Here is a 72,089-nt window from a genome sequence, read left to right on the forward strand (position 1 = left end):
TGAACCCAGGGCCTTGCACATGCTAGGTGACCCCTTTACTGCTGAGCCACAAACCCAGCCCTGGTGTTAAGTTTTTTTTTGAGTTCTTTATATATCCTAGAGATTAGTGCTCTATCTGACATGTATGTGGCAAAAATTTGTTCCCATAGTCTTTTTACTTTCCACATCACTTCTGACTAAGCATCACCTATTTATTTAGCAAAGAGAAGTGAATGGCCTCTTATTTAATTGTTCTGATTGTTTTAAATATCAGGGATGCATCACTTCATAGGACCTACTTCATTGAAGTTTACATTACATAAGGCCCTACTTCATTGAAGGTTACATTACATAAGGAATACATTTTAGACTTGGGCTAGAAGCCAGAAAGACAGAGTGTTGTAATGAAAAAGCAATATTAGAGTGAGAAAGTCTGGTTTCTCTGCTATTCTGCCATTAATTTAATGTTTAGTGTTGAACAAATCATGTATCTGGCCCTCAGTAGTAAAAAGAGCAGGTTGACCAATATATTTCTAAGGTCTTTAAACTTTAACATTCATTCAATCTAAAACTTCTAAAGTTTTATAAATTAGGTGGTGAAAACTGAAATGTCTTTGTGGATGAGCCAGGTAATGAAAACATGTAAAAGGCTGGCTGGTTACAGAGAGCCGTGGAGACACAGCAATTCGGAGAGTCTATGCCTGCCCAAAGACATTTATATTAAAATTGTTTTAAAAACACTCAGTTCCACAAAAGTTGTTTTAAAAACATTTAGCTTGTCAAATAAAACTCTTGGTTAAGTATTAGTTCTGATTTAGCCATTCGGGTAATTTTATTTCTTCGTACATCAGTTTTCCTACTTTCAAAAATAGGCCCATCAAATGTTAATCCTAAAAAAAAAAATAAAAAAGGTTAGAGATCTGTGAGATAATCTTCTTCTAAGTACTTTTAGGTAGAATAGGGAGAAAAAAAATAACATTCTGATTTTAAGCATGAAAATGAGTAAACTTTATAAAACAAAATACACTTGCTCTCTCACAAACTATTCAGCTCTTTGCACTTCTCATTTCAATGCAAAGTGAACTAATAAAAAATGTTGAGAAAATATATATCATTTCCAGCCTAGGAATTTAAAAAATTCTGACTACAAAGAGTCAATTTGTTCCTAGAGTCTTGAGAAGTAAGGTAGAGTGCTACACGTTTGCATGGCAAGTCCTGGTATTTGAGAAGCACATTGGTCATGGTATCTGTGGGTAATAAAGAATGGAAGTGTCTTCTGTGTATGTAGAGAGTACGGTCTTGAGTTCCTTAGGAAAGGATATCCTTTGAAAGAAGAAGTACTGCAAATGGCAATGGGTCGTGAAAAAGGAAAAACAAAATAAGAGGTTTTATTTACTTCTTATTAAAAAGGAGAATTTTGTCCTGAAAAATTTCCAAAACCTTCTTGGACTTATGGTTTTGGAAAATGAAAACAGATAAAATAAATTATGTGCATATTTGCTTTAATTTAACTAATAATATTTGGTTAGGTTTTCACAAATCAGAGTGAATTGGACAGTGAGAATGTCAAATGAATTGTGTATGTACAAAGTATGAGGTGCTTGGAAGAAAAAAAATCACCTTGAAAACATTTATAAGGAAGAATCCTTTTAAATCCTTTTAAAGAAAATGGTATTTGGCATGATGTTTTTCTTTATTAAGAATAGTGCTTACTATTAAAATGCTAATGCTTTAGAAAATGAATAAAAGATTTTAAGTCTAAAAAGTTAAATTTGACTCAGAGGTCAGGAAGTGAATCTATTCTTGATAAAAATATCTTAATATTATTTTTTGTATTAAATATAATGATTATTTTTTAAAGGTATCAAAAATATTTAATTTTGAAAACTACATATTTTGTTGCAGTTCAAAGCACACTTGTTATCACATTAGCATGCTGTGTGAGTAATTTTCTTATTTATTACAGTTTCATGGAGGTCTATTGACATGCAATAATCCACATATATTTAATTTATTCAAATTGATAAGTTACAACTTACATATGTACATGTATTAAATGTGATAACAGTAGTCACTATCAGTAAAATATAGTACACTAGAAGTTTCCTCTTGCCCCTTTATAATTCCTCTTTCTTTGTTTCCCTAACTCTTCCCCTGCCCTGATGCCCTTCTGAACTTCTGATAGGTTCTTTAACATTAAAGGTTAGTTTGTATTTTCTACAGTTTTACATAAATGGGGTCATGCAGCATGTACTCTTTCTTGTGGTCTGGCTTTTTTCACTCAACATAATTACTTCAACATTCACTCATGTTTTTGCCCACCTCAACAGTCCATTTCTTTTTATTGGTCAGTAATATTTCATTATGTTGGTATTATAAATTTATCTATTTGCCATTCAGTTTGTTTACAATTTTTGGCTATTATAAATAAACCTGCTATTAACTTTCCTCTATGAGACGTGATGTAGATAATGGCTTTCTTGAGGATAAATGATCAGGAGTGGGCTGAAAAGCTGAGTGATATTATAGATGTATGTGTAAATATTTGATTAACTGAAAAACAGTTTAACAAAGTGATTTTGCTATTTTTAGTCATACATTCAGTTTATGAGAGTTCCAGTTGCTCCACAATATTTGGCATGGTCTTCTTAATTGTAGTTATTCTAATAGACAGGTAGTTGTACATCTTTGAAGTTTCAATTTGCATTTTCCCAGTGACTAATAATGTTGAACATCATTTCATGTACTTATGTCTTCTTTGGTGAAGCATCCTTTCCAATATTTTTAAAATTTAAATGTGTATTTTTCTGTTATTGAACTTGAGACTTCATGTACGTTTTATATATAAATCTTTTATCAGATATGTGACTTCCAAATATTTTCTTCATCTTAGGATAATTTTTCATTTGCTTAACAATGTGAAAGACCTGAAGTTCTTATTTCAATGAATCTAATTTATCTATTTTGTCTTTTATAGGTTATGGTTTTAAGTTTAAGAAAACTTTAGCGTTCAGGTCTATGAATCATTTTAACTAATTTGACATGAAGTATGGACTGACACTTATATTCCTGAATATGAACACACACAACTTTTCTAGTGCCATTTGTTGAAAACACTATTTTTTACCCCACTGAATTGCCTTTGCATCTTTGTTAAAAATTTATTGTTCATATGTGTGTGGCTGTGTGTATGTATGTTTATGTGTAGATTTTAATTTTTTCCTGTTAATTTCTTTTCCTATTTTTGTGCCCAAGCCATATGACCTTGATTAAAATAGCTGTATAATCAGGTATCGTATCTCCTCTAACTTTGTTCTCTTTCAAAGGTTTTTTTTTTTTTTTTTTTGTGGTGTTGGGGATTGAACCCAGAGATTTGTGCATGTGAGACAGGCACTCTATCAACTAAGCTATATCTCTAGCCCTCTTTCAAAGTTATTTTCGCTATTAAAATCATTCTTCGTAATTATATACACTTTAGAATTAGTTTTTGAATTTCTCCAAATACCTGCGGGGATTTTGATTGTGATCACATCCATTTATAGGAAAATTCTTTGGGAAATGCCTCAAAAATTTTGAGGTTTTACTCTGTGAAGTTGGTACATCTATTTATTCAGGTCTCCTTTAATTCATGTTGGTAATTCTTTTCAGTTTTCATTGGATAAACCTTGAATGTCTTTTGCAAATTTAATTAATCTTAAATAATTTTTTATGCTTTTACAAAAGGTAATCTTAAACAATTAAATTTCTAATTGTTCATTGCCACTATGTAACAATATAGTTGAGTTTTGTATATTGATTTGATATTCTGCAACCTTACTAAACTCAATAATTGGTTCTAATAGCTTTTTTTTAACTTTTTATTTTTTTAATTTATTACCCTTTAAAGTAGAATGTGACCTGAATTCTTCATTTCCATTTACAAGCCTTGCTGAGTTACTTTTCAAACATCTTAATAACACACATAGGGAGGATTATAGTTTTGTTTATCTAAATACTTTTCTTTGGAAAACAAGCCCTGGAGAGTTGTTTCAGTTTAACACACTTGGTTCTAGAGGACTATTTCATGTACAATGGGTAACTACAGGGGATGGAAAATTTCAAAAGTGGATCCTAATAAGATGAAACTCAAGTCCTTTTAACAAATATCTTTTCTTTTAAACATCAAGGTTTATCTTGAAACACTTCAGCAACAAAAGATTTGGTGTGGTCTAGTAAGGGATACAATTTGGTAGTGAACAATTTAGACCACAAAGTAACAGCAGGTTACATGTCTTAGAACAAACATCTGACCCTGTTAAAATAAGCCAATGTGAAACTAGAAAAAGCATTACTAGCTCTGCTTGAGTGCCTGAAATACCACAGTATGATGGAAGAAATACTACCCCCTGAAGGAGATGATGACCCTCCATGGAAGGAGTCTAATCTAATCTCTGCCTGAAGAATGACTTGTTCCTGTTTTGTACTTGACTTTCATTTCCTCTGATATATTTTCAAGTTTTTTTTTTTCTGTTGCTCTTTATTTGTTAACTTTTAAAAAGTCTGTATGGCATGATAATAACTACTTAAGGGGAAGATAAGACTTGTTTGTACTTCCAATAGCTTTTAAAAATCAATTTCTTAGAATTTTTCTACATCAGTGATCATGTCTTGATGAAGGCAGTTTTACTTCCTTCCCTTCTGGATTCATTCATCGTTGATTTATGACACTTTCTAGAACATGAAGTACAGTACTGACTAGAAGTCAGGAGAGTGGGAGTCCTGTCTTGTCCTTGATCTGAAGGAACAAACATTTAGTCTTCTACCCTTAAGTATGATGTTAACTGTATGTTTTCATAGATACCCTGGTATCTTCCTCTTCTAAGATTTTAGGGGGTTTTAAATGCAAATAGGAAGTTAATTTTGTCAAATGTGCCTTTCTATATCTGTTGAGATATTAGATTTTTTGATCTTTGGGATCTGTTAATGCAGTGTATTTCTTTTAACATTTTAAATAATTCACTCCAATTTCTTCTTGCTGGTGTGGTTATTCAGAAGTAAGATGTAATTTTCACCTTTGTGACTCTTTTCTTTATCTTTGCTTTTTCTGAAATTCAAATGTGCTATGCCTAGGTGTAGTTTTTTAGGCTTTTGCCCTATTTTGGTGTTCTCTGAGCTTCTTAGTTCTTTGATTTGACATCTGACATAAATGTGGAAGAAATTCTCAAAAAATTCTGTTTTGGTGCCTTTCTCTCTCTTTTTCTTCTAATAGCATTCCCATTACAGGAGTGTGGTTCACCTTTTGTGATTGTTCCGTAATTACTGCATATTGGTTCTGTGCTTTCCTTCCTAATAGGAATCAATCTTGGGGGTGATGTTTTTCATTAGCTTTAAATGAAGTAAACTATACTTTTTGGTTGGTGATATGTTGCTTCTTTCTCTTCTGGCACTAATTTATTGGGTGACTTTGAAAGTTAAATTTTCGTATTTTTCTCCATGTTTAATGTAGGGTTAGAAGGTCCAGTGAAAGTTTTTCTGTGGCACAGAAAAAAAAGTGCTTCTAATTTCCCTTAGCAAAATTTAGAGTTAAAATTCTGTTCTGATGCTAATTTCTCTTTATTATAAGCTTACTTATATAGAAAAATGTTTTAAATTATAATTTTAAATTAAGTATATTTTAAATTAAAAACTTTAAATGATATTAGTAATAAATATTTACTGAGCACTTTTTAATTGTGTGTCATTTTACAAGTACTTCACATGCATTAGTTCTTTTAATCTTCACAGTAAACTGATTGTGCAAGTGTTGAATTGTCTCCTTTTCACAGGGGATTAGTGAGGAACAGGAATGTGAAATAACTTGCCTAAATTCACACAGTTGATGGATGCTGGAATTTAGATTCAAATGTAGGTATTTTGTTCCAAATCTCACATTCATATTGACTACATTGTACTAATGTGTAAGATTATTTAAAGTTCTCTTTATTAAGAAATACATTATTTCATGATTTATTAATATCTCTTCCTTGAAATAAACATCTGGCTAGTTTATGTCTTGATAAGCTTTATTTCAAAGAACTGTTATAAGGTCTCTTGAAATCATTTACCAGCATATTTTGAACCACTCATAAATTGTGGGAACTAAAATTTATAAAAATTAATTAAAGTAATCACCGGTTTTAGTCAGCTTTTTCACTGCAATGACTAAAAGACCAGATCTAAACAATTGTAGAGGAGGAACAGTTTATTTGTGGACTCATAGTTTCAGATGTCTCAGTCCATGAACAGCAGGCTCCGTTCCTCAGGGATAGAGTTGAGGCTGAACATCATGGTGGAAGAGTATGGAGGAAGGAAGCAACTTAAATGATGATCTGAAAGCAGAGAAAGAGGGACTCCACTCTCCAAACACACCATAGCCACACCCCCAATGAACCACTTCCACCAGCCACACTTCACCTCCTCCAGTTACTACTCAGTTAATCCCATTAGGGATTAATTCAATGATTGGGTTAAGGCCATAACCCAATGATTTCTCCTCCTAATCTTCTTGCATTGTCTCACACGTGAGCTTTTGGGGAACACCTCATATGCAAACCATAACATCACTACTAATCTTTTCAACTATTGATCATCACAATTTTTATAAAATTTCAGAGTTTCAGGCTTGGGAGATAGCTCAATGATAGACTGCTTGCCTATCATATGCAAGGACCTGGGTTTAATCCCCAGTACAAGAAAAAAATTATTAAAAAAAGAATTAAAACTTCAAATTTTCCTAGGTGTTTTCTTTTTTCTTTCTAAATCAGTGAATTTTATACTGGGCAATTCTCCTATATGTTTGGACAAATAGTACAAATGGATCAGATTTTCTTTTTTCTTTTTTTGCTAGCATGATTATCTAACTACAGTTTTTAGTTATTAAAAAGGGAGAGAACAAATGAAAAGAGAACCAAGCACTTATACACATTTATTTATCATACCTGTACCAATTCTAAAATTGACAACAATCTACATATTCTCCTTTAATATGAGAAAAGATTGAGGTATGAACAGGTGAAATGATTATACAGTCTCAATAAGTTCAGAGTTGAAAACCAAGAATTATTGCTCTTATTGGTTTGATGCCAAATCTCTTGCTTTTAGTACCAGACCAATGTGTTTCCTTAGGAAATGAAAGAGTGACAGTGACCAACTAAAGAAGCCTGTTGTGGCAGTTAGGAGGGTAGGTCAGGAACATTTTAAGAACATGCAGACTACTCCAAAAAAAAAAAAAAAAGTCACCTTTGAAATACAACTTGCCCAGTCTGTCAAATATGAAGCTATTATTAAAAAAAAAAAAAAAAAAAAAAAAAAAAAAGAACCTACTGATCCTTCTGTCCCTTGCCTTCCCTGGCTTCATTGTTGGCAGGGCCAGATTCAGTTAGTGAAGTGTGACGAGGAAGAGATGAGCAAGGGGGGCAAATAAATATGCAGGTTTCAGCCAAGCTCCTTTTCTGAAACGGCCCAAGTTGGAGTCAGGGAGAAGGTTGAATCAGATGACAGATAACAAGTTATGTTATCATCGTAGAGGAATTTTTTGTTGCCTAAAGTTACGAGAAAAGCTATAGTTTTAAAATCAAAGCTATCCTCTAGGAGAAAGAAAATCAAGTTTCCTTTATCAATAGTGGGGAAAAATTGTTTTCTTTTTTTCCCCCCAAATTTAGCTAATTTAATACATAAGGAGCTTTGTTCAACCACATTATTTTCTGTTATGGAAATCTGAAAATTTAGCATAGACCTTCAAAAGATTCTGAGATTCAATTTATTTTAGATGAACATAAAAAAAAGATTATTTAAGAGTAAAAGAACTAGGATTCCAGCCCCCGTGGGTTGTAGAAGTCCCCACTGACTCCCAGCCTGGACTCTGCTTTCTTTTTTTCCCTGTTACTACTCGAAATGTTTCACTTTTGGTGGCAGCTTTCTTGGCCCTTTATTTTGTCTGTTTATCATTTCATGATGTTTGAAGGATCAAGTAAGCCTAATAAATATTGAGAATAAATTTAAAGAGTTGAGGTCAGATAATTTTTCCTTTCCTTAATAGCAGACTTTATAAAAATGTATTGCGGGCTGGGGCTGTAGCTGGACTGGGGCTGTAGCTCAGTGGTAGAGTGCTGGCCTCACATGTGGGAGGCACTGGGTTCAATCCTCAGCACCACATAAAAATAAAGAAGAGGTATTGTGTCCATCTACAATTAGAGAAAAAAATTAAAAACAAGATGTATTGGATAATGTCCCCAGCTTTGTGCGTGTACTGTGTTCATAGCTGATGTCTGGGTAAACCATTAATTCTGCCCTGTCCAGCAGAATTCCTTATATCAAGAGAATGTTTTATGTTTGCTTTGCTGATATGCTCATCACTTGCCATGTATGGCTATGGAAGGATACTGAAAATATATCTGCGTGACTGAAGAATTAAGTATTTAATTTTGATTTAATTTAAAATTAAAATTTAAATGTAAATAGTCACATGTGGCTAGTGGCTATTCTGTTGCATCACACAGCTCTAGAAGGTACATTTTTAAAATTGAATGAACCTGTGGACCTCTCATGGGCCATTCATTTATTATACATTTTCATTTCATTTTAAAGAATATTACAGAGTAGACTTTTAACTTTTTCTTTTCTTTCTTTCTTTCTTTTTTTTTTTTTTTAGAGGTAAACAAATAAAAAAGCCTCAGCATAGGGAAGAAATGCTTTTGTAAAGGCTCAAATTTCAGGCCAAAGTGTTCATTTGTCTTCAGTAATAGCTGGCTTTGAAATTTTGTTGCTTTTGGCACTAAATGAAGTCTTATTTTCCAGGCTTCAGAGATGGAATTGGTGCACATTAGCAGTGTGTGCAGCGCACATAGCATCAGGACAACAGCCACATGTGTTGAGGTCTATGCTTAACAGTCCTGCCTGAGGAGCCCTGCGGATTCCTTGAGTATCCTCTTAAAGACTCTAGTATCTGCTCTATGGGAGGAACAGATGCATCTTCCCATCAGCGCAATCAGCAAAGTTTAGGAGATGGAGAGCCAGGCTGTATTCATATTTCTTTCCCAGTGCTAAGTATATCAGTGGTACTTACACCAACCTTCTCAATAGCTGGCATCTCTTTTTCAAAAATTGGTTTCCATGTTGTCTGTGTGAGATTAGGAACTGTTGAGCTCTTCTTTGAGTGAATTTCTTTCATTGTTTATAATTCTTTCTAATGCAGTGCTTTAAGGTATTAGTTCTATTTTAAAATGTGCTTTTCAGATGTTTCTAACTTTCTGAAGAAAATGGTTGTTTTCTTTTTGTTCTTTAAGAAACAAGACAATGATTTTAAATTAAAATAAATATTATGGCTTGGCTTTCTTTTAGAAATAATGTTGTCTAGTATCAGATAAGAGTAAGAAAAAGTGTTCTAATCATGAGTACATTATGTATTATATACTCATGTACTAAACATGAGTACATTATATGTTATTGTATATATTATAATATATAAGTAATAATATATGTATATATGTGTATATATATACATATATATATATATATATATATATACACACACATATATTGTGCACAGAATACGCACACATGCACAAATATACAAACTGATTCTATCCAGTGAGTGGAAACAATAGTCCATTGGAATGTACTTGCACACTGATATATGTATATAAATATATAATACAGAAGTAATTTTATTTCATAGATGACTTAAAATTAGGCAAAATAGATAATAGAGAATTGGATATGACTAATATTTATTCAGTCTTAGTGTTTCTTTTCTTTTTTAAATTTTTTTTGTAGTTGTAGATGAACAGAATGCATTTATTTTATTTGTTTATTTTTATGTGGTGCTGAGGATCTAACCCAGTGCCTTACATATGCAAGGCAAGTGCTCTGCCACTGAGCTACAGCCCTAGCCCTCAGTGTTTATTTTCTTAGAGGTCATCTGTTCAGAAATTTTTCATACAATGGCCCACTCTCCTCTATAGCAGGTGTGACTGGCAGTTTTAAATCTTTAGTTGGGCACTTCGGGTCATAGGGAGCTCACAGTTTTGCCTGGTGACACATTCTATGGTGAGCTGGCTATTGCTTTTAGGCATGTATCAATATAAAAGTTGGCTTCCTCCCTCTGACGTCTATTCATTTTATCTATTTTGGTCCATTTTAAAAATTAGATTTTGTTTTAAATATGTGCATAAAAGGATAAACAAATCTATATCCGTAGGGTAGAATAAATAAATCATTTTTTTTCCTTTTGTATTCATTCTTTTCAGTTTTACATAACATTAGGATGCATTTTGACAAAATTAAAAGCCTGGAATATAATTTGTTCTAATCCAGTCCCCAGTACTTCCCCTTTCCCTCTCCTCTTCCCTCCTTAGTTCCCCTTCCTCTACTCTACTGATCATTCTGCTATTTACTTACAATTATTTTTTTAAAATTATTGTTTTGTGGATACACATGATAGTGAGATTCACTGTGGTATATTCATATATGTACATAGGAAAACTAAATCAGATTTGGTCCACTATTCTTTTGCTTTTTCCTTATCCCATCCCTCCTCCCTCCCCTTCACTCCCCTTCATCTACACCATTGATCTTTCTTTTATTTTTATTTTTATTTTTTTTATTGGTTGTTCAAAACATTATAAACCTCATTCTTTTATTTTTTAATTGTCCCCAACTCTCTGCTGATTATTTTGGATTAGCTTCTGCATATGAGAGAAAACATTTGACCTTTGACTTTTGGGGACTGGTTTATTTCACTTAGCATGATAGCCTCCAGTTCCCTTCATTTATTAGTACATACCGTAATGTCATTCTTCTTTATGGCTTCGGAATACTCCATTGTGTCTATACACCACATTTTCTTTATCCATCCACTTGTTAAGTTGGGTTCATCACTTAGCTATTGTGACTTGTGCTGTTTTAAACATTGATGTGGCTGCATCACTGTAGTATGCTGTTTTAAACCTTTGGATATATACTGGACAGCCCTGGGTTAAATGGTGGTTCCATTTCTAGTTTTTTGAGGAATCTCCATGCTGCTTTCTAGAGTGGTTACACTAATTTGCAGTCCCACCAACAACATATGAGTGTACCTTTACCTCCACATTTTTGCCAATATTTAATGTATTCTTTTTTTTTTTTTTTTTTAGTATCGGGGATTTAACTCAGGGACACTCAGCCACTGAGCCACATCCCTGACCCAATTTTGTATTGTATTTAGAGACAGGGTCTCACTGAATTGCTTATTGCCTTGTCATTGCTGAGGCTGGCTTTGAACTTGAGATCCTCCTGCCTCAGCCTCCTGAGCTATATTGTTACTTGTATTTTTGATAATTGCCATTTTGACTGGAGTGAAATGAAATCTCAATGTAGTTTTAATTTGCATTTCCCTAATTGCTAGATATACTGAACATTTTTTCATATATTTGTTGATCATTTGTATTTCTTCTTTTTCTTTTTCTTTTAAAATTTGTTCTGATTAGTTGACAGTAGAATGCATTTTGACACATTGTACACAAATGGAGCACAACACTCATTCCTCTGGCAGTACATGGTGCAGAGTCACACTGGTAGTGTCATCATATATGTATATAGGGTAATAATGTCTGTCTCATTCCACTGTCCTTTGTATTCCTATACCCCTCGATTTCCATCATTTCCCTCTGCCTAATCCAAAGTTCCTTCATTCTTCCCTACCCATGCTCCCATTATGGATCAGCATCTACTTATCATAGAAAACATTTGGCCTTTGTTTTTTGGGGGGTTTGGCTTATTTTGTTTAGCATGATATTTTCCAGCTCCATTCATTTACCTGCAAATGCCATAATTTAATTCTTCTTTAAGGCTGAATAATATTCCATTGTGTGTATATACCACATTTTGTTTATTCACTCATCTATTAGCATCTAGGTTAGTCCAAAATTTTTGAGAAATCTTCATACTGTTTCATAGTGATTGCACCAATTTGCAGTCCCACCAGAAATTCTTGAGTGTACGTTTTCCCCCACATCCTTGCCAATACTTACTGCTGCTTATATGCTTGATAATTGCTATTCTGACTGGAATGAGGTGAAATCTTAGGGTAGTTTTGATTTGCATTTCTCTGTTAGAGATGATGGGCATTTTTCATGTTTGTTGATTGATTGCATTTCTTCTTATATCAGACCTTAAACTATACTACAGAGCAATAGTAACGAAAATGACAGGGCATTGGCACCAAAATAGACATGTAGACACATGGTACAGAATAGAAGACACAGAGACAAACCAATTTAATATGGTTATCTCATATTAGACAAAGGCACTGAAAACATACATTGAAGAAAAGATAGCTTATTCAACAAATGATGCTGGGAAAACGGGAAATTCATATGTAGCAAAATGAAATTAAACCTCTCTCATCCTGTACAAAAATCAACTCAATATGGATCAAAGACATAGATACTAGAACAGAGACCTTGCACCTAATGGAAGAAAAAGTAGGCCCAAATCTTTATCATGTCAGCTTAGGAAGTGACTCCTAAAGCACAAGAAATAGAATCAAGAATCAATGAATGGGATGGATTTCAACTTAAAAGCTTCTTCTTAGCAAAGGAAACAATGAATAATGTGAAAAGAGAGGCTACAGAATGGGAGAAAATATTTACCACATGCATGTCAGATAGAGCACTGATCTCCAGGATGTATAAAGACCTCAAAAAGCGTAACACCAAAAATCCCCCAAATAACCCAATCAATAAATGGGCTAAGGAGCTGTATTTCTTCTTTTGAGAAATTTCTGCTTCTTTCTTTTGCCCATTTATTGATTGGATTTTTTGGGGGGAAGGTGCTAAATTTTTTTGAGTTCTTTGTAGATTCTGGATATTAATGCCCTAGTTGAGGAGTAGGTGACAAATATTTACACTCTTCACACTCTTGATGTTTTCTTTACTGTGAAGAAGCTTTTTAATTCGATGCCATCCCACTTATTGATTTTTATTTTACTTCTTGCACTTTAGGAGTCTTGTTATGGAAGTTGGTTCAAGTGCTGACCTGTTGGAGTGTTGGGCCTAGGTTTTCTTTTAGCAGTTGTAGTTTTCTGTTCTAATTCCTAGGTCTTTGATCCGCTTTATGTTGAGTTTTTTGCAGGGTAGGAGTTAGGGGTTGAATTTCATTCTTTTACGAATGGATTTCCAGTTTTCCCAGCACTATTTGTTAAAAAGGCTATTCTTTCTCCAATGTATGTTTTTGCACTGTTGTCAAGTGTGATATAACTACATAACTGTATTATGTAGGTTTGTTGCCATGTCTTCAATGTTATTCCATTGATCTTCATGCCAATTTTGATGCAAGTATCATGCTGCTTTTGTTATGATAACTATGCAGTATAATGTGAGGTTTGATATTGTGATGTCTCTTGCTTTGCTTTTCTCTCTAAGGATTGCTTTGGCTACTCTGGGTCTCTTATTTTTTCAAATGACTTTGTAACTCTTTTTCTATTTCTGTGAAGAATGTTATTGTAATTTTGATGGGAATTGTGTTGAAGCTGCATGGCACTATTTAAAATATGGCCATTTTGACAATTTTAATTCTACCATAACCAAGATCATGGGAAGTTTTTTTCATCTTCTAAGATCTTCTTCAGTTTCTTTCTTTACTGTTCTACAGTTTTTATTGTAGAGGTCCTTCACCTCTTTTGTTGGATTGATTTCCAAGTATTTTATTTTGAGTCTATTATGAATGAGATATTTTTACTAATTTCTTTTTAACAGATTCATCATTGCAGTATAGGAATGTGATTCATTTGTGAGTGTTGATCTTTTATTCTTCTATTTTGCCACTTTCATTTATGAGCTCTGGATGTCTTCTGTTGGAGTTCCCCGCCCCCCCACCCCCACCCCCCTCACCCCCGGGTGGGGGTGTTCTAAACATAGGATCATGACATCAGCCAAAAGATAATTTGAGCTCTTCTTTTCCTGTTTGTATTCCTTTAATTTCCTTCTCTTGCGTGACTGCTTTGGCTAGAGTTTTAAGGACTATGTTGAATATGAGTGGTGAAAGCGAGCATCCTTGTTCCTGTTTTAGAGGAATGTTTTCAGTTTTTTCCACTTATTACAGTGTTGGTTTGGGGTTTGTTGTAGTCTTTATAGTGTTAAGTTCCTTTAGAACCCTGGTTTCTTTAGTGTTTTAAGTATGAATGGGTGCTATACTTTGTCAAATGCCTTTTTTTCCTCTATTGAGATAAAAATGTGATCTTGTCCTTAAATCTGTTTATGTGGTGAATTACATTTATTGTTTTCCATAAATTGAACCAACCTTGCATCTCTGAGATGAAACCCATGGTGCATTCTCTTTTTAAGTGTTTTTGTGTGCAGTTTGCCAATGTTTTATTAAGAATTTTTGCATCTATGTTCAATAAAGATATTGGTCTGAAGTTTTCTTTCTTTTGTGTGTTTTTGTCTGGTTTTGATATGCCGGTAATACTGGCTTCACAGAATGAGTTTGGCAGTGTTCTCTCCCTTTCTCTTTTATGAAATAATTTGAGAAGGGTTGGTGTTAGTTCTTATTTAGCCATCTGATAAAACTGAGAATCCATCTGGTCCTGGGCTTTTCTTTTTTGGAAGCCTTTTGATAGTTGCTTCAATTTCATTACTTGATATCGATCTGTTTAACTTGTCCATATCCTAAGGTTCAATTTGGGTCAGTTAAAGTCTAGGAATTTGTCAATATTCTCAAGATTTTCTAACTTTTTGGAGTAAAATTTTCAAAATAGTTGTTAATGATCCTCTGGATTTCATTAGTGTCTGTGGTTATTGTTCCTTTTTCATCTTGAATTTTGTTAATTTGAGTTTTTGCCCTCTTTCTTTGATTAGTTTGGTTAAAGTTTTATGGATATTGTTTATATGTATGTATATATATATATATATATATACACACACACACACACACACACATATTTATTTATTTATTTCTCAATTCCATTAATTTCAGCTCTGATTTTAAGTATTTTCTGTCTTCTGTTAATTTCAATGTTATTTTAATCTTCTTTTTCTAGGCTCTTGAGATATGTTATATTATTTTTTTAATTTTTATTTTGGTTGTTGATGGACTTTTGTTTTATTTATTTATATGTGGTGCTGATAATCATACCCAGTGCTTCACAAATTCTAGGCAAACACTCTGCCACTGAGCCACAACCCCAGCCCAAGGTGTAATGTTAGATTATTTATTTGATAACTCTATATACTTTTAATATATGAGTTCAATGCTCTGAACTTTCCTTTTACAATACCTTTATACTGTTTCAAAGATTTTTATGTTATATCACTATTCTTATTTCTAAGAAATTTTTAATTTTCCCCTGATTTTTTGTGCTATCTATTCAAAATTCACAAATGTATTATTTAATCCCCAGGTGTTAGAATGGCTGGTTTTTATTTTGTTGATTTCCAATTTAATTTCATTATAATCTGATCAAATACATAATATTATCTCCAGTTTTTTTTGTATTTGCTAAAATGTGTTTTGTGACCTAAAATATGGTCTATTTTAGAAAATGTTCCATGTGCTAATGAGAAGAAAGTGAATTCAGTTGTTGACACGTGAAATATTCTATAGAAGTCTGTTAGGTCCATATTATTAATTGTAATTTTTAGTTCACCTAATCTCTATTTTCCACTGTCAGAGGTTGTGGATGACAGGTGTTGATTTCCTCTGTTGACTGTCTGATGCAAGGTCCTGCTAGTATCCAGACAAAGCCCTTTCACTCACCAATTTTGATCACAGGTCAGGCTGAGTGTAAGTTAAGCCTAGGAGCAGACACTTCCTGTTGCCTGGCTTTGGTAATTTTCTGCCTTAACTGTTCTTCCTCTGGTTATCTTTGCAGTTGTCTTCCACTTAAGTTTTCTGGGATATTTAAGGAACTTATCCTACCTAGCAGTCTTCTGTCACCATTCATGAACTGGGTCTCCATGTCACTGGATATTCTGGCAGCTTTCCTCTTGTATAGCCCTGCATCCTGAGGACAGTCCCTAGGCTTCCCATGTTGCCTCTCAATGTCAGTGGTTGGAGCTGCCATGGAGCTGGTGAATCTGCTTTCCTTTGCTGAGGCCTAAGCTGCTTTGTTGTTCTGTCTCTGAATGGAGTAGAAGCTGCATAGAACTTTCTGTCCTTGCCTGGGTTGTAGATGCTTGTTTTGTGACCTAAAATATGGTCTGTTTTAGGTCACAAAATAGACCATAGATGCTGAGCAGAGCACTGAGTTAGGTGCATGTCCACCACAGGTCTGCACCACTTCACTCTCCTTGCTCATTGTGAGTGGGGAGAGGGGGAAGATTTTAGTGATTTTTGCCTCCTTTCTGTGTTTTGAGAGATCAGGACTTGACTTTTCCTTCTGTGTTGTAACTTGAAGAAAAATGGGAGTTTTTCTAACAGACACTGTTAATTAAAGGCATGTAATAGCTGATGCCTAATGTCAAAAAAAAATCAATATTTTAAAGACTATGCCCAAACCATCCATCCATATATATGGGTTTGGTTATGATCTTTTAAATTTTTTTGGTAAATCTATGGAGATGCTCTTTATCATAAAAATCTAGAAAGTATGGATATAAATAAGTATGTATAATACCATTCCCTTAAATTAATATTTCTTTTTAATAGTACTTTCTGGAAGGAAAATTATTGCCCAACTTTGCTTAAAAACTGTATTACATACTCAAAAACTATTCCTAATAAATAATTCACCAAGGTTGCAGGATACAAGATCAATATACAAAAATTGCCTTTCTATAAAACAGCAATGAATAAACCCAAAAGACTTCATTCAAAATGAAATTCATTCAAATTTGAGTGGATCTGAAATTCATTCAAATAAATTCATTCAAAATTAAAATAAATTCACTTACAACAACATCTAAAATGAATAAAATACTTAGAAATTCATTTAACCAAACAAGTGTGAGGCTTAGACTATGAAAAGTACAATGCATTTTGGAAAATAAAATTAAAGAAAATCTAAATAATGAAAGGCAATTTCTGTTAAAGGATCAAAAGTCAATATTACAAAGATGGCGTTCTTCCCCAAATTGATCTAAACGTTTGATACAGTGCCTATCACAGTCCCACCTGACTTCTCTGCAGAAATTAACAGCCTGATTATAAATTTCATGCAGAAATAAAAGGGAACAACCATAGCCAAAATATCTTGAAAAGGGAGAATAGAGTTGAGTCTCACATTTCCTGATTTCAAACTTTACCATGAAGTTACAATAATCAAAAATCTGTGGCCAGGCGCAGTGGCACACACCTGTAATCCCAGCAGCATAGGAGGCTGAGACAGGAGGATCATGAGTTCAAACTCAGCCTCAGCAAGGGTGAGGCACTAAGCAATTCATTGAGTCTCTGTCTCTAAATAAAATACAAAATAGGGCTGGGAATATGGCTCAGTAGTTGAGTGCTCCTGAGTTTAACCACTGGTAACCACCCCCCCACTCCCCCCAAAAAAATCTGTGGTAGTGGCATGAGATTTTTCAGCAATAGTACCAAGACAGTTCAATGGCAAATGAATATTCTTTCCAATAATCAGTGCTGGGAGAACCTGACATTCATATGCTAAAGAATGAATTGAATTCCTGAGTTGCATCATATCTAAAAAATTAAATAAAAATCTAAGATGTAAAACTATAAAATTCTTGGAATAAAACTTAAGTATAAATCTTTGTGACTTTGGCTTCGGCTATGGTTTGTTAGCTGTGTCATTGAATGCAAGCAGCAGAAGTAAAAATGATAAACTTGACATCATCAAAATCTTTTGCACTTTGAAGAATATCAACAAGAAAGTTGAAGGACAACTCACAAATTGAGAAGACAAAAATATTTGGACATATTTATAGATATATCTGGGAAGATTCTTGTATGCATAATAAAAAACATAGCAATAAAAAGACAAAAATGGCCAAAAGATTTTGGGGAAAAACATACCTTTAAAGGTATATAAATGATCAATAATCATTTGGAAAGGCTGGGATTGTAGCTTAGTGGTAGAGCACTCGCCTAGCATGGGTGAATCACTGTGTTCAATCCTCAGCACCACATAAAGATAAATAAATAAAGATATTGTGTTCATCTACAACCAAAAATATTTTTAAAATGTGGAAATAAGGTTAATGTAATCAGTTATTGGAGGAAATGCAAATTAAACCTAAATTATATACTATTTGAAACTGAAGAGCATGGCTAAAATAAAAGATTAACATCCAGAATATATAAAGAACTCAAAAAACACCAAATAACTTAATTAATAAATAGGTAAATGATCTAACAGACATTTCTCAAAAGAAGAAATATAATTGAGCAAAAATGTATGAAAAAATTTCAACATCTTTGGCAATAAGGGAAATGCAAATAAAATATACACTGATACTTCATTTTACTCCTGTTAGAATGGTAATGTCCAAGAATACAAATGTCCAAGAGATGACATGGGAAAATGGGTACACTCATACATTGTTAGTAGAACTACAAATTAACACAACCTCTTTGGAAAGAAGTATGGATTCAAAATTCTAGGATTGGAACCACTACGTGATTCAGCTATACCACTCATTGGTATTCATCCAAAAGAATAAAATCAGCAAACTACAGTGATACATTCATACCAATGTTTATAGCAGCATAATACAAAATAGCTGAGTTATGGAACCAGCCTAGGTCCTCATCAAGAGATGAAGGGAGAAAGAAATTTGCTATATATACATATTTTCTCTCAGCCATAAGGAAGATTAAAATTATGTTGTTTGCTGGTAAATGGATGAAACTGGAGGCTACCATGCAAAGTAAAGTAAGGCAGACTCAGAAAGTCAAAGGTTTAATGTTTTCTCTCATATGTTAAAACCTGAGAGAAATAAAGAATTAAAATAAAGGGATCTCATCAAAATAGAAGGTAAAACAGCAGAGAAGAAGAGGATTAAGGCAGAGGGAGGAGGGATGGGAAAGGGGAAGAACTGTAGAATGGAATTGACCAAATTATGATATCTGCATGTGTGAATATATCATAAAGCATTCTACTTTTATGTATAACTATAATGCATCAACTTAAAAATAAATAAATAAATTTAAGAAGTCCAATGGAGCATAGGAAGTTCCAGAATCAGAAGTAGGGAGGAGAGGGAGAGAAAGAGAAATTGCTGGGGATTGAAATGGAGACAATTATGTTATATAAATCTATGAATCTTTCAAAATAAACATTGTTGTTATGTTGGACTATAATTTAGAAATAAAAACACAAAAACGGGTGATAATGTTGTCTAGGATGTGGAGAAATTGGAACACCTATTTACTGCTGGTGGTATTTATAAGATGGTAAGACCACACTTTCAGTTTGGCAGTTCCTCAAATGATAAGCACAGGAGTTACTATATTGCCCAGCTATTTCATTCCTATATATACTCAAAATAAATGAAAGCACATGTGTATACCTAATCTATATCCCATTCTTATATAATATCATCATATATAATATCAAATCATTTATAATCATATATAGAATGAACATCATATATAATACAAACATTGGGTAAAAATGCAAATATCTATTGACTAATGAATGTATAAATCAAATGTGGTATATCCATATAATGAAATATTATTCAATGATGAAAGTAAATATGCTATAACATATGCTTTAACATGGATTAAACTTGAAAGCACTATGCTAAGTGTAAGAAGTCAGTCTTCAAAGACCATATATTATATGATTTCACTTCTGTAAAGTACCTCAAATTGGTAAATTTACAGAGATAGAAAGTTGATTGGTGGCAGCCAAGGGCTGAGGGAAGGAAGAATAGGGAGTGACTAATAATAGCTACAGGGTTTCTTTTGGGATAATAAAAACATTCTAAGTTTAGATAGCAGTGATGGTTACACATCTCTGAAAACATAATAAAAACACTTCAAAATATGCTTTAAACTACATTTTAAAAGGCTTAATCATGTGGTATATAAATTATATCTCAATATAGATGTTATAAAAAGCAAAGGAGAACTGTACTTTGTTTAAAATGAGTAGGAAAAAGATTCTGCTTTTGAGAAAGATCTTTGTAAAGAAACAGGATTTAAAGATTACTGAAAGCACATGGAGTTTCCTTGAAAAATTAAAACTGGATTTACTGTATAATCCAGCAATCTCACTACAAAGGAAATTCAAAAAGCATGTCAAAAAGAATATGTATGTCCGTGTTTATTCCCAATAACTAAGAAATGGTGTCCATCAACCAGTAAATGAATAAAGAAATGTGGTACATTTACAAAATGGAATATGCTTCAGCTATAAAAAAATGAAATCCTATAAATTGTGACAATGTGGATGGACCTAGAGATCATTATGTTAAATGAATTAAGCTGCTAATAGAAAGACAAGTACTTATATATGGATCTAAAATCACTGATCTCATGGAGGTTTACAGTAGAGTGGTGGTTACCTGAGACTGGGGAGAGAACAGGGAAGGGAGGACTGGGGAGAGAACAGGGAAGGGAGGACTGGGGAGAGAACAGGGAAGGGAGGACTGGGGAGAGAACAGGGAAGGGAGGACTGGGGAAAGACAGGAGCAGGAACTTCTGGTGTGCTATTCACAGTAGGGAGACGGTAGACTTCAAAAGCAAGAAGAAAGTATTTTGCCATAAAGAAATAATAAATATTTGAGATAGATATGTTTAACCTGATTTAAATATGTATACATGTATCAAAACATTATGTTATCTCATTAATAGAGGTTAAGTGCCAGTTAAAATACATTTAATTAATAACAGAAATGAAGATTATTGAGTGCAGGCAATGAAATATTAATAAATATCATAATGGGATTCCATAATATGGTAATATCTATTTCTATTTATTTATTTTTGGTCAGCATGTAGAATAATCATTTATATAGGACATTTAAGTTTATTTTATCTTTTCATGGAAGATGAATTCTCATGTTTCTGTTTTTAAATTATAATTATTGACACCTATTAAATGTACAAATTAATGGCATTCACTGTGATATTTCCATACATGCAAACATCATGCATTGATCATATCACCCTTTCTGTATCCTATTGTTCTCTGTCCCAACAAGCTGCCCCGCCTCTAGTAATTCCTCTTCTACTCAGATCAGCTTCAGTTTTTTGAGAGAGAAAATATGAGATACTTGGGTGGTTTTTTTTTTTTTTTGTGTGTGTGTGTATCTCACTTTTTTCACTTAATCTGTTTCAATTTAGAGAGGAAGGAAGGAGCATAAATAAAGTGGAGAGTAAATTATTTTTCCTGTTGAAGGGGAAACGATGATGGATACCAAATACATCCCATTTCAGTTGATATTCCTGGAATCTTTTTGTTTTGACTTTAGAAGGGAAAGAGAAGAAAAGCAGCAAGAAGAGAAGTGCATTTTCATAGCGTATAGAAGTTTGAAACTTCACAAGCACTAGCCTAAAAAGTAAGCAGTTGACAGTAAAGTGAGTGTAAGTTGAAGATTGGTCTTGGGTTCAATGAAGGAAATCACATATTAAGTAATGATTATATAAAAATATAACTCAAGGAGACAAGTACAGGCCATGGTGGTAGCATTTTTTTTCCATATCTTGTCACATATTTCTTTTATTTTCTTAAACTATAATGCTAATGCTGAATGAACCATAATGTTGAATGAACCATAATGGATTAAACAGTGTTCTCTGGATCATAATTTTTATCTCCAACATTCTGTGTTACACTCAAACACCAAAACATCACCATGTACCTTCTACTTTGGCACAATTCATTTGGTATGTTGCTGGTTGTGTTTTACAGGAGGTAAGGATAGTGGTTGGGATGTGTTATGGTTTAGATGTGGTGTCCCCCGAAAGCTCACAGGTGAGACAATGCAAGAAGTTTTGGAGGAGAAATGATTGGGTGATAGCCTTAACCTAATCAGCAAGTGAGTTAATCCCTGATGGGATTTACTGGGTGGTGACTGGAGGCAGGAGGGGTGTGGCTGGAGGAAGTTGTTCATTGGGGGCAGAGAGTAGAGAGTCTTCTCTTTCTCTCTCTTTCACTCTCAGCTTTCTGTTCATCATGTGAACTGCTTCTCTCTGCCATATTCTTCCACCCTGATGTTTAACCTCACCTGGAGCCCCTGGGAATGGAGCTAGCCTTCTATTGACTAAGACCTCTGAATCCATGAGCCCTTAAATAAACTTTTTCCTCTCTATAGTTGTTCTGGTTGGGTCATTTAGTTACAGAAGCAAAAAAAGCTGAATAAAACAGGGTGTTAAGAGGAGGGAGAAAGTAGAGTTTAAACATTGTGCAGGTGCATTTTCTACTAATCCAGGCCACTGTTAGTTTTCCTTCCTTCCTTCCTTCCTTCCTTCCTTCCTTCCTTCCTTCCTTCCTTCCTTCCTTCCTTCCTTCCTTCCTTTCCTTCCTTCCTCCTCCTCCTCCTCCTCCTCCTCCTCCTCCTCTTCCTCTTCCTCCTCCTCCTCTTCCTCCTCCTTCTTCTTCTGCAAACATTTCCAAAGTGCTTGGGATCTCTTGGCAAAGAGCTCTTGGCAAACAGCTAATAAGTTTATTGAATGCAAATTAGTTTTTGAAATATATTTTTACTACTTAAATCAGTAATTTGATAGGTAATTGAGAATCAGGTGAGGTTTTGTTAGTTTTTCTCTTATTTTTTTTTCTTCCAGATTGTTATGGTTCAAATATTAGCTCCTTCCTAATGCAGGAATGTTGGGAGGTGAAATGACTGGATTAGGACAGCTATAACCTAATCAGTCCACCCAGGTTTGAATGGGCTACCTGGGTTGTAATTGCAGACAGGTGGGGTGTGGCTAGGGGAGGGAAATCACCTAGAAAAGATCATCTTCCCTGTTTCCTGGTCTCTGTATATGGACCAGTGTTTCTCCACCCTGCCCTTTTGCCAAGATGTTCTGTCTCATCTTGGGCCTAGAGCAATGGAGTTGGCCCACCATTCGTTAAACCTCTGAAATCGTTAGCCCAAATAAACTTCTCCTTTAAGTTGTTCTGTCACATATTTTTGTTACAGTGATGAAAAGCTGATTAGCACACAGATGAAATGTAAAGAGGACAGAATTTCAGATGTTGCTTTTTGTGTTAAACTATTTTTTTCATGAGATTTCTTACATGAACAAATAAAAAAAGCATGAGTTTGATTGATCTGGCTTATAGAGGCTTTCCAGTAAAGGAGACAAATGACTCAATTCATTTTCTTAAATTTTCACACTGCTCTCTCCAGTGTTCTGAGTGAAGAGGAAAAAAATGGAACTAAAAATAAAAAAATATTTTCAAAAATAATTTAAAAAACAAGAATTATTTTTTAAAATATAAAAATCTCATATTCATGTATATGAAAGCAATATAAAATCTTTATGCTGATTATCTGAACATTTCATAAGAGTATAAGAAGAATAATTATTCCTGGAATTAAGTTCACATACTTTAATGTTTCCGAGCCACTTCTTAAACTAATTTTAAGTATTGCTTAATGCTTTTATTATTTTCTCATTTTTGGTTAATAAATTTGAAATTGTTGGTACTTTTAGTTGACTCCTTTTTGAACACTGCTTGACTTTCATTTTTTAACTTGTTCACTTCCTTCCTTGCTGATGAAGGGATAAATGCTAATGTCTTTCTATTTACAAACCTAGTTTCAAGAATTATAATTTGTTAAAAGCTTCAAAATGTGGGTTTTTGGTTATTCATCTCTTGAATATTTTGATGAGATTTCCTACAAATTTTAAACAAATTGTAACCAAAAGTTAAAAGATAAGAAAAGAAAATATCATTGTTAATAAATTTAGGACAATTTACAAAGTTGTTTCCCCAAAGACTTAGGCATTTAAAAAATATGCTTATTTATGATCATTAAAAAGAGAAAGCATATATTCCATGCTAACATATTTTTATTTTTGTATGCAATATCAACCTCAACATAAAGTATCATACTCAAAATATCATATACTAAAACAATTATAAACTTTTAAAAAATTTGACAATTGTTTATACCTTTATTGGTAAATATCTCATTATAATTGACATCATTATGTGTTTTATGTGACATATAACCAAATTCCAAGTATATCTCTGCTACAGATATCTCCTAAATTACTTAAAGCATAAGAGAAAGGAATATTATTTTCAATATTATATAAATTTAAAGAATATATGAGTATATTATTGTAAACATGTCTATGTCAATAAATTTCACAATTTAGATTAAATAGTCAAATTTCTTGAATGACCTGAATTGCCTGAAATCACTCAGGAGGAAATAATAATCTAAATAGCCCTTTTTAAATTACAGAATTTAAATCAAATGTATGAAATATGGTATGTCAAGAGCTTTGATATGTTTTGAACAACTAATAATAATAAAAAAATTTTAAAAAAGACCGAGGGCTTTGTACATAGACAAATGTAAATTTGAAAACCCTAAAAAAATAAATAAATAAATTACAGAATTTAAATTAATAATCAAAACCTCTTTAACAAAATCTCTGAGTCTAGATAGATAGTTTCTCTAGTGGATTATATACACTATTTGACGGAGTAAATCCTTCCAAACTTACACTAACTCTTCTGGAAAATAAAGGAGGAGGAAAGAGTTGTTTCCTTACTTGGTCAGATAGAGGTAAAGGGAATCTTAGTGTCAAAACCAGACCATATAGTATAAAATCCCCAAATTTTGAACAATTATACTCATTAAATAGATATAAGAATCCCTAACCAAATATTAGCATGTCAGATCCAAACATACATATAATGTATAATATATCAGAAAGAAATAAAACTTTTTTTTAAACTCATTTGGTCATGATAGTTATAACCTAGATATAAGTCCTTTGTCATATGAATGTATTGCAACAGTTTTTCCTGATCTGTGCCTTACACATACATTTTCTTAAAAGTGTCTTTCAAAAATCAAAAAGATTTTAATATGATGAAATACAATTTATCAATTTTTTTGTTTTATTTATGATCAGCAAGGATTTTTTTGTGTGTGTCTTGCTCAGAATAGCTGTATTTTCCAAAGTTATGAAGTACTCTAGTTTTAATTTTTACAAGTAGATACAATAAAGTTGCTACTTGATAAGTATATGCACACCTCAAAAATGATCAAAATATTTGAATATATTTTTCACAAATAGATATAAGAAAGGCCGAGAGGCATATAAAAAGATACTGAACATCATTACTCACTAGGGTAATGGGATCCAAAACCCACAAAGAGCTATGAACTATATACTTCCTGAAATGATAACAGAAGTTCTTTTCTTGTGTTGGCAAAGATGTAGTGCACTTGGAAATCTCCTTTACTGCTTCTGGAAGTATAAAAATATACAATTATTTTGGAAAATGTATTTGCAGATTCTTGTCAAACAGAACATACAGTTGACATGTGACCCAGAAATCTCAGTTCTAGGTATTTAACCAACAGAAAAGGGAACATATGTCCATGCAAAAGTCTGCATAAAAATTATAGCAATGGCTTGAATCAAAATAGCCCCAAACTGAAAATGCCTGATTATCAACATGTAATAGATAAACAAATCATGGTATATTTGTAATACTTGGCATTCAAAAGAACAAACTAATGGTACATGAAACAACATAAATTAGCTTCATACTCTGTAAACAAATCCAGACATAAAGGGATGATATTGAATAATTCTACTTCTATTAAATTCTAGAACCAATAAAATTAATTTGTGCTTGATCCAAAGGATTAGCGGCAAATGATGAAAATGTTTCACTAAATTTGATTTATAACAAAGTCATATGTTTTACTTTTCATAGAACTTTCAAAACTTCATTTTGGTTCCGCAATTTATATAAATTCTTCAGCCATTACTTGAATTTTCTATGTGTAGCATATGATAACAATAATATATAATCAGCATCATTTAAATATTTACAGATTTTACAGTTCATGGAGCCAGCACGTTAACAGCTATCATTTCATATTTCATGAGTTTTCAAACATGAATGAAATTAATTGAGAATAATCTTTTGATCATAGTGAAAAGTTATGCTTCACAGAGTTGTACAGAGGTAAATGTTTGAGTACATTTTTCTTAAAAGAGCTTTTAACTTTGGACTGGATGGTCATCTTCTTCAGCACATACTAACGTGATTTTCCAAGGAGTCAATGAAATTTTCCTAGCTCCAAATGTAGGTGGTGAACACTGGAAAACAAATTATGAATTATATGTGTATCATCAATATTCTTGAGAAACAGAAACTTAGTACTTATTTTAAAAAACTACATGCACTTGTACCTTTTTAGCTCATCATCAGTGAAATATTTTATTGAAAAACAAACTAGACTATATTAGCAAATAGATAGGTATGCTATAAACATTGATGTGGCTTGCCCTAATAAAGGGTCAGATGTTTTCTCTGATATGCAGAAGCCAGTCTAAAATTGGGGGTGGGAGAGAAAAGCAGTGTTGGTTGGGGTACTCCATCAAAATAAAAGATCAGGAGAGTAGAAGAAGGGGATTGAGAGGGAGGAGGAGGGATGGGATAAGGGAAAAACAGTGGAATGAATCCCACCTAGCTTTCCAATGTACATAGATGAATACACTATCCACATGATACTTATTTTTTTTAAAAAAATGTAAATAAATAGAAAGATCAGTAGAGTAGGGGAAAGGAAACAGGGGGAAGGAGGGGGGTAAGGGTAAGTACTAGGCAATTAACTGGAGCAATTATACTCCATGCATTTATAATTACGTCAAAATAAATCCTAATAGGTATATTTTAATTATGGTGCTGCTGATTTTCCTATATTTTTAGTCATCTTCATTGTTTTCATGAAACAGTTGTTTTAAGACATGTAAAGCAGTATTTCCTTTTCCATAAGCCCTATACAAGGACTGCTGTGTTGGAAACAAACTGATTGCTTTTTCAAAGAACATTTGTCTGTTGGATATTGTTTTAAAATCACAATTTATGGCTTTGAACTATGCAAACAACACACATTTCCTGTAAAAAAAACTACAAGGAATATATAAATATATGAAACATAAAAATTATGAAGGCATGCTCTTATTATCCTCTACTCCATAATTTTGCCACTGTTACTGGTCCAATATCTCTTTTTGGACTAGATCTCATCCTGTGTATCTTATCCTGTCTATGGTATGTCTCATCCTGTCCTCTAACTTGCTTGCTTTTTTTTTTTTTTTTTTTTTGATATGGGGATTGAACCCGGGAAACTCAATTCCTGAGCCACATCCCCAGCCCTATTTTGCATTTTGTTTAGAGACATGGTCTCACTGAGTTGTTTGATGTCCTCATGGATGCTGAGGCTGCCTTTGAACTCCTGATTCTCCTGCCTCAGTCTCCAGAGCTGCTGGGATTACAGCTGTGCACCACCACGCCCAGCTAACTTGCTTTTTAAATTCTTGTATACACATGTGTGTGTGTGTGTGTGTATACACATAAAATTTATAGTCATACAATATTTTAAAGTCAGTTCCAAATTGCTTATTTCCAAATTTTCAATATATATATGTATATATATGTATACATATATGCACACACACATATATATATTCTGCAATAAACAGATTTTTACATTTATGATTTATGATAAACTTTAAGGACATAAAGTGATGTGATGGACTTAAAGACCATGAAATGGATGCATTTTGTTGTGAATTGTTAGCTTCAGTATGGAAATCAAGTGCCCTACTTCTGCATAATGTCAAGAATACAACCTTCCCTACATACTGATCCAGAATTACTGCTTTAGGCTAATTCACCAGATCTGAAAGCAAAGGTCCTGCTTCAGTGTTCTTAATACTAAGAATGATAACCATAATTGCAATATTGAGCATACTTTGTTCCAAATGCATGTCATTAAAAGATGGGCCTGGCTCTCCCCTTTTTCTTGAATTCCTGCCTCAGGGCAAAAGATCAGAAACTCCCCTACAGATATGCCCTAACAATATTCAATGAGCAATAGGCAATGCTGAGTTTTCTGTGCCTCGGGGGCTTCACCATTTTTACAGAGAAGTAAGATTGAAGGATTATAGCCTAAAAGGAATTCCTTAGATTTCTGCGCAGCTTCAGATTCCACGCATGGAGGGTCTCATTAAGGATGCCATTGTGATACATGCCTGGAAGGAGAGGATTGACAGTTATTTTGATTCTCAGGAGTGACAGTTTGGATTTGGGCTTTTGCAAGGTGTTGCTTTAACATTCAGCCTGATACCTTCCGGAAGTCACCTGTCATCACTCATTTGTAGACTAGAGGCTATCTAGGAGGCTCTGGGCTTGCATTCCCTCTGACTACTGCCTCATCCTCCTTCCCATTCTTGGTCCAGCCCTTATCTCTAGCCCTTCCTTCTATCAAGGAATCCAGGATTTTGTTCTGTTTGGCTTTTTTTCCCCCCTGGAACACAGAAAATAGATAAATGTCTTTAACTGTCACTATTTTCAAGATCACAAAGTTCAGGCAAAATTCAGCACTGTCGTTCATATCCTCATTTTTTTTTAAAATTTTTGTTTCTAATCTGACTGTTCTTTTTGGAAATGTGGTTTCCAACTCTCTCATGCCTAAACTTCAAATTCATTAGTTGGTTTGTCTTTATCTCTCTGAGCTCTTGTGTTAAATGAAGTTTTTTTCCCTTGAAAGTTTCTATCATTTTTATTTAAAAAAAAATTTTAACATATAAAATTGAGCAAAATTGTACAAAAGAGAGTGATGCCAGCTCCAATGCAGCCATCTGAACTGAGAGTTTAATGAAGTTCTCCAACGGACAAGAGCAAAGAGACAGAAAAGGGAAAGGCAAGGAAAAAAATTATTATTTTTTTAACACAATCAAGTCAAAGTTATAAATATATGCTTCTATGGAAAATAATTTTTTATAGAAACACAACACATGTAGATGACTCAAGCTGTATGTAAGGAGTGACTGACCCTGCTTACTCACTTCTTTATATTAGATCCACTGTCCACAGATAATGTTTTACTCTTTCACTGTTGAGAGCCATCTGTGGGCTGTGTGTGGACTATATTGTGCATTGCAGCCTGGTGAATAGGATAAGCTAGTGTCTGGGAACTTCCAGTGGACATTTCCTCTGTGTAAGACAGCCCAGACACATTGCGAGCCCTATTCCCCTCTGCCTGGTTCCACATAGCACCGGAGATGGGGTGACCTGCTACAACCACCCAGATGCACAGCCCTCTGAGATGGATGTGACCTACCAAGATGCCAATCAACCTGCTGGCTGCACCTCTGAAACCTTATCCCTGCCTTTGATGTATCCCTTTAAATAAGCCCTGGGAGCCATCTTCTAATTGTCTAGCTCCAGCTCCTGTGTGGACTGGGCTTATCAGGGGCTCCAACTTTTTGAAACTACCTTTCTTACCTTGTCTTTTGTTCTTCACTAGTTAATCTAGACTTCAATTTCTTAGGTGTCTTACACCCTCCTTGGCAGGATGAAGAACCCCTTAATGAGGCGCTGGCTGCCTCCCCAAAGGTAGCAGTTAGACTTGAGCAGTGGTGAGGGGTTTAAGAAAATACTTAGTGGAGAGCAAATCAGTTGAACAGCAACCCCTGTCTCAATGGCTCTGCAAAGTCTGCTAAGGTAGTTATTTCAGGACCCTTGCCTGATCTCAGCCCTATAAACTATTCTTCTTATAATAGGAGGAAGGTAGATACATTTAGGAGAAGACAAAGTCATGTTTTCTCAAAAAAGGCTGGCTTCTAAGACATTTTCAGCAAGACCCTATGCAAACAAGATAGAAGAGGAAGATGCCTAGACTCAGGAAAATGGGATGATTAAGGCTGGAGCCCACCGACCATAAATTCTGTAAAACCAGTTCCTATGAGGATCTGCAGTCAAGCCAAGATGACCAAAAGTTGTCCTCAGTTTATTAGCTAATGTTGTCTGTCAATCCAGAGCAGAGAGGTGATACTTGAGTGGGATCTTCTAATAATCTCCCTCCTACCCCAGTAAAAGCTGGGATGCAAATAAGTGACTTGTTGCTCTCCTCTTCTTCCCCCTCTTCTTCTTTCTCTTCTAATAAACTTTGCTGTACTTTTACTAAGTCTTGTGTCTTGGTTGAAATTCTTTCATGCAAAGACACAAGAGCTGGGGACACAATGGAATCTTTGGTAAGATCTTATCTCAGGTATCATCTCCATTATCAATGACTTATTTTGTTGAGTTAATGAAAGTATTTCTTTTCTTATTAGTATAAATAGTATTTATTAATTCCTTGTAGGATAATACTACGTAGTTCTATGTCCTTCTCATATGATATATTGCTATTTTAGTCAAATCTATAATATGTTAAATATTTTGTTGAAACTCTACGTAAAATTGTAACATATCTTTTCCTGTGTGTGTTTTTTTTTTTCCCTTGGAGTTAACAATTAACTTTTCCCCTTACAGTCATTGCCCTTTTTAATAATTTCACTGTTGGTTCACATCTTCATTATATCTGGCATTTCATCTCAACCATATTTTCCCATGGTCCTGGATTCTCTTCTTAGTCTTTTCCAATCTTTACCATTAAACTCTATATGTACTGCACAACTTCCATCTAAATTTTTCTTTTTATTTTTTTCTGGGTGAGATCTACTATTTCCTTAGCTTCATCTTTCTTGGTTTACTTTTCCTTTTTGAAAAACTCACATTATAAATAGGACCCTACGATAAAATATGGTTGTAAGGGACAACTTTTGAGTCTGAAAATGTCTTCATTCTACTCCTTTATGTAATCAGTAGTCTAGATAGGTGTAAAAGTGTACGCTAAAAATCATTTTTTCTTTGTAACTTTGAAGGCATTTCTTCAAAGCAATGGCTTTCTAGCATACAGCACTGCCATTAAAATTTCTGTTGTTATTTTCTTACTGCTTCTTTGGGAACAGTCTACTTTTCCACTGGATGGCTTTAAATATTTTTACTTTATACTTAATGTTCCAATATTTCCCTTTAATTTACATAGGCCCTATGGTCCATGTTTTTTTGTTCTTGGTTCCTTGAATTAGCTTTCTTTTTCATCAGGAGTAATTTTTTCCCTGCTAGCTTCTCTCTTCTTTTCTCATTCTCTTCTTAATGTTCCGGGTTTCCTCAAAAATTTGGCAACTTTTGATTGTCTCTTAATAGTTACATATGAAAAACTGAAAAAAGGAATACCAGTCCATTGCTGGTAGGTTAGGTTTTCCATCAATAGTGCTATTTCTTTAGGGAAGATATTTTTGATTCATTGCCTGGGACAAATTTAGCTTGTGAGTTTTGACCTTCAGTTTTCAAGCGAATTTTCTTATATACAAATTTTCTCCCTGTTTCCAGCACCTTCCTAAGTGCTTTAGGTTTCCTAAGAGTATGCCTTTTGGGATCTTGCCCATCAGTGACTTTCCCTCACCTTTGTGTCCTTCTGTGATTGGTCCAGTCTGGTCTCCTCTTCCCTTCTTTTGTTACAGATCTTCATGCATTGCTTATGTTCTAGATGCTCCTAGGAATGTAGTTTTCATTCTCTCCTCCTTGAATGTTTTTGATTGGTATCCATAACTTTTTATTACCATACCTTTATTTATTGGGCTTTGGTAGTAAAAGAAGATAAATAAAGGTAGTCAATAGGGAGGTTCCTTCATATGCCTTTAAGTGTGAAAATGGGGGTTTTAAAACTTTGTTCTTTAGCATCACTAATCTACCTGGTCTAGATTAAAACAAAAACAAAAACAAACAAACAAAAAAACCCTTATCATTACAGCACTCTTTAAACATATCCACCCAGGAATTCACAGCAAAATCTTGAAAGTTGTGAGGGGTTAAAATATATAATATATTGCCCCCAAATATACTGTTCTGGCATATTAACTATTTTGAATTAAAGACACTTGAAAATTAACACTGCAAGATCACACTGACCTTTATTCTCTTTCATAAAAGTATGAGATGAAATATCTGTGTTAAGACATCTTTCTTGAACCAAAGGAAAATAACATTCTTATCAATAAGGAGGAAAGATGAAGCTGAAACCAGAATTAAAGACAGGCAATTAGTGCAGATGGTAATCAGGTTGGATTGAGAAAATGGAGGCTGGTTTGAGAAAATGGAGGCCAGTTGAGTCCAGGAAGTTGGAGACCTCCTCTGGGAAATTGAAATATTAATGTCTCCAGAGACTTTGATTACCAAAATTATCTGTCCCTCCTAAAAGATTGTTAATGAAGAACCCCCTGGACAGGGGGCTGCTAATTAATGTCCCCTGGGCTGCTGCTCCCTTCCTGACCCCCTCCCTTCTGCCTGATCACTCCATTTGGCCCTTCCCCTGCCCATCTGCTTCTCCTCTTTTGGCCATCCCACTTATGTCTCCTGGGCCTAGTCATGTATATAGGAAGGAGAGAGATAAAGGGGGAAAGAGCAGGAGAACAAAGAAAGTCTAAAATGTATAAAAGAGGCAGGACGCTCTCACTTCTTTGGATACCAGGATACCAGCTATGGCGCCCTTCTCCCTCCTGGGAGAAGTCTGTGTTACTATTTTTTAAATAAAAGATGCTTTATATGTTTGCCTCGGTGTGCTTCTCTAATGTTTTCGATAACTGGGGTATCAAAGCTATGGGAAATCTGTATAATAAGCCTGTTAAACTAATTCTTCTCAATTTGTCTCTGATAACTGGGAGTATCAAAGCTATGGGAAATCTGTATAACAAGCCTGTTAAACTAATTCTTCTTCTTTCACTTCAATAACCAATTAATTACCCTAACACAAATCCCTTTGGCTTGTCACATTTTACAACTTGTTATTCTTTGGCCAATTCAGTATATAAGTGATTACATCTAACTACTTCTATGGGACCTCATTTCCTTACGAGGGCTCCCATGTCATGTAAAACTTTTATTTTAATAGATTTATATACTTTTCTCCTGTTAATCTATTTTATGTCAACTTATTTCTTGGAGTCAGATGAGACCCTAAGAAAATGGAGGTAGAGTTTGCATGCCCTAAATTACCATCTATAGATTTTACTTAAAATAAGTAAAAATCTGTACTTTATACTTAACATCATTTGACATCCTGTGTGGACCTTATATAAATTCACAATAACATTCTTGAGCCTGAGACATTCTGATCCTCACAGTCTCATTAAAATGTTCCTGTCATGTATGAGGCAATGTACTGAGAATGGAACATCTTCAGCTGAGATAAGTATTTTCACTACACTTTTCTTATGTGATTTGGACATACTGTTCAACATCTTTTAACTTTGTTTACTGGAGAAGTTGGATAAAAAATCATTTTAAAGTCCTTTTAATATGAGGATTTCATATTTCTGTAATTCCCAATGAGCTGGTATGCGTAGCCTGAATTCCACAGACCATTTCAATGTCAAGAGTTGTGTCAATGTCTGTGCACACTGGAAATCCAAAAATTTTCCTAAATGAAAACAACTGGAATTGAAATTCATATTCAGTTATTCAATCAAACCATGAACCAGTCTTCAATAGTATGCTTTTTTATAGGCCAGACACAATTCTAAGTTGGGGGAAGAAATGTCTGCCTTCATAGAACATATGTTCTATTGGGAAAAGACAGAATACAAAAGTCATAAAATGTGTATTCAAAATAATTGTGATAGGTGCTACACTGGAAGTAAATAAGGCAAGAAAGTTTAGTTATGCCATTTGAGATGGGGTGTCTAAGAAAAATGTTCCCTGTGAGGTACCATCTAAGCTGATGAACCTGAAGGAAGAGAAGATATTTGCTAAAAGCAGAGCTAAGAGAATTACAGGTAGAGGTAATAGCTAGTGTCAAGGCTTCCAGGCAGAAAATTTAAGGTTGTGAGAAACTGAAAGGAGCCATCTTGAGTCCAGTGATGAGGAAGAGAGTCCAAAGGCAGGCTAGGGAGAGGTTGAGACTCTTCTAAACCAAAGTAAGGATTTTTTGTTGTTGTTGTTGTTAAATTTGGGATTTTACTCTAAAGGTGTTGATGAACATAACCATGCGTTGACATTACAACCTGCTCATTTCACATCTTGTGCTTGCTGTTTGATTTTTCTCTTTAAGATTTCATCTTACTGCAGAGTGGTAGCCATCAAGATACAAACAATAAAACATCATGGAGAGGATATAGAGAAAAGATACACTGTTGGTGGGATTGTAAATTAGTATAACTATTATGGAAATCATTAAGGAGGTTCCTTCAAAGACTGGGAATGAAACCACCATCTGACTCACCTCTACAACTCTTGGGTATTTAACCTAAAGAAGTAACATCAGCATACTCTAGAAATACATGCAGACCTATGATGATAGTAGCACAATTCATAATAGTCAAATTATGGAACCAGCCTAGGTGTCCATCAACAGATGAATGAATAAAGAAATTGTGGCATTTATACATAATGGAGTTTTATTCAGCTGTAAAGAAGAATGAAATTGTGTCACTTCCAGGAAAATTGATGGAACTAAGGACTATTATATTAAGCAAAATAAGCCAAAATAAGAAGGTCAAAGGTTATATTTTTTCCTCTTATATGTGGAAGCTAGATAGAAAAAAGGAAAAGAAGGGTGCATGTGTGTGTGTGTTGGTGGGGAGTCTTGTGAAAATCTAAAGATCATTAGAGTAGAGGAAAGGAACCAGGGGTAAGGAGGAGGGAAGGGAAAGGGAAAATACTGGACAAATTATATTGTTATATTGTATACATGTATGATGATGTGACAACACATCCAACTATATGTACAACTATAATGTACCAATAAAAAATATGAAAAAATTTCCGTATTTAGTACTTACCACCATCTCCTGTATATATATTTTCTTATTGTTTATTTTCTGCAGTTCTCATTAGAATGCAAGATGTATATCATTTTGTATTTTTATTGATTTGTTTCTCTAGGAGATGAAAAACTCCCTAACATGTTGTATACTCTTAATAAGTAATATTGAGTTAATTTATAAATTTTGTTAGTAAAGAACTTAATAGAGCAGGAAGATCAAAAAGATGCTATAATAAGAATCCACATGGATAGGTTGTATTTAGACAAGAGTGACTGGAATAGAAAGAAGTGAAAAATTCAAACTTTGTTTTGGATGTTTAATTGAGGACATTGCATGATGGGCTGACTGTGGAAAACACTGCAAATATGAGGAATCAAGAATGGTTGATTAATTTTTTTTCTAGCAATTGCATAGTATTATGGTATTGTTTTCTGTAATGGGAAAGTTATATATATTACACACACACACACAAACACACACATATAAAACACTCATGAGAGAATGACTTTGAAAAATAGAACTTCGAGATTCATCATCATAAAAATGAAAAATTATACCCCTTCTGATTCAAATGTATGATATGTCAAGATCATTGTACTGTCATGTGTAACTAATTAAAACAATTTTTTTAAAAAAGTTGGTACATATAGCTACTGATGTTTATAAGGTTACCTAGAATAAGGATATACATTGAGAAAAATAGGGGTGTCAGGACCAAGAAATGTGGCCTCACAGTGGTGAGGTCATAAGAAGAGATGGAGAAAGTCACTTCTCCATAGTGAGCCTAGGAAGGAACTTATTGGGGAGAGCAAGGAAGACGAGCCAAGACAGACATGAACAAATTGGTTGAATGCAGCTGAGAGATAATAAAGTGAGGACATAGAAGCATCTATCATTTCTGAACAATAATAGATGCATGTGAGGGCTTGGAATAAAAGTCAGGTAAAAAATGATGGAAAGTGAAAGAGAACTGGGGAAGAAAGCACATTTTATTGTGAATGGGGGAGACGAAATACAGCAATAGGTAAAGGGAGGTAAGAGGATAGCCATGGGAGTAAACTCTTCAGCTGACAGTGAATAATCGGGGAGGTGTTATGTGGACATGAATTAACTATTTTAAAGACATGATGTTTCTATAAAGCTCAGCAGTCAAAGCTATTTAATTACATTATTTCTCAAGATATCTTCATTTTACAAGTTTCTAAGGTCCTAAGGGTAGCTTCTGAGGTGAAGCAATGTTCTGAATCTCAGGCACTGTGAAGTTTTGCCTAGAATCTTGGCTCTTTTTGGTACTTACCACATGGCTCTGAGACTTCATCTACTGAACAATAGTAATACCTGTCACACAGGGTTATTGTGGATAATAATGAAATACTATCTACAGGAATCGATCAGAATAATTTATAATTGTTCAAAAAGATGAAACAGATATTTACTGAAGTATACATGACAGAATTATTGGTCATAGTGTGGGTTCTATTTCCTGCCCCCAAACAGTGATAAATAATAAATGCCTTAAAGGAAAAATTTACATTTGACCCATTTTTGTGTCCTCAGCATGATCAATGTGCTTGGCTCAGAATATGATGCTCATATATGTCTGTTGGATTAAATGTTAAATGATGAGACATAAAGCAACTTCCTATAAATTATAGAGCAAGACAGAACTAAATATGACTACATTCATTCTGTTTTGTAGTTGTGCCTTTGATAAACTACAATGGGGAATGGTTTTCTTACAAAGGACCCATTTGGATGTGCAGCTCTTTTTTCCAATTTGCCTAAAGTCATGTAACCATGTTTTAGCTCCAATCTCCTTAAGAGTTTCACTATTGTTCATGCATGACTGGACAAGAATAATTTGTTGTCATTTTACCTTTAATCATGTTTGGATGTAAACATCTCATTTCAGTCCTGAGAGTCCATCAGTAAAGTCTTTGAGGTTTGATTTTGAACATTTTAGTCTTTATCACGTGTTCTAAATGGTTCTACTGCAGTTCATGAAGACTCTTTAAAATTCAGACATTAAACTTGTCATGGAGTTGTAGGAAATGGACCCCAAAAGTGTTTTCCATCGTGTCAACTTGTTGGAACCTGGTCTAGACAATGCCTTACGGTTTTGGTCTAGGCATGTGTCTAGGCCTGTGATTATCACTTACTCTGTGATTAACTTTCCTTCCTCAAGCCAGCCAAGCTCTTTTCATGGCTACTGCTCTTTGAAGACTTAGGTAGTTGAATATAAAATAGGATTTTCAGCAGATACATTTTCCTCAGTCTGTCAGGACAGGTCATTAGTTTTGTCCTCCACTGGGAAATATATGGACATCTATTAACAAATTAGATTTGGGTTAGATTAGGTTAGATTTAAGAGGAAGGATCTTTTCATTTGAGTGGAACAATTGAAATTAACAAGAGGTAAGATTTAAGTATAGCATTTGTCTTTTGCCCATTGAAAGATTTTGTATCTAATAAAATAAAGTTTCCAAAAATAAATTAGAGTCTCCAATAATCAGAAAAAGGGCACTTGCTGCCTTTTAAAGAATATTGACATATCAATAAAAATTATTAAAGACATTAGAGGGGCCAGACTATGTATAAAGGATAAAACTATAAATCCTGGATCTGTAGTAAATCTTGGCTTCAGAACACTGTGGTTCATTAGGTAGAATAGGTTTTTAGAGAATATTACATACATAGGTAGGGAGCGGGTAGTACTCTTTATATCTCAGATTTATGAGGCTGTATATTATTTGGTAATAGATACTAACACCTTAAAATATTCATACAATTTAATTTTATCCCTAAGAGTAAACCTAAATAAAAATTTTGAATTGTCTGTTCTACCTCAAAAAACTAACTAATCAATTCTCCATATTCCAGATATTTAATATAGCAATGTTTTTCATTTAAAATACTGAAGAGTTGAAAGAATGTCAATAGTCAAAGTAGGGAGTTTTATGAAAATATTATGTAATTACTTAGAGGATGTTTAATGAAAAATTTATAATAAGCTAAGGGAAAAATCTCATGTTTCAGTATTAATTGTGAAAAGCAATGCATAATTTTTATATATAATGAAAAGAAAATAGATCGGAAGGAAACATTTATCAGTGATTATGAATTTTTATTTATAACTTTATATGCTTAATTTTTTGTAATTGATAAAGTGCTACCTTTATCACTAGAAACAGGTGAAATATAGTTGTGTATAGAGAGCTCAGTTTAGTAATCATAATTTATCCTATAACAGTGGTCACTTGTGATAGCCTCTTGATGTGGTGTCCTCCTGTCTAAAAGTAGTTTTTGTGTTCTTTAAACCCTTTGATCAAATTCCCTTTGAAAGTAGCATGGCCTTGTAAGTCCTGGCTTTATAGCTTTCTCAGATGAATGATTTTCAGATGTTATTTTTTTTTAATCAAGTAAATTTTATAAAATGCTACTTTCCCCCTTCATATCTAGAAATAAATTTGTCTTAAAAGTTTAACCAAAATCCACATATGAAATAATTTGGTTTTGGTTACTAAGCTATTGATAATGTCTGACCTTATTAAGTGAATTTTTTTCTTAGTCCCATTATGAAAATGGCCTAACATTTCTTGGAAAAGTAAACTCCATCTTTATTTGGGATTGAGACTGTGCATAATTTGGCAAAATTGGGAATCTCTGCAAGCTCTAGTCGGCGCCGCATCCTTACCTCGCCGCCACGGCTGCCTACAAGCTGGTGCTGATTCGGCACGGTGAGAGCGCCTGAGCCCGGCGGGCCACGAGGAGGCGAAGCGCGGCGGGCAGGCTCTGCGAGATGCTGGCTATGAATTTGACATCTGCTTCACCTCAGTACAGAAAAGAGCAATCCGAACCCTCTGGACAGTGCTGGATGCCATTGACCAGATGTGGCTGCCAGTGGTGAGGACTTGGCGCCTCAATGAACGGCACTATGGGGGTCTGACTGGCCTCAATAAAGCAGAAACTGCTGCCAAGCATGGCGAGGCCCAGGTAAAGATATGGAGGCGCTCCTATGATGTCCCACCGCCTCCAATGGAGCCTGATCACCCCTTCTACAGCAATATCAGTAAGGATCGTAGGTATGCAGACCTTACTGAAGATCAGCTGCCTTCCTGTGAGAGTCTGAAGGACACCATGGCCAGAGCTCTGCCCTTCTGGAATGAAGAAATAGTCCCCCAGATAAAGGAGGGGAAACGGGTTCTGATTGCAGCCCATGGCAACAGCCTTAGGGGCATTGTCAAGCATCTGGAGGGTCTCTCTGAAGAGGCCATCATGGAGCTGAACCTGCCAACTGGTATTCCCATTGTCTACGAATTGGACAAGAACTTGAAGCCCATCAAGCCCATGCAGTTCCTGGGGGATGAAGAGACCGTTCGTAAAACGATGGAAGCCGTGGCTGCACAGGGCAAGGCAAAGAAATAAAGGCAAGATCGCAGACTACTGTACCAAGGAAGACCCTGTCCATCCATTCCTTTGCACCTCTCTCCTGCATCACCATACTGACCACATCTGTGGGCATCTTAAGTTGTAGCTGCAGATGGGGACCAGTAGCTCCCACTTTAATTTTAGCATTTTGTCTCCTGCACCCACTCCCTTTGTAGACTGTAATCAGAATAGAAACTCTGGGGCACAGGTTCTCAATCTAAGCCCAGGGAAGGCTCCTCATATCCAGAAGAGTTGAGGTTGTAGTTGTTGGGTTTTTTTCCTTGAGAAAAGTAGGGAGGAATTGTGGCAAGGCATGACCAATGAGAAGAAACCAGAGAGCCTGTTTGTGTTTCAAAGAGCCAGTTCTGTACTCTTCTGTATTCAGGTCACTGGGAAGATGGGAAGCAGGGTGCTCTAGTCATTCCAGTGGAATACGAAAGTAATCTGCATGGTAATTTAAGAAAGACAACTCCCTGACCCCAGAGGAGCTGGCTCCAGAATATTGGGATCAACCCTAACTTTTGTTACATTTACTTTCACTAAAGAAAAAGTATATATATATAAATAAATACTAAAAAAAAAAAAAAAAACCCTTCTGGGTTTTTTCTAGTGGTGGTTAGTCCCACATGTGGTCACCAGAAACTAAGCCATTCCTCACACCAATATGGGATAAGCTCCTTGGCCTATAAGGTGCAGGAGTGTATCTTGCTATATATCTTAGAGAATCTCTCCTCTGCCTTGTTTTGTGGCAGTGAAATGCCTCTTGATCATGTCCAAGCGTGTCTTTTACTGTGTCTGATTTCCGAGTCTTGTTCCAGTTGCTTGGCCCTACCACAAAGGCCCAGTACTCATTTAGCATAACTGTAATAAATCTTTTTTCCAGATCAGTAAAAAAAAAAAAAAAAAAAAAAAAAAATTGGCAAAATTGTAGTTCACCTACTTAAAAAAAAAAAAAAAGGACTTTGTACAGAATGATTGAGTATAAAACTGAGATGCCTCATGGAAGGTTCTAATTTATATTCTCACCAAATGACTCTATTATATAATAATCACTATGTCACTTTCTACCTTTCATGCATTCAACAAGTGTATAATAGGTGCCTACTATGTGAGTGATGATATGGTAGGCACTAGATCAAATATTCCATGAATTTAGATAAATTAAATTCTAATTCCCTAGGTGAGAAAACAGGATACAAATGAAATGTATATTTTGATTGTACATATGCAAATATATTTAGCTACACAAGGGTAGGGATTTTTGTCTGTTTTCCATAGCTCTCAGAAAGTCCCTGGTAAATACAAAGTGTTCACTAAGTGCTTGTCATACAGATAAATCAGTGAAGTATATTGATTATGGAGCTTTAGGAGGTATGTGGATGGCAGGAACATTTTGTCAAAAGGCATGAATGGGAGACAGGGAGGGTGACTTTTAGGGCAGTCCATTGACTTGGTCTAATTTCCAAGGAGAATGGAGGGAAAGCTCACTTCTGCCTGTGTTGCCACAGTTTGCCTTCCCATTGGTTCCTCTGCTATTTATCTCCTGGGTTTTCCATGTTGTAGAGGCACCTTTCTGATAGTGTGGGGACTTTATAGAATAACCTTGTACCCAAATCTTGTACAAAGGGAGGTTTCCTATTGCTCTTGGTCTCCCCTGAAATTTAGTGCAAAAACTAGCCTTTCCAGCATTGTCTGCTTTCTATTCTTTTGGGGAATTAAACATTAACCAATTAAAAAATTATATCTTATGTTCCTAAACAGATTAGAAGACAAAGAAGACTTTTGATTAATTAGAAACAGTGGCTTTGGAATTAGAAACCCAATAAACTGTCAACATCACCATCCAAAAAAAAAAAAAAAGAAAAAGAAAGAATTGTTTATTTCTGGAATTTTCCATTTAATATTTTTGGAACATGATTGATTGAAACATCAGAAAGCAAAACCAGGAGTCAGAAGAGACTATTGTAATGACTCTGCTTTCCACTCTGTACTTTACTAGTACCTTCTTCAGAATCTGAGCAAGACCTAGTCCTAGGTCTTTTCAGGATTCTTGGGGGTGAATTGGCTTCATTCCCATTGGAATTCCTCTTTGCAGGTCCTTTGGTGATGGTTTATGCCAAATCAGTTATTTTGGACTTTTTATCTCTCACACTATTGGTCCCATCTCTGGTTCTTTGTTTCTCTCATTCTCTTTGTCTTTTTAAATATTTTTTCTTTAAAAATTAGTTTATTGTCATTTTGATAGGTTTTGGAAGAGAGAAAAGCAAGAAATAAACCTCACCATTTTTGATGTTTTTCTAATTCTGTTCTTATGAATGAAAGTGTTAGTGTAGTGTTTTACATTGATTTCAATTAGAAAATTAACTTTATTAATTAATTAATTATTAAATAAAAAATAAACAGTAGCATGCAGAAATACCACTCTTAGGTATTTACCCCAGGAAAATAATTATGTGTCCACAAAAAATGTAATCACATAATCACATAGTATTTGGAGTAAAATTATTCAATTCATATGAAGTTTAGGAACAGATAAAACTAATGAATGTTGGTACAAATCAAAAAGTTATTTTTGAAGGATAAAAGGAGGAAAAAAAGTGACCAGAAAAGGTACTCAGGAGTATTAAGAGATGATGGGTGTTTTTTGTGTTGTTTGAGGTGACATAGGTGGATATAGCCTTAATATCTATGAATTCCACATGCATGGATTCAGCCTATCTTGGATTGAAAATATTTGGAGAAAAAGTTATGCCTATACTAAACATGTTCAGAAGTTTTTCCTTGTCATTATTCCCAAACCAATAACACATAACAATTATTAACATAGCATTTATACTTTATTAGGCATTGTAAGTAATCTGGAAATGACTTAAAGCATTGCGAGGATGTGCTTTGGTTATATGCAAATACTACACCATTTTATATAAGGATTTGAGCATCTCAAGATTTTGGTATTGGCTGAAATCAATCCCCCATGGATACTGAGTGATGACTACACAATTTTCAGAATTTATCAAAACGAACACTTCAGGTCTATGCATTTTATTTTATCTAAATTAAACTTTAATTTTAAATACAAGGCAAAAGATAAAATTCTTTAAGAATTAAAATATAAGATAAATATAGCTTAAATAATAAGTATCTATCTACTAATGACTTATATCTCAGTCATTGTTCAAGGTGATAGAAATCTAAACATAAATGAGGAATAATACCTCCCCTGACGAATCCATACCCAGAGAGGAGAATAGATGTTATATAAATACTTATATAAAACTTTTCAGAAGTATAATATGCTTCCTAAATATACCTACACATAAACTGGATTACATTTTAGCATTGTATAGTAGTCTTATGTAAAGAATTCACCGCTATATTTAAATCAATCATTTTGCCAAATCCTGTAGATATGCTGTGGTAGATGGTTTCCAAAATAGCCACCAATTGTTTTCCTGTCTTGCAGAGACCCCTTCCACAGTGTACCTGATTTGGTTTGTGTGGCCATTAGCACATGGTAGAAGAGAGGACAAGTCATTTTTTCAAGGTTAAAGAATAAAAAGTTGGGCTGGGGATGTGGCTCAAGTGGTAAAGTGCTCGCCTGGCATGCGCGGGGCACTGAGTTTGATGTTGTGTCCACCGAAAACTAAAAAATAAATATTAAAAATTTTCTCTCTCTCTCTCTCTCTCTCTAAAAAAAAAAAAAAAAAAAGAAAAGAATAAAAAGTTGTGGTTTAAGCATTGGTCTCTCTCTCTCTCTCTCTCTCTCTCTCTCTCTTTCTTCCCACCCCACCGCAGCCCACTCCCTCTCTCCTCCCCCACCTTTCCTGAAAAAAGCCAGCTGATATGTTCAACTGACATGTCAGTCATCCATAGAGAGACATGTGTGGCTAGAAATAGAGGCCTGTGGCCATGGTGCATGGTGAACAAGGAAGTACATTGGCTTACAAATACATGAATTAGCTAGAAAGTATACATTCCCCAAGCAGGGCTGCAGACATAGATGAGACTGCAGCCCTACATCCTGGGAAACCTTGAACCAAATCAATCACCAAATTCATTCCTGATTTCCTAACACATAGAAATGGTGAAAAAATATTTTTTCAAGCTGAAAAATATGGGGTATTTATTTTACACACCAAAAATAACCTATAATACATATATGACTTTTTCAAAATGTTGAGGGTTGTAATTCATGGGTTAGTGAATCATTCTTGGTTATAAAGTGAACCCTTTAATTTTTCTGCTTCACTGAAATACTAATTAGTCAATGACTGAGAACTGAAAGACTTTTAAAAGCTTTCTACACTTTAATCCTTGTTTTACTGTTTGAAAGTCAAAAGATTCTTAGAAATTTTGTACATTTTATTTCCCAGCTCATATACAGTGAATATTTACTAAAACAATCTAGTTCTTATGGTATATATCAGCTGGCTACCAAACTAAAACATGCAAAACCATAATTTAATAAAACTTAATTACTTTTCAAGAATAAAAGGTCAATTTTGCATTCTCAAGTTTACTAATGAACAAGTAAATGAAAATTAGAATGAATTAAAATTAATATTCATAATTAATCTTTATTTGAACTTCAAAATATATAATATAGTTCCAATTCCTTATGGCCTAGACACTGTGACTTAGTTTTTTAAAATTGCAGAGTTGATTTAGACTAATTTTTAAATTACTATAGCATAACCTGAAATTTATGAATAATTGAGATTATTGCTCTGCCACTTAGAAATGACCAGCCTTTGCTTCTTCTTGAATCTTTAAATTTTAAAATACCACCTGTGACAAATACTATCAACTTATTCTAAACTCGTTTTTGCATGAAGAAAACAGAACTTGGTGGCTGTCACTGGAGGAATGTAATATACCTGGAAGTGTAGACATCCCTGTTCCCTTCTGCTAAAGAGAAACTGAAGATGACAGAGAACTGTCTCAGAGCTCCCGAGGGTCTCCCTCTACAGTTAGATGTTCTAAAGGAAAATCTGTAAATGTTAAGCTCTGTGGGATCCTTTTTATCTCTAGGAGATAGGAATTGGGTTATGAGAAATTACTAAGATAATGTGAAATTTGATGTCATTCTTTATTTAGTTCTAACCAGTATTAGAGCATTGGCATGCATAGGAATCATTAGGAGGTGTGCCACACAAAGACTGTTGGGCCCTAGTCATAGAGATTTGGATTTAGAATTCTAAATTGTAGCAAAGAAATTAGTTCCCTGGTAATGCTGTTGCTGCTGATCCAGAAACCACATTTTGAGAACTATGGGTCTAGACCGACTTTGGGAAAGTCCTGGTTGTGTGTGTGGTGTGGTGATTAGATAGAGAGGAGGGAACTAAATTATATTTCTCAGACATTGGTACACTTTGAAAACAATTTCTGGCCAATGTAATATGGACATAGTCTTAAATGCCTCTTCCTGGTCCCACCCCTAAAATGTTCCACATGGTCTTCCTTATTCTTGTCCTTCTTTGGATAGCTGAATGCAGAGGATTAAATGAAGGCCTTTGAGAAAAACTTTTATGAATTTTTTTCTGCCATTTTTTTTCTCCTTTTAAGAAGAATATGGCTTCTAAGCTGCTCACAGTGAACTATGTGTTATGTGACTACTGAAGTTATGAGTTTGGTTGGTCAATAGCACTGCCTGGTCATGTAGAAGTGAGTATATGAGATCATACCCTGAGGACATATTTGGGTGGCTCACTTGCAGCCTCTACCCTTGCTGCATTGCCACCAATCTCTCAACCTAGAGCTACAGCCTCATTGGGCTTTATTTAATACTGGTTGACAGAGGAAGAAAGAACGTTTAACTTTGTTTGTAGATGCTTCTGTATAATATCTTGACAGAACTAAAGGGTCAATTCCTCTAGCTCTAGTGTCCTCTGAACTGTGTGGGCAGAACTTGAATATTTTTTACTTGTCTGAAAAGAGGAGTAGACAATAATATGTCTATAAAGGGATCATAGGGCAGTTAACAGCTTGGTTCCCCTGCTTGGGGGAATGTGTACTTTCTAGCTAATTTATGTATTTGTAAGCCAATGTACTTCCTTGTTCACCATGGCCACAGGCCTCTATTTCTATCCACACATGTCTCTCTATGGATGACTGACATGTCAGTTTAACATATCAGCTGGCTTTTTTTTTTTTAGATAATTAGGAACTTAACTTTTATAAGATTGGAGGTTTGATGGCAAAGAAGTCTGGGGAAGGGATGTGTGAATAGGACTCTTACAATGGGGTGACAGAATACTTATGTTACAAGTGAAAGCTCACCAAAGGGAAACCCTTAGGGTGAGGCTTTTGATTGTTAAAAACTCAAGATGATATGTTCCATGGATGATAGGCAGCCCCCTTCTTCAGCCTTTCCTGTGCTTGCCTCATGGGTTAATGAATGTAATGGCCATGCTTCAGGAATGGAAGTTACCATTCATAGACTCACAGTTTTGGGCTTTTATGAAGACTGAACTATCTAACATTACTGTTTGGTAATAGAATATTGTAGGGGATCAAGGCAGAACCTCTGCTTTCCCAAAAGATAATGGAGAAAACTGATCTTTGAGAGTATGAGATTGGCTATTATTTGGGAATATATATAAAACAAAAAGGACAGATTAGCTGCTTCCTAAGTTTATTTTCACCTTTAAAACTCCACATTTCTACAAGTCCCAAGCATAGCTTCTTCAGACTCCTGATCCTATTTCATTGGCCTTTTTCAGGGTGTCAGGATTGCTGGATGTACAGTATTTCTTCTTGACAAACTCTATTCTTGGATACCATGTCTTCTTTTTTTTACTTTCTCTTGAATCTAACAATGAGCTAGTTCAAATGGGGAACATAAGAGGTAAAAATAGAAGACAAATTTAATATGGAAGGTATTGCAATAAAGATCTTGAGTACAACAATTTTCAAGTCAATTACATGGTAAGGCATAGCCATATTTTTCTATTTTCGTTATTGCATAACATAATAGTTGAATTTATTTATGGACTACACTATTATAATTTAGTATATGTATACTATATGTAATGATCAAATTAGGATAACTAGCATTTCCATATTCTCAAATATTATCATTTTTATGTGTTGGGAAACTTCACTATTTCTTCTCCCCTGGTTATTTTGAAATGTTAAGACTTGTTAGAGAAATACTTTATCTCCTGTTATCCACTTGCTCATTATTGCTCCTTTTATACCCCCTACTCCCGCTAGTGACCTTGATTGACTCATTGCTTCTATGTGATCAATTTCTTTAGCTTCCACAAATGACTGAGAACATGTGGTATTTGTTGTGTTAATCCTTACAAGATTAATTAGATTACTCATGTAACAGTGGTGTTTGGCCTACTCAGTTTTTGCTTGCTAGTCCTGAGACTCCTTCAATAGTATATATATATAAAAAAACTTGCTTTCTTGCTACCTAAATTCTTAGTGGTTTCTAGGTGTTTTAATCCCCCAACATCTCTTTGCCAAGTAAAATCCCTTTCTGAGACTAATAAGGTCTACCTGGAACAAAATAAATATCTGGTTCCCTCTTGTCTGTCTTTGTGACTGACTTGCCTCTGACTTGGATGATTAACATGCTCTGTTTTTATTGCTTCTGCATGGCTTTTCTATTTCAGTTTCTTCCTATTTCCCTTCATTGTTGAGTTCAGTGTTATATAGTGGAGCATCCTCTTCATATATTTTATGTTTGGTGACATAAGCTAGATAGTTCCAACACAGAGCAATCTAATAATGAAAGTAAGTGTTTCTAAAATTAAATTTGTATAGTGAATATTTGTCATAGACCAAAGCTGAATTACATGTAAAAGGTGTTACAATGGGATCCCAGGATGATGTAACTTCAGAGGATAAGAAAAGTCCAATTTAGTCTGATTATCTCATTGTATAGATGAGGATAATGAGACCCTTATCATTACTTAGTGTCCTATTATAAGCCAAGGTCCTGACATCTTGATTTTAAATCAGTACAAACTTCCTAACATCATGCTGCTACTCCAATATTATTTTTAGGACATAGAGTTGATAATTTCAAATTCTAAATTTTATTCAATAGTTTTCATTATTTTATATTATTTAAATAACTTGAAAAGGAATACATACATTTAACAGGCAATTAAAAATTCTTTTAAAAATCTTTTTTTAAAACAAGTAAAAATTTGCTACAATTTCGCTTTAGCTGTGCAACTGCTGTTAAGATTGTTCCAAGAAACAAAAATATAATTTATTTTTAGTTTTATGCAGACAAGGTCATTTCTGCCTCTAGTTTCTTACAGATTTATTTTCTTCCTAAAAATTTCTTAGGATGTTCTCAAAGGCTATATTATAATGACTTAGAACAAAGATAATTTTTGAAAATGGCCCAGTGTTCTCTTACTATTCACTAAGGTAAATTTCAGATTTACTAATTAAATTACATGAGGAATAGTTAATGGAGCTATTTGTATTAGCTTTGTTTTCTGATATCTGAGATACCAACTGCACTAATGAAAGCAGATCTTCCTGCAATATATTTGTAGCTACATATCAAGGTTGGTTAAACTTAATGCTCAAGGCTTTCAGTAATGGACGAAGTTTGAAAAGTCTCTGAATTACTCTGGGGCTATGCACAAAAGTCATATCTGGACATGTAAAGTGGAAAATTGAAACAATTTATGTATCTTGATAATTCGAATAAATGTTCTAACATTTACCTCAATTACCTTGAGTCTGTAAGAAAATGTATTCTTATGTTTGAATTAGTCTGAAAACTGCCTCAGTGTTTTATTCCAATTTACATGTCCAGATATAGCTTTTGAGTAATAATAATAGTGATGGCTTCCATTATGTTCCAGGCACTATTAGGTGATTTTTATATATTATTTCTAGCCCTCATACCAACTCCACAGCCAGGCTTTGTTATTCCCATTTTATCCATGAGGAAAATAAGCTCATAGAGGTTATAGGATTTATTGAAGAGCTTGAAGAAAATTAGTTAAGTGAGGAAAGAAAGCAATACATGTCGTTAAGTCTCAGGAAATGAATAAAAGCTAGTAACATTATTTATCAGTTTGAAAAATCAAAAAGTAAAGTTCAAAGTCTTTGTGCTTCCCTTAGTCTTCACTTCTTTTATTTGAAAATAATGATTTTAAATAGTGATTTTTGTTTTTGTTTTTCTTTTTTTATGTGACTTTAGATCATTATTTTTGTTTTTTTTATTTTTTAAAATTGAATTTAATTTCTCAAATCTTCAGTTGACTAAGTTAATACCAAAAAAATGCTTTACAAAAAGTAAAAAGAGACTGTGTTCCATATAAAATGGCATATGTCAAAATACCAAGTTACAAACTCTTTCTAAGACAATAATTTGCACAACTAAGCCATATTGGAATGCATTAACTTGCTATAACTTTGACAGAGACAGTCTGTGTGCACAAATCCCTCGAATACTGATGGGACTGTGATTATATCCTGAAAAAAGAAGAGTCTGATTACAAATTTTAGAGGGCCAGAAAGTGTTTAATGTCTCATTGTTTGTATTCAAGATTTTAAATCACATTCAAGTTGATGACTCTGATCTTCATATCAATGCACAAATGGAACAGAAGATAAAAGCCAGGAAAGCTATTTTCTGAACGAAACACTGATTTTGTTCTCATGTTGCCAGCAAGAGACCATTTGAGATATTTAAGCCTGAGGTTGAGTGCTTCACATTTGTTAGAGCGCCTCAATGTTTGAAATGGGTTTTCCCTTTAGGGAGCCCATCCATTTGGACAAGTGCTACATCAGATCAAAAGACCTGGGAAGAGGTATTTGTGAACAGATTGAATTTTTTTTTGGCAAAATAACATAGCCTTTTAGCACAACATTGTCTATTCTCTACTGAGTATGCTTTTTCTTTTCTTTCCTTTTTCTTCTTCTTCTTCTTCTTCTTCTTCTTTTTTTTTTTTTTTTTTTTCTTTTTTTTTTTTAATGGCTGGAGTCTTGTTTTCCAATAAGTGTCAGGCTTTTTTCATGCAGTAAATGGCTAACCGCAACCTGGGAGATCATTTGAAGTGAAAACTGGTGTAATGGGATTTGGTTTCTCAGCTCTAGTTGGAATTGTTTTCCGGTTTATTAAATGTTGATCAGATTGCTCACTAGATTGAAATTATTTATTCATCTAAACTTTTGTAGAAATACACATATTAATATACACCTTTACTTTTTGAGCTTTTGATTATCAGAATATTCTATTAGAAATATCTTGGAACTACTAATATAATCATGTCTGTGTTTTATTTTTTTCTTTCAAGTCAAAGAAAGGCAGTGTTAAGAGCTTCTTAAATCTATCATCACCTTAAAATAATTAAGGAGGTACCCTGAACTCACATTGCTTTTTAAATGTGTAGAAGTGTTAATCAAGCAGTCAAAATCAGTGAATGCATTTTATTTTGACATGACAATACTTATCTGTTTTAGGTGAATGTTATTTATGAGAGTGTTGAACACAAATCTCTGACCATGTTCTCTGATGACCAATACCAGGGAGTTGGAGATGGCACCAGGAAGAATGCCCCTGTGGGGAAGGATTAAAAAATGGAGCTAGGGATGCAAAACATGTTGTATCTGCTTTCCTCTACTATGAATTTAGGGAAATTCCTGGCATGATTGACTCAGTTTTACCCTGCCATCCTTAACAATCATCACCAATCATGGCTAATCATCTATTTCCAAAGTGAAAAGAGATTTGGCCTAGGTGCAGTTGGAAGTAATTCTGCTTCCTCCCAGGGGATATTACTGGAAGCTTTATGAATACCTGATTCCAAACTACTGTCTTCTGATACAACATAATGGACAATTGGAGCAATTATTCAGATAATATGTGCACACAATGCATTTTCACCTTTAGTCCAGTGATGAAAAATCTCCATCTCTAGGTTAAAGCCTTCTTTGATTTTTACCATTTTTTTGTATTTGAAATTCGACTCATTTTTACTTAAAATAAGCGTGAAACCCTCTATATTTTGCTTTCCACAATGCTTGGCATACACTATTTATTAGATAACCATTTATGATTTTAATGCTAATGTTATCTTTGTAAACATGAAATATACAGAACAGAATCTGGACTAAACTATATGGTTTCAAATATTGTTTCCTTCACTTGATAGCAGTGAAACATGGAACAAGTCGCTAAATCATTTTTTTAAATCTAAGAGATGGAGATGATAGATTACCGATCTTAAATGCTGATATTCTGTAGATGTGCCTGTATGCCATTTGTTATGACACTGAAATGCTTCCATGCTGATTGGTTTGTAGTTGCAGCTTCAAGCTCATTAAGTGCTTGCTCTTTTACTTTCTGCCTCAGATATACCTTTGCAAAAGATCAATAGAAGACCTTCAGGATCCTGCCCCAGAACTATATCCAACATCTATCCTCAGTACCAACTTTGTACCAGTTGATAAAAGTTTTTAACATCATTGTCTTTGTGAGAGTTGTTATGACTATTAAAACTGAACTAATATATGTTGATGTGTGTATAATAGTACTTGGTGCTCCGTAAGCACTGTTAAAGTTGTTGTATTATAAAGAGATGGCAAAACTTATGAGACAAGGTAATTATGCCCAATGAAGGTTACACATCTTTTTAAAGCAGGTGCAATGGATCATCTTTTCATTCATTCCTATCTTTTCTCTCATTATGGTATAAACACTTAACATAAAATCTACCTTGCTAACAAATTTTTAAAAGTACAATATGATGTTGGTAACTATAGGTCCAAGGTTGTACCACAGATCTCTTGGACTTTTTTATTTTTTATAATTGAAAACTTGTACCAACTAAATAGCAACTTCCAGTTTTTCTCTCCCTTTACCCTGGTTCATGAAAACAACCATTCGACTTTCTGCATCTTTAAGTTTTTTAGATGCCTCACATAAGTGATGTCACCCATATTTGTGCTTTTGCATTTGGGTTATTTCACTTAGCATAATATCCTCAGGGTTAATGTATGTTGCAATGAATGGCTGGTTCCCTTTCCTTAATGAATGAATAATATTCCATTGTAGGTACATAACACACTTCCATTATGCATTCACCCCTTGAATGTCATTTAGGATGCGTCCACATCTTGGCGAATGTGAATAGTGCTGCAATGAATGTGGGAATGTTAATATCTCTTCTGGATCTTGACTTCAATTCCTTCAGATATATACCTAGAAATGGGATCACTAAACCATAGAATATTTTTGTTTTAAATTTTTGGTGGCACAATCATAATGCTTTCCAGCAGTTGCACCACTTTATACTCTCACCAACCATGGGCATGAATGCCAATTCCTTCACATCCTCACTAACACTTGTCCTATTGTTGTATGTATTAGTCCTCCTAGAATGTGTGAAGTGATACCTCCTTGTAGTTTTAATGTGTGTTTCCCTCATATTAGCAGTGTTGGGCACCTTTATGTATACCCATTGGCCATTTGTATATCTTCTCTTTTTAAGTATCTGCTTTAGTCCTTTCCCTATTTTTAAATTGCGATATTTGTGTTTTGCTATTGGTCTATAGAAGTTGCTAATGTACTTTGGAAATTAACCCGATACAAGTAATTGTATCAGGGTTTGTAAATAATTCATCCTGTTCTTTAAGTTGCCTTTTTATTTTTTTGGACTACTTCTGGTTTGAAGTAGTCTCATTTGCTCTTTTTTTCTTTTGTTGCCTGTGTTTTGGTGTCAAATCCAAGAAACTGTTGCCAAGACCAATGTTATTAGGCTTTCTCAGGAATTCTATATATAATAGCTATGAAAAATAAAAACACAGGAATAAATTCAGGCCAAGGAATGAAAAAAATTTCTGAAATGAAAGTTATAAAACCTTAATGAAAAATAGAAAAGGGTAATAAAAAATGGAATGACATCCCATGATCATAGATTGGAAAAATCAATATTGTTACAATATATACACTACCCAGATTCTATGCAATCCTTATCAAAATACAAATGAAATTCTTCACAGAATTATAGAAAAATTAAAAAAAATTAATATGGAACTTCAAGAAAGCATGAATAGTCAGACACCTTGACAAAAAGGAATAAAACAGGAGGCATTATACTTGCTGTCTTCAAAATCATACTACAAAACTGTGGCAATCACAACACCATGAGACTGGCATAAAAACAGACACAGACCAATGGAACAGAATAATGAACCCAGAATTAAACCCACACATCTACAGCCAACTGATTTTCAACAAAGGTGCTAATAAAATGCATTGAAGAAAGCACAGTCTTTTCAACAAATGGTGCTTGGAAAATTGGATATCCACATGCAGAAGAATGAAACTAGACCTGTATCTTTCACCAGTTACAAAAACCAACTCAAAATGGATTAAAGGCTTGAAAGTAAAACCTGAAACTACTAGATGAAAACATAAGGAAAATATTTCAGAACATTGTAATAGGAAGGGTTTTTTTTTTTTTTTTTTTTTGGACAAGATCCCAAAAGCATAGGAGTAAAAGCAAAAATAGACAAATCAGATAATATCAAACAAAAACCTTCTGTGTAGCAAATAAACAATCAATAGCGTGAACAGACAACCTACAATATTGGAAAATTATTTGAAATCTATAAATCTGACACGGGATTGATATCCAGAAATATATAAGGAACACCAAAAACTCAATAGCAGAATTACAAATAACATGATGGGGGAAAATGGGCAATAGATCTAAGTAGGCATTTCTCAAAAGAAGACATACAAATGGCCAACAAGTGTATGAAAAACTTCTCAACATCTCCAATTATTAGGGAAATAGAAATCAAAACAACTTTAAGATATCCCCCTCACTCCAGTAAGATTGGCTATTAGCAGAATGACTAAAAAATCACATGTGCTCACAAGGATATGTAGAAAAGGGAACACTTAAACAGTTGGTGGATACTAATTATTTCAGCCATTATGGAAAACAACATGGAGATTCCTCAAAAAATTGGAAATAGAATTACCATTTGATCCAGAAAGCCTTCTACTGGATATATATATCCAAAGGAAATAAAATCAGTCTGTTGAAAATATATCTGCACTCCCATGCTCACTGCAGAAGTATATACAATAGCCAAGAAATGGAAACAACCAAAATGTCCCACCAACCGATAAATGGATAAAGAAAATGTGGTACATAAACACAATGGAATGTTATTCATCCATAAAAGAATGAAGTTCTATCATTTGTGATAATATAGATGTAAATGGAGATCATTATATTAAGTCAAATAAGCCAGAAATAGAATGACAAATACTGCATGATGTCACTTGAATGTGGAATCTAAAACAATTAATCTCATAGAAACAGTTCAATGGTGCTTATAAGAAGCTGGGGTGGATAAGAGAGAGGAAGGGATGGAAAAAGATTGACCCATGGATACTGAGCTATAGAAGCAAGGAGTTGCAATATGCTATTGCAAAGTAGGGTCCCTATTGATAACAATAATGTGCTATACACTTTTAAAAGTTAGAAGAAAGGATTTTGAAAGCTTTCATGAAAACCAAGTGGTGAATGCTTGAGGAAATATCCACAAGACCCTGGGTTCAATTCTCCCAAAGCTCCCCACATACATGCACATACACTAAGATGTTTGAGAATATAAATATGTTTAATCTCATCTAAACATCATATAATATACAAGTATACTGAAAAATTTTGAAGTACCCTGCTAATATGTAAAATTTTATGTTTTCATGGATTGGTTAAAAGCCATAGGAATCACAATACCTGATGTCAAATTTTACAGAACCATAATAACAAAAATAGCATGATACTGGGATAAAAATAGTCATAATAGTCATGTATATCAATAGAACAGAATAGAAGACACAGATAAAAGCTAACATAGCTACACTCATCTGATTCTTGACAAATGTGCCAAAAACTTAAATGGAAAAAATATGGCTTCCTTTAACAAATAGTGCAGGGAAAACTGGTTATCCATATGTAGAAGAATGAAACTAAATCCCTATCTCTCATCCTGCACAAAAGCCAACTCAAAATGGATCAAAAACCTATGACTAAGTCTAGAAATGTCACAACTTTCAGAAAATAATGCAGGGAAAATATCCCAAAGTATAGGCATAGGAGCAACTTCCTCAATAAAACTCATTTAGATCAAGAAATAATATGAAGAATCCATAAATGGGATGGCATCAAATTTAAAAACTTTTGCACATCAAATGAAATAATTAGCAGCATGAAGAGACAGTACAAAGAATGGGAGAATATTCTTGCCAGCTACTGTTTTAACAGAGGATTAATATAAAAAATATACAAAGAACTCAATATAAAAAAGAGCCTTTCAATAAATAGGCAAATGAACTAAAACAGACACCTTGCAAAAGAAGTACAAATGGTGAAAAATTATGTGAAAAAATGCTCAACATCCTTAATAAAACTATAAACTGAAATTCCATCTCACTCCTGACAAAATGGCAGTCATCAAAAATATGACTAACAATAAGGACTGGTAAAGATACAGGGAAAAAGAAACATTTATACTATCTTTTGGGGAAGGTAAAATAGCCACTATGGAAGTCAGTATATTGATTCCTCAAAAGACTAGTAGTGGAAGTACCATCTGATCCAGATATACCATATCCAAAAGAATTAAGACAGCATGCTTAAACATTCTCATGTTTATAGCAGCACAATTCATAATAATCAAGTTATGGAACTTGCGTAGGTGTCATCAACAGATGACTGGATAAAGAAAATGTGATTTACATACACAATGTGTTTTATTCAGCAATCAAGAGTGAAATTATGTCATTTTCTGGAAAATGGATAAAACTGGAGAGAATCATGATAAGCAAAATCAGTCAAACTCAGACAAGTATCATATGTTTTCCCTCATATATGGAATCTAGAGAGAATAAAGAAGAAAAAAAAGGTGTTTCATTAAAATGAAACAGAAACCATTAGAGTAGAGGACAGGGTCTGGGGAGGGGAAGGTCAGAGGAGGTACTGGGGAGTGGAATTAATGAAATGATGTTATGAATATGCCTCATAAAATCCATAATTTTTCAGCTTTCCTTGCCAAGCATTTTATGTTACCAGCATCTCTTAATTTCAGGGATCTCCACTGCAGTTTCAACTTTCTTCTCACTTCTTCACACATAATCCTCTCAAGGGTAGCCCACAGGGACTATCTTTTCTATTGTCTCTGTGCAAATTTCTTAATATCTCTTTAGAGGCTATAATGACTTTAACAATCACAACTTCCTCAGTCGCAGTTTTTTTCACACTTTTCTGGACAAACTGCAAATTTTTAAAATCCTTCTTCTTTGTTTTTTTTGCTCCTGATCATCATAGTAAAGTTGGCTAAAAGCTGCCAGCAATATCTATGTCACAGCCTGAATGCTATGCTGCCTTGAAATTTCCTTCACCAGGTTAATTAGTACCTCACTTTTAAATTCGCCTCACAAAAAGTCTCAGGACATGAGCAAAATGTAAATGAATTCTTTGCAAGAACAGAACATGAATGACATCTGGTAAAATTTTGAATAGAGTCCTCCTTCCACTCTGAAGCCTCATGAGCCCAGACTTTACTGTCCATAGTCCTATTAGCATTCTGGTTTTCTGAGCTGCCACCAGAATGACTGATTGACCTCCACATTCTAGGGCATTTTCAGCTTTCATTTCTAAACTTTTAAAATTCCTCTACCTTCAAACAAGCTCCAAAGACTTCTGAATCACATAGTTAGGTTAGTCACAGTAATGACCCCCCTTTTTTAGTCAGTTTTTTGTCACTGTGACCAAAAGACCTGACAAGAACAACTTGAGGAGGAAAAGTTTATTTTGGTTCACAGTTTCAGAAATTCATTCCATGTTCAGCCAAATCCATGGCTCTGGGTCTATCACAGAACATCATGGTGGAGGGGAAGGTGGAGGAAAGTAGCTCTGCTCACCAGAGACAAAATATGAATCTTAAAGACACACTCTCAGTAACTATTTCCTCTAATCACACCCCACTTGCCTACAGTTTCCACTCAGTTAATCCATATGTGAATTAATCCATAGATTAGTTTATGTCTATTGTAATCTAATAATTTCACCTCTAAAACTCTTGCATTTTCTCATACATGATACTTGGGGGATAACTCATATCAAAACCATTACAACAATAACCACTAAACACAGACAATTTTACTTCTATCTTTCTGATTTGGATGCCTTTAATTTATTTTTAATATCTACTTACTCATGTGGTTTTATTCTTTGGTCTCTTAAAGTGATGTATCACATGGATTAATGGCATATGTTGAATCAATCTTGAATCCCAGGAATAAATCTCACTTATTTATGATATGCAATCCAGCTATTATGCTATTAGGTTTTTTTTGTTAATATTTCATTGAGGATTTTTGCATCCATGTTCATTGGAAATATTTGCCTGCGGTTTTGTTTTCTTGTGTTGTCTCTTTCTGGCTTTGGTGTAAGAATAAGCTGACTTTACAAAATAATTTTAGAAGTGCTCCCTATTAAATTTTTGGAAGAGTTTATAAAAAGATACGAATTGGTATAATTCATTAGTAAAGGCATCTAATCCTGTTGCAAGGGTTTTTTTTTATTACTGATTCAATTTTTACACTATGATGAAGTTTGTTCATATTTTCTCTTTTTTGTCTTAGACTTGGTGGATTGGATATTTCTATGCAATTATCCATTTCTAAATTGTCCAATTTTGGGGCACATAAATGTTCATAATAGTTCTTATCAGAGGCACTAGTTCTATCATCTCCTTTCGATTTCTGGATTATTCTCTCTTTTTCTCCTAAATTACTGTAGCAAAGCATGTCAATTTTGTTTTATACTTCCACAGGAGAAGCTCTTAGTTTCATTCATTTTTTTCTATTACTTTACTGTTACTTATTCCATTTACTACTGGTCTAATCTTTGTTATTTTCTTTTCTTTCTTCTACTTAGTTTGGGCTGTTTGACTAAAGGACTCAAAGAAGACACAAGTAGAAAGACATTTCAGGTTTACGGAGCATGATATTTACTATCAAAATGTCAATATTACTCAAGGAAATCTATAGATATAATGCAATCTCTATTGAAATCCCGCTAAATTTTATTTTATTTTTTTAAAGAAATAGAAAAAAGAGCCTAAAATTCATTCAGAAACATAAAGGACTCTGGATAGCCAAAAACAACCTTGAAAAAGAAGAACAAAGTGACATAACAGATTCTGATTTCAAAATATATTATAAAACAACAGTAGTCAAAACAGGATGATACTGGCATAAAAACAGACATGTAGATCAGAGGAATAAAACAAAAATACCAGAAATAATCTCAAATATATGTGATCAGGTGATTTTCCCCAAGGGTTCCAAGAATACACAATGATAAGGATATTCTCTTCAACTAATGGTAATGAGAAAATTGAACATCCTCATGCAAAAGACTTCACTTAAATTCTCATCTTACACCATGCACCATAATCAACTGGACTAACACTTAAATATAAAACCTAACATAGTAAAACTTCTAGAAGAGAGGGAAAATCTCTATGACTTTGGTCTTGGCCACTGACTCTTGGATTTGACACCAAAACATAGGCAACAAAAGAAAAAAAATAGTAAATAGGACTACTTCAAACCAAAAAGTATCTGAACAATAAAACTAACAACCAACAAAATGTAAAGGCACTTAAAGAACAGGATGAATTATTTACAAACCCCCATTATTTGTATTGGTTAATTTCCAAAGTAAATTAGCAACTTCTACATCCAAAAGCAAAACACAAATATCGCAATTTAAAGATAGGGAAAGGACTAAAGCCGATATTTCAAAAGAGAAGATATACAAATGGCCAATGGGTATGCATAAAAGTGCCCAACACTGCTAATATGAGGGAAGCACACATTAAAACCACAAGGAGGTATCACTTCACACCTTCTAAGAGGGCTAATACATACAACAATAGGACAAGTGTTAGTAGGATGTGAAGGAATTGGCATTCATGCACATGGTTGGTGAGAGAATAAAATGGTGCAACTGCTGGAAAGCATTATGGTTGTGCCACCAAAAATTTAAAACAAAAATATTCTATGGTTTAGTGATCCCATTTCTAGGTATATATCTGAAGAAATTGAAGTCAAGATCCAGAAGAGATATTAACATTCCCACATTCATTGCAGCATTATTCACATTCACATTCGCCAAGATGTGGACGCATCCTAAATGACATTCAAGGGATGAATGCATAATGGAAGTGTGTTATGTACCTACAATGGAATATTATTCATTCATTAAGGAAAGGGAACCAGCCATTCATTGCAACATACATTAACCCTGAGGATATTATGCTAAATGAAATAACCCAAATGCAAAAGCACAAATATGGGTGACATCACTTATGTGAGACATCTAGAAAAATCAAACTCATAGAATCAAAGAGTGGAATAGTAGTTGCCAGGGACCTGAGGAAAGGGGAAATGGGAATATATTAATTAAAGGTACAAAGTTTCAGTGTTTCAAGTTCATTAACTCCTAGAATTTAACTGGATAGCATAGTTTCTACAGTGCTTATATTTAAATTTTAAGTACACAATGCTGTATTTATACTTAACATTTTCCTAATGGCCTAAATCATATGAACGTGTTACCGCATGCTGTCATTGTCATCATTTCATATTAGGGCCAGAGGAAACTGGTGGGGATGATAGTTAGGTTAATTGCATAGATTGTGGAATGATTTAAGGGGAGCATACTAGTCTTCAGGCTCACCAAGTTACAAGTACTATCAATTTTCAGCTTTTTGTTATTAATTAATTAATAACTTGAACAATTAATTATTAAAAGTTCAGATAAAAGGCTATCCATTTGTTACAGAATGTTTACAATGTTTGGAACATGGGATAAATTATTAAGAGGTGTTTTTTAAGGGCTGCGTTGTGCTTTAGTGGTAGCGTACTTGCCTAGCACATGTGAGGCCCTGGGTTCAAACCTGGGCACCACATAAAATAAACGAATAAAATGAAGCTAAAAAAAAAGATGTGTTTTTTTTTTAAGGTGGGCAGTTAGTTGGGGTTGGCTATCTTTTAATATAATAGAATTAATATTAAGAATCTTGAAAAGTAAATTTTTGATCAAACTATTGTCAGATCCATGAGCTAATTATTCAACTGGATCCATCAGTTTTTATGGATGATGTATGGATCAGAACCATTTGCATTTCTGAAGCAAAAAGTGAAGATTATTTATTGGATTATAGTCTTTTCCTCTAGGGCAAAAATGTCTGGTGTCATGTTGATAGTAGGTCTTCCAGTCTCAATGCTGATACTAAAGGTATGTGGAAGCAGATAGTTTCATTTTTCAAATATTCATGTAATAAAATGTAGTGTATCAGGAAAGAAGATTGAGATACCCAGAAATGGGCAGGTTACCTTTTCAAATTGAGTGGTCACCCTTGGTCTCCTAGTGAAGATGAGATTTGATTAAGACCCACAGAAGGTGACTAGGTTATCCAAATTGGGAATCTGGTTTGTCCACTTTATTCTGTTTTCATAGATTCAGTCTAGGTCCAAGTTTAATCTAAATTGAGTTTTGTTTAAAGTGTTGAGAAAAATCCTACTCTGTCCTTAAGTTTTTCCCAAATATTTTAATGAAAAATACTTACAGGATTTGAAGTTTCTGTTAATTGCTTAATGTGAAACTTAATTTTATTTGGAGAAACTCAGTTTACGTATAGTTAAATAAAAAGTTCAAGGAAGGTGAACATACTACACTTAAGTATTAGTCATAGAGTTATTTTTTCCATATTTTTATTGGTGCACTGTAGTTGTACATAATTATGGGATTTAATACATATGGATACATGCACACAATATTACAATATAATTTGGCCAATAATCCACCCCATAGAGTCACTTTTGAAAGTTTTCTTTCTCTTTTCATTTGCCTTTTAGTTAACTGAAAAATGTTCTAAATGGGAAAAGGAGACATTGTCTCTTTTACCCTGTCTTCAATCTTCTCTGTTATCAATGTTACATTCAGAGCACACTTCAGATGACCAACTGATAATTTTTACTTTTGTTTAGAAAAATGCTATCTTTTCAAATTTTGTCTTGTTTCTAGAACGTTCTTAGCAATTAGTTTCAACTTTTGCACTATAAGAATCATTATTTTATGCTATAGATGAATTTTCTTCTTTCTATTTTAAAATATTGATGACTACTTAGTTTGGAGATTTCCTTGTCCCTAACAAGTATCAGGAAAATTTACTGTGAAATGCACTTATTTAATTCATCAGTACCTTCACTTTTTTTTCCATAAGATACAAAACTTTTAAAAAATAGTTGGAAATGTATTTTTTTTCTCACTTGTAATTTAACAAGAGATTTTTTTTTTGAATTTTTGGTTCTGTGATGAAATATCGCAGCAAAGCTCTGTAATCCAGAATTGATTCATAGATGAACTTTTTTTCTGTTGAATAGATTGCTGTACCACAGATGCATTCTTTCTACTAAACCTTTGATTATTAAGGCATGCTGTGTAACATGGTATTTGAAACCAAAGAAATAGCACATATGCCAAATCATACCTGATGTGGGCTAAGGAATAAACCTTCTGATTTCATTTTTCCTGAGGATGAAACTGTATGAATTCAACAAAGCCAACAACAAAAAATATTAATCTGCCTCCCAACAGAGTGGCAGTTAAACTTAGAGCTGGTACTGATATGCTAATTTGCATTGCTGAGTGCACAGTGGGTACTTATTAAGTATTTTTGAGCATTTCATTAATTGATCTCTGTTCTTGTGACTGGATAAGTAGAAAAATTATACATCATCCTGAGTTTTATTCTTGGTTCTGCACTTGAGTTTGTGCCATTTAGATTTCCATTACATTGTACCTTCCAACTTATTGTATCCTGTGAACATGGGATTGGGTTCAGAAATAAAGAAAATTTAATTATGACATGGAAAGCTATATTTTCATAATTTTTTCAATTATCCTTAACCGCTAATTCTATATTTTCATTAAATCTTCAGATTTTTACTTTTATTGCCTACAAGTTTTACTGGTGTTTTTCCTTTTTGGCACTATGTTATATCTCTTGCATGTTTTCATATATATAACTACCATTGATCAGAATCTTTCAAAGTCTCATAGAAGCTTTCTGTTTCCCAGATAAAGAAGTTGAGGATAAAATATATAATGTAAGTTATACATTTTCATAAATAAAGTGATTTTTTTTTCAAATTGCTTTTATTGTCAGAAGACTTGACTGGAGTTGACATTGCCAATATGATTGCCATTGTTCATTCATTGACCATCCATACTGTCTCCAAGCTCCTGGGGAGAGTGGAACCGTTCATCTGTGTGGGAACTTAGATCAACTGTAGATAACTCTTCTTCATTTTGTTCTTCTTTGGTGGCCCAATCTAGTTTGTCCTTTACTATCAAGAAGCATGTCTTTAATCAGAAAACCAGAATCAATGAACTTGGGTCACAGAGTCTCCTTATGTCCTCCAAATACATAGAACCCACCCCTGGGGGACAGCTGAGACTTCTTGGCACCCTTGAAGACACTGTTAGAAATGGTTCTCTACACAGCTAGGCCACATTCACTGACTTGTGGCCAGAAACCAGAATAATTTTCTGAATCTCACACATCAGTGGTATAATCTCTCAGACTTTTTCTATAGGATATAGCAACCTAGTTATCATCCCAGTTGACACCCATTAATATAGTGACTGGCTAGAATATGTGGCCTATTGCTAGCTAATTCCGTGAAAACATTCTGTAATCAAGAGGCTCAAGTGAAAGAATTCCTCAGGGTAATCTAAAGAAATAAAATGCATATTGATTTTGTTGCTTGTGTATGCCAACAAAAAATGAAATATTATGAAATTCCATGTAATTATAACTACTTTCTAGTTTTAAAAATCTATCAGTTTACAAGTTCCTTGGCAAAATATTCGAACAAGAAAAATAGTTGTCATGCATCTTGGAAAAGAAGATTAAGACATTTGTAAATAATTTTCTTGCATAACTACTTTCCAACTGATTTATTTTTTTAACCTAATTTACCTTCATGCCCATGGGGCACTTCTAATGCAATTGCTATGAGAAACCATCAAAAAGTTCTCTTAATGTTAAAATCACTTGTAAAAACTATGACTGCTCCATATTCAAGTTCTATTTTACCCACAATTCTAGCCCAACAATCGCTCATGCTATACTTCCTATTAAGAACTTTACAATGAGGGTTATTGACTAAAAAGTAAACAAAATATATTTTCATGTCAGAAATGGATTTTATACTTGTTTATGGTTAAGTGACAATGAATAATAAATATGTAGACAGAAATAACATTACTTATTTGCATCTAAGAAACCCAATTATTTCCAAATGTGTTGACCCTTATGCAATTATGTTCCTCAAGGTCCTTGAGTCCAGGCCATTTAATGCTTCCCAGGACAAAATAATAAGGTGGTCAGTTTTGCTTTATAGAATTTCTCCTTTTCTGACTCTTAGCAGGGTTCTTTCCCTATTTTTTAAAATATCTTCTCATTCATTTACTGTCTTTTAAAAAATTATACTTGTTGATAGACCTTTATTTTATTTATTTATACACGGTGCTGAGAATCAAACACAGTGCCTCACACATGCCAGGCAAGTGTGCTACCACTGAGCCCCAGCCCCAGCCCCTCATTTACTGTCTTTACACTTTAGTATAAGTCCTGTACACTCTGTTTAGTGTGTTTTTACTTTTCTATATGAAACTGTTCCTGAAGACTGCCTCCAATTCCAGGAAATTTGGGGATCCCAATCTGTCATTTGCCATGTAATTCCACTGTCTATATTAAGTATTCATTTAAAACTGTTTCTAACTTCTCTGAAAGAAATATATACTATTTGCTCCTGTTTATTTCCTGATATGCTCTTCTTATTCCAGATTATGCTCTGCCTAAATGCATATTTATGTACTGTAAATTGAAAGAATTTAACCCCTTCCTGTATATTATTATTTCATTAATTTTTTCATTTCCTTTTATACTTTATCTTAAAATAAATATGCTCTTCCTTTTCTAAAGTTTACTTGGTCCCTTTTTGTTAATTTTGCACAAATCTATTATTTTAAAACACTTTGTTGGTGACCCTCTATGTATTATAAAGAAAGAATAACCCCTCCGAGCATATGAATTTGAAATCATATCTTGATCATTGATAATATTAAAAACCATAACTGAATATATTTGTATTTTAAGGGAGGGCATACAATATCAAAGACAAATGTCAATGTAGATAAAATAAAGAAGCCATTAGACCAAAAAACACATTTAAGTTTGAAAAAAATTGAATTTTAAATGTTCTCCATTTTCTCAAGTGATGATTAACTTGGCATTACTGCTTATGAGGGCTGGGTAATTTATGAAAAAAAAATCCCTTTCTTAGAAGCACAAATAAGATAAACGCTCCAATGAAATACAATGAAGCTCTCTTCCTTCTGGAATGTTTCCATGGAGCCCACTTTGATTTCATGCATATCTCAGTTTCTACCCTCAGGCATATTTTGTTGCTCTGATCATTAATATTGATATATAACCATTAAGATACACACTTACTTCTCTAAATAGGATTAATTCATTGTCAAAAATTATGAAAGACAAAATGCTGCACATAATGGCAGTCTCAAAATCACCTGGATTTGCTTCTCTCTTTAGCTTTATACACATACACACACACACACACACACACACACACACACACGTCATATCAAGGAGATCCTGAAAATATGGTAAAGCTCCGTGTTCTCTGTATGATGGAGAGGTGATAGCCCTAGTGTACTCAAACACAGGCTTTGGGGGCTAGTAAGATGCCCCTCTAAGGGAAGGGATGATAATACCTGAGATGACACAGCTCTTAACCAAATTTCTGAGAATGTTTTTACACACATGTCACATCCCATATACTCATTTGAGAAATCTGTTTTGAATTGATTTTAAGAACCACTGAAACTGTATTTCTCTTTCAGGATCCCAGTTTCCTTAGGAATGTCTCTGTTCAACTTACCCCAAAGCACTGTTCTATTCCACATTCTCCGTCTATGCCATCTGTATACAACATCTCTAAGTGGTTGGATTAGTTCAGTCTCACCATCCACACTGACTCACGTCTCCATCCTCCCACCTCTGCTTGTCTCAGATTCTCCACAGACAAACTCACTGACCTTCTTGCTGATAGACCTTGGTGTTTTATTTCTCCTATTTACCCTTTTACTTCAGATCAACTGATCCCTAGATACCTGCCTGTCTTTCCAGTGAGGCCATAATCTACTTTCTGATAAGCACAGGTTTTAATCGGAAATTCAATTTAACAGGAAATGGAGGGAGTTTCAATCTATGCATCCAGTTTGAGTGTTCGGGGTGGGCCACCCTCCCTGTTCTTCTGTCTGAGGAGGTAGTCACTGAGCCACACTTACTGTAAAACTCATCTGAAACATGCTGTTGTTTCTGTGATCACATTGCTCTTATTGCAGTTCCCTCTAACAGAGAAAATAATTGTGCAGGACCCGAGTTCGGTTTATGTGTGCCTTAGTTTATATAGTACTGGTATTCTGTGCTGATCACCATTTCATGTTTTATACTAAAACATTGTACCTTCCTTAGAAATGCTTTAAGCCTCTGAAGCCTCCTTCCTTATGGGTTAGAGGAAAATGCCTAATGTCCAGCAGCCCTCCCTCTTTCCCACTGCCAGTTCGGGTTTTAGAATATCACTACTCCCTGGATTCTCTTATCACTGTTTTCCTCCCAACTGTTCTCACATATCATACTCCTTCAAAATTCAGTGCTTATTAATTACGTCAATTGTGCCTGAAATTACATGATGGCTTGGCCATAGCTCCTTGCTTTCCCAGACTCTGCTGTCCCCATAAAGATTGTTCCTATTCCTTCCCAGCCCTGTGGGTTTGAAGTCAGGTCTTATCACTTCTCCCCTGACTGTCTAACTGTGAGTAATCCACTATAGCCTGCCAATTAGGACCTAGACTTGAGAACAGGTATCCTAGTTCGTATGCTGAAACACAGATCACGCTTCGTAGCAATTTGAATGTTTTATTGGAAAAGAGGGAAACTTCTTTTTATGAATCTCATCAAAGACTAAGATCATCAAGAAAGACCACTTTGCTCTTCTCTGCCACTACTTTGTCACTCTTCTCTTCTTCACTCGTGCAACTATGTTTTCTGAGTCTGCCATCTCTGACAATGCCTGATGTTTGAGTATCATCAGCCACCATTCTTTACCAGATTCAATGATACTCAATTTCTGCATGGAAAAGGCCTTGCTCTCTTCCTGGAAAGTAATTTAATTCAGTAGGATGAAGTCATTTGAAATAGGACAACTGTCTGTCTTCCAGGCACTGTCTTAGCCTGTCTGTTACCATGCTGTCATTCTTCAAATTTAAGTCCACAAAGTCTATTATCTATCTACCTAAGCTGTTTTGTAAGTTGGAGGAAAGCAACCCCCCTTTCCAGAAGGATACAGTAGTCAGTAAAATGTTGGTTCAGGAAGTCTTGAGAATATGTCTTCTCTAGAAGAAAAATTCTTTCTCATAATTCTTTTTTTTTTGAGTCACATTCCCACTTTTGATTTTTTTTATTTTTTTTATTGGTTGATCAAAACCTTACAAAGCTCTTGACATATCATATTTCAAACATTAGTTTCAAGTGAGTTATGAACTCCCATTTTTACCCCAAATACGGATTGCAGATCCCATCGGTTACACATCCACATTTTTACATAATGCCATACTAGTGACTGTTGTATTCTGCTACCTTTCCTATCCTCTATTAGTCCCCCTCCCCCCATCTTCTCTCTCTACCCCATCTACTGTAATTCATTTCTCCCCTTTGTTTTTTTTTCCCATTCCCCTCACAACCTCTTATATGTAGTTTTTTTATAACAATGAGGGTCTCTTTCCATTTCCATGCAATTCCCCTTTTCTCTCCCTTTCCCTCCCACCTCGTGTCTCTGTTTAATGTCAATCTTTTCTTCCTGCTTTTCCTCCCTGCTCTATTCTTAGTTGCTCTCATTATATCAAAGAAGACATTTGGTATTTGTTTTTTAGGGATTGGCTAGCTTCACTAAGCATAATCTGTTCTAGTGCCATCCATTTCCCTGCGAATTCCATGATTTGTCATTTTTTAGTGCTGCGTAATACTCCATGGTGTATAAATGCCACATTTTTTAATCCATTCATCCATTGAAGGGCATCTGGGTTGGTTCCACAGTCTAGCTATTGTGAATTGTGCTGCTGTGAACATCTATGTGGCAGTATCCCTGTAGTACGCTCTTTTAAGGTCTTCAGGGAATAGTCCGAGTAGGGCAATAGCTGGGTCAAATGGTGGTTCCATTCCCAGCTTTCCCTGGAATCTCCATACTGCTTTCCCAATTGGCCGAACCAATTTGCAGTCCTACCAGCAATGTACAAGAGTACCCTTTTCCCCACATCCTCTCCAGCACTTGTTGTTGTTTGACTTCATAATGGCTGCCAATCTTACTGGAGTGAGATGGTATCTTAGGGTAGTTTTGATTTGCATTTCTCTGACTGCTAGAGATGGTGAGCATTTTTTCATGTACTTGTTGATTGATTGTATGTCCTCCTCTGAGAAGTGTCTGTTCAGGTCCTTGGCCCATTTGTTGATTGGGTTATTTGTTGTCTTATTGTCTAATTTTTCTAAAAAATACATTCATGAAAACTACCTAGGATGTACTTATTACATTGACAGAGTCTTCAATATGTTCTGACTAGCCCAAATTATTATTATAATTATTTTATTATTATACTTATATATCCTGTTAATTATGACATTTACATTTCTATCATATCAGTATATTGATAGTTATAAAAATCATGTAAAAATTTCAAAATTAGAGAAAGCTTTAAAAAGAAGAAAACTTATGTAATATCAGTAAAAGTCTAATACCATCATCATATTCTTTAAGATGATGCAGAAGCAAACTCACATTCTAATTTTATAATGGCTATGTGTTGCCACTATAATAGGTTTTAAACTATAATTGGGTTTTATAAAACTGAGTATTTGTGGAATAAATGTGTGGATGTCACCTAGCTGTATCTGTGACTTACTTTTTATTCTGAATTATTTATGTTCTCTGCTACATTATACCAATAATCTTCTGAAAACATATCCAAGAAGATGCAAATTTTATTTATGTTTCTTCTAAGTTAGGTAATCTTTAGGCAATCATACAATGAAATACCTAATCATATAATGAATTAAAGTTACAGAGTTTGCTAATATAGTAATATGTTAGTGATAATTTGGTAGATGAGTAGAGTTTGTCAGTCTATTGATTTACAATACTTTTAAAATTCAAAATGCCTAATGGTGGCTGGAATTTTTTAAGTGTTTACTATGTATTGGGTATTTTACTCCATAAACTTGTTTCATTCCCATAACCACACTGTGGCAAATAATTACTTCAAATATTTTGCAGATGAAGAAACTGAGATTTAGAGAGATTTGACTAGAACATTCAGATAATGGAGAGGAGTCCTGGGATTTTGCCTGACTCCCACCTATTTTGAATCATCTGGACCTCAAATACTCCAAACAGGGAGCAAGGAACAGGACCTAACTGAGAACTTGTTAACATTTAGGACATCTACCAGTGGCATATCACCATTTCATGTCAGAAATATGCAAATAGGTTCCAGTTCTAGTTAAGTGTTAAACAGAAGTGATTTATGATCTAAGACCAATATCGGGGAGGTGAAATGACTGTGTATGAGGCTACATGAAGGTATGAGTTTAAATAGCCAGTACTGCACTGGGTCTCATAAAGGTCTCATTCCAGAGTGAAGCATCAGCCCACCAACAACAGTTCACAGGGGGCTGCTGTGTTAGAGAAGCTGCAGATAAGTACCTGCCCCACATTGGAAGACAACAAAGTGGGGGCACAAAGAATAGGTCTATGCATCAAATCATAACCCCCAACCCAAGGGAGCCTAAGATAAATCCCACTAAATGGAGAAAACACAATAACATTGAATATCTTCAGCATTATCAAGGCCATTAAAGAGATGTAAAAAGCACAAAGCTGACCACATTCATAAATAGTAAACTAGCCTTCAAGAAGTCCATAAGGACACAGTCTTACAAGTAACTAGATCTGTACATTAATTTAACTTGATTGGAGGGAGAAGTACACAAATATAAAACATTAATCACCTTCTCAGGAATGATTTATTTTGCACATTAGCCTTCAGGGACATGAAGGCTATTTACTTTTAGTATCCTTCCAATGTCTGCTTCCTTCTTGATTATGGGGGTTGGGTGGGGCTGCATCTTCATATGTTGATAGTAGATTAGACCACAATGCAGCCATCCTGTGTTTTTTTGTTGTTGTTGTTTTGTTTTGTTTTTGTTTTTTTGGTACGGCCAGAATTCATGAAAATTTTTGGACAAATGGTGTTAAATCTGGGACTCGTGATAAAGCTATTAGTCATCAGACCTTGGGTCAAAGAGTCTGATATAAGGACTAAGTCTCATGTACAAGTTATTATTTCCCTCCATTGTGAATGCATGGGCCTCTTGCTAAGAAATCGTGCCTTTCATCATAATCATAGACATTTGAATCATGAACATAAACATAGATGTTTAATTTTGAAATTTTAACTTTGAAATTTCCTGGCACACAGGTCAGTCAGCACACATACTGCAGTCCAGTTGAGTAAATCACTTTCGCATTAGTGGTGATTGAGAGGTTAAACTTTCATCATCAGCTGGATTTTTAGCCTACTTGGGTCTAGATATATAAAGATTTTAGGAGGTAAAAGTAAGCTTTCAAACTAAAATCAATTCGAACTACTCAGGGAATTCTAATCCTATCCACACTACTTAGAATAGATAACCCACTGGTAAGTTCCAGAGTACTGAACCTGGAATCAAGAAAGGCTGAGAGAAAGGTACAGCTAGTGAAATGCCACTAGTGCTTTTTAAGTTTTACCAGAAAACATCTCCTACCAACTAACTCATAGAAAAAGACTTACAAGGATTAGTATCAGGTATCTACTTTTTTAAAAAAAAAATGTTGGGTCATAATTTCAAAAGAACCAATTTCAAAATACAGTTTGTTAGTTCAGCCTTACTGAAACTCATGTTTCTGGAGGAAACATGCAAATTACATGTATATTGTGATGCATGATTTTGTCCAAATGAATGTTACCTCTTAAAATATATCAGGAAATTAGAAATGTATTGTTGCTATCCCATTATTGCTCAAGATACTGTTGCAAATCTCATGGACCATGTCCTTAGAGAATGAGTTTTGGGCTTCTGAAGAGACCAAAAGGAATTCTGAAAAAGATCTGATAGTTAAGTTCAGGAGCCAGGTAGATGGAAACATATAACTTTTGATGATGAGTATTGTTTTGTATAGTTTATAAACTAGCTCTGAAAAAAATTTCCAAAATGAATTCTAATCAAGTTTTGAGTAATAATAACACTAATAATATGTAGTTAATTCTCAAATATATGGCTTTTTTTTAAAGGACAGTATTCCCTGTTTCTTAAAAATTCATTTATCAAAAACTAATCATTCAGTCTAGCAAGAAACCCAAAGCTACATTGAGCTGAGGGTGTCTAATTTGAACTTTCAAACTTCCCTTAGCCTAGAGCTAGTGGTCTCTTGCTCAAGAATGTAACAGTGAGGCGCTAAAAAACTCAGTGAGATCCTGTCTCTAAATAAAATATAAAATAGGGCTGGGGATATGACTCATTGTTGAGTGCCCCTGATTTCAATCCCTAGTACCAAAACAAACAAAAAAAAGGAATAAAGTCTGTCTCCTGGATTAATATATGTTACTCCAGAGACAAATATCTGAAAGCAGAATCTTATGTGCTAATAGTTACTATACCATAGCCCAAATTAAAATTGGTATTATCAGCATAGCATGACAAATTTTATGTACAGTGGGGAACTGCTCATGATGGTCAATATTATCTTTTTATAAAAATGATAGTGAGCTCATTTTGCTTCCCAGGAATTCAGGTTATTCTCGCTGCTGTAAATAAGTAAGAAAAATATTGCTACCTCACAATGATAGGAATTGAAACATTTTAGTAATAATTTTAAAATATTTACAGGTCAAAACACCCTAAAGTGCTTTTCAAAGACGAATAGAACTAGAATATCCTAAACCACAGACAGCAAGAATATCAGAGTCAAAATAACAGACACAAGTCAATGTTTCTATGGATAACCTAATGTCTACCTTGCAGAAAGTCTCGAAATGCTCAGATTCTTCACCCAAAATTGCATTGAGCTTGCATTGTAGGACATGGCTTTTCAAAATTGTGTCCCTAGTTAGCCTGTGGTAGCTACTGGGGCTCCCTGTATAGTTCTGGATCATCCAACTAGTGTATCCATGTCAGCGGAATGGGCTGACAGTGATGTGACAAACACTTGAACTGTCTAAGGGATCTCCAATGGGAGGGAGTTGAAAACTTCCGTTATACTTCTCCTTTCTCTATATTCCATTCTGAGACTGGGCTGAATGTCCATCTGAATGGAATATATTCAATGCTCAACATTACCTTGACATCCTTACCTTGGCCCAGGATATTTGCACTTAATTGTGGGCCCAGCTCTCTCTTTTCCAATGATGAGCAGCTTTTACCCCTGAAAGTACTTCTCAGTGCCCTGGGAAAATAATCCTTATTTTTTATGTGCCACTAGTTATCCAGAGCAGACTTGGTGTATAAAACTTAACCTGTGTCCCTGATATAAGGGTTTCCATGAATGAGCTAGCTCTTTTCTTGTCATGGCCTAGTAACATTGATGTTTTCACTGTATCATGTGATTTTTACTTAGCTACCTAAGGATGTAAGTAAGAGAAATTATCTTCACTATTTTACTCATCAGGACACTGGACACACAGAAATTAAGTCATTTACTCAAAGTCACACTAACTTGATGGAGAGCCTCAGCATCTGGTGACTGGCAAGAAAGGGAAAAGAAGGGGAATGAAAAATTGCCATCATTATATTTTATTCTCTATTCTTAATTTAAAAATCAGATAGGTGGAATTAAAGAATATTTCTCTTTCATTCAGCTGGTAAGCCCCACCAAAGCAGAGGCCAAGCCCATCTTCTCTGTGTATGGTCTCTGAGGTACCCGGTCTATGCCTACTACAAAATGCCCACTTGCTAAATATTTGTGAGACAGATGAATGAATGACCTAAAAAATCTCTCCATTGTTTTTGCTTATGTGACCTTCATTATTAGTCATTGTTTTTCTTATATATGTGTTGAATTTAATATGTTCTAAAGAATTAATGAAGTATCGGAATTAGAGTAATTTAATACTCCTTGTTGATAACTCACAATTCTGTAATGGCTGTAATTATCAGAAGAATTAGGGCTGGTTGGGAAATGAATCAGCTAAGAGAGTGTTTTTCTTCTGGAATATGTGAGATTTGTGATGAGGAATATACTGAAATATGGAGTTCACATCTGGATGAGAGAGCTATATTTCCATTGCTATTATAAGAACTGGCTTCTGTGAGGCCTTATGCAATTTTGTTAATTACTCCTGGAAACCAGAATAATTAAAAAAAAATAATATCAGGTTGTATGCTGTCAAAACTAACAACATTAATGGAGCTATGTAAGTTTTATGTAATGTGTTCTGTAAGTTGACTTGTAAAATACTGAATAAGTAACACATATGGAAGATCATTCATGCCACTCTGTGACTCTTGAACTAAACCCTGGCCAGTGTGTGGGAACAATAGTCTTTGTAATTGCTTAGAGCTGATTGGATTATCAATCGTATAATTCCTCACATTTTCATCTCTTTTGATCATCTCCTATTTCTTGGTTATGAGATACCATGTGGAACATTTTCATTAAGAGA

General features: G+C 34.3%; 1 protein-coding gene across 1 annotated transcript; it reads left to right on the top strand.

Moving 5' to 3' along the window:
• The first annotated feature begins 33,692 nt into the window (after positions 1-33,692).
• On the top strand, positions 33,693-39,690 carry LOC113193162 (phosphoglycerate mutase 1-like). The gene is made up of 2 exons (XM_077795517.1): positions 33,693-33,753; positions 38,480-39,690. Exons 1-2 carry the CDS (start codon positions 33,693-33,695, stop codon positions 39,160-39,162), a joined length of 744 nt encoding a protein of 247 aa, XP_077651643.1. The 3' UTR covers positions 39,163-39,690.
• The last annotated feature ends 32,399 nt before the right edge of the window (positions 39,691-72,089 follow it).

This window comes from Urocitellus parryii, chromosome 2, assembly GCF_045843805.1.
Source record: "Urocitellus parryii isolate mUroPar1 chromosome 2, mUroPar1.hap1, whole genome shotgun sequence".
NCBI lineage: Eukaryota > Metazoa > Chordata > Mammalia > Rodentia > Sciuridae > Urocitellus > Urocitellus parryii.

Bases quoted from the DNA above. Each gene is read 5' to 3' on its own strand.
- LOC113193162 (XM_077795517.1), top strand. From the start codon at position 33,693: ATGAACCTGAAGGAAGAGAAGATATTTGCTAAAAGCAGAGCTAAGAGA. The intron at 33,754-38,479 runs GTAATAGCTAGT...CGGCACGGTGAG, and splicing joins TAAGAGAATTACAGGTAGAG to AGCGCCTGAGCCCGGCGGGC.